Source organism: Brachyhypopomus gauderio, chromosome 10 (genome assembly GCF_052324685.1).
Source record: "Brachyhypopomus gauderio isolate BG-103 chromosome 10, BGAUD_0.2, whole genome shotgun sequence".
NCBI lineage: Eukaryota > Metazoa > Chordata > Actinopteri > Gymnotiformes > Hypopomidae > Brachyhypopomus > Brachyhypopomus gauderio.
In genome coordinates, this window is record NC_135220.1 from 9,678,303 (window position 1) to 9,750,391 (window position 72,089).

At 41.7% G+C, this 72,089-nt stretch overlaps 4 protein-coding genes and 1 pseudogene across 5 annotated transcripts; all 5 read left to right on the forward strand.

Annotated features, from left to right (window-relative positions):
• The first annotated feature begins 7,236 nt into the window (after positions 1 to 7,236).
• LOC143526136 (trace amine-associated receptor 13c-like) lies at positions 7,237 to 8,274 on the forward strand. Its single transcript, XM_077020790.1, has one exon. It carries the CDS (start codon positions 7,237 to 7,239, stop codon positions 8,272 to 8,274), a length of 1,038 nt encoding a protein of 345 aa, XP_076876905.1.
• Positions 8,275 to 30,267: 21,993 nt separating this feature from the next.
• On the forward strand, positions 30,268 to 31,299 carry LOC143526262 (trace amine-associated receptor 13c-like). Its single transcript, XM_077020904.1, has one exon. The coding sequence runs from the start codon at positions 30,268 to 30,270 to the stop codon at positions 31,297 to 31,299; it is 1,032 nt and encodes a 343-aa protein (XP_076877019.1).
• A 16,686-nt stretch (positions 31,300 to 47,985) lies between these two features.
• On the forward strand, positions 47,986 to 50,166 carry LOC143526263 (uncharacterized). Of its 2 annotated transcripts, XR_013133846.1 has the most exons (4): positions 47,986 to 48,453; positions 48,557 to 49,254; positions 49,349 to 49,746; positions 49,912 to 50,166. XR_013133846.1 is itself a non-coding variant. In XM_077020905.1 (3 exons), the coding sequence occupies exons 1-2, from the start codon at positions 49,033 to 49,035 to the stop codon at positions 49,742 to 49,744; spliced, it is 618 nt and encodes a 205-aa protein (XP_076877020.1). In that variant the 5' UTR covers positions 48,447 to 49,032; the 3' UTR covers positions 49,745 to 49,746; positions 49,912 to 50,166. The 2 variants fall into 2 exon arrangements, 1 of the variants encoding a protein (XP_076877020.1); XM_077020905.1 differs by having other exon boundaries at positions 48,447 to 49,254.
• Positions 50,167 to 52,092: 1,926 nt separating this feature from the next.
• On the forward strand, positions 52,093 to 53,052 carry LOC143526264 (trace amine-associated receptor 13c-like). The gene has a single exon (XM_077020906.1). The coding sequence runs from the start codon at positions 52,093 to 52,095 to the stop codon at positions 53,050 to 53,052; it is 960 nt and encodes a 319-aa protein (XP_076877021.1).
• A 10,192-nt stretch (positions 53,053 to 63,244) lies between these two features.
• On the forward strand, positions 63,245 to 64,283 carry LOC143526137 (trace amine-associated receptor 13c-like; annotated as a pseudogene).
• Positions 64,284 to 72,089: the final 7,806 nt, after the last annotated feature.

Sequence of the window (72,089 nt, forward strand, 5' to 3'; positions counted from 1 at the left end):
GTGTTCCAGGTTTGAAAAGGTCTGGAATTTAGGCTAAAGTACTTGAAAATGCTTGAAATTGTAACTACTCGTTTCTTCGTTTCACACTGAACCGTTCTCTTGTATTACGTTTGTAATTCCAGGATGAAACATGAGAGAACGTGAAGACGTTAAGATTAGGCGTTTTGAAAATGAACAACCATTAAATAATGTGATAAAAAGCGAATTATTTCAAATCATTTCGAGTATATGTATAAATATTTAAATTAATTAAGTTGAACGTGCTGGGAAATATTGAAATGGACCTTTAAAGTGACGTACAAGTGCTTGAATTCCACCTTATAAGGGGGAATGAAACCTGCAAACATTGTTCATTGCGCTGCGGTGCGGCGCACGCAAAGTTACAAAAGTCGAGAGGTGCACGACCTCGCGAATCGACAGCGCGTGAGGCCCTCGCGCACAGGCGGTGGCACTGCAATTATGTCATTTTCGCCGCGCGGGCCCTTGCGCCACGTAAAGTATAAACCAGTCAGCTGTCAGAAACAGCTTTAATGTGTGGCTATATTATATACTATATGACCTAACACAAGGATTGTCTGCTACAGAGAAAATTCAAATGATGTAAGCCGGGGGGGCACATGAAATTTTCTTGTCCCGGGCCCCAGCAAGACTGTCAACGGGCCTGGCTGGTGTTGTGGTGAAAAAATCTTATAGCTTTATATTATATCTATTGATGTATGACCCTTGTAATAACAATAGTAGGCAAGTAATATTTTATCTGATAAGTAGCTTTTAAATTGCTGTAGTGCTGAGGCAATGCTAACGCAGCCAGTTTTTTTCCTATCAAGATCAGCCCATGAATGAGCTAGCTAGTGCATTATATCACGACCAGTTTGTAATTAAGCTCAGCAACGGTAGGTTGGTGATAAACGGGTATGTTTACATAGCTGAAAGTTGTGTTTTCAGGCATGAAAATGGGTCAGGGGTTAAAAAGGTGAGAAGATTGGGGGCAGGGCATGTGACGTCATGGGGATACAGCGACGGGGTGTTGACATGTGGGGGGGGGGGGCGTTGACATGTGACGTCATGGGGATACGGCGACGGGGCGTTGACATGTGGAGGGGGGGCGTCGACATGTGACGTCATGGGGATACGGCGACGGGGAGTGGGTGGTTGGTTGCTGGTGTACGGGGGTACAGCGACAGGTGATGCCAAATATTACGGAGCCCGTAAGGTGACATCATGTAAAATATATAATAACGCGTGGCCACGACTTACTAACGCGTGCGAACGACTTACGTGCAAAGTGCGAACAAGATAATTAAATATTAATTTATATAAAGCCAGGTTTACCTTCCTTGGGCAGTCAGTTCGCAAACATCCCTGGGATCTGCTTGCTTTGCTGTGAAAAAATAAATTTTGTTGTCGCAAGCTAGGGTGATTACTAGGGGGCTGTGGATCACACGCGGCCAATGCGGTGGGCAGCCCTAGCCCGGCGCCTGGGGAGCAGTTGGGGTTAGGTGCCTTGCTCAAGGGCTCCTCAGTCATGACCTCAGGTCTGGGAATCGAACCCATGACCCTCCGGTCACAAGACCAGTTCCCTACCACCAGGCCATGACTGCCCCATGAATTAATTGTTATGTGTTTATTTTACTTTCAAATCAGGCTGGAATTATTTTTTTTGTGCGCGGTTGGATTTTTTTTGTGTGCGGAGATCGTCTCAGCAGTGAGCAATTGCGCACACGTGCAGCTTAGAGGCAACAATGCTGATAGCCATCCGGACTCAGCTGTTCCTCATCACCACGCCCACATTCCTGGCATTCTTAAACACTTCCGTCTCACTTCCTAGTTGCGTACCGAGCGTTATACTACCCTTTTGATTATCCTCTGTACCGACCTCTGCCTGTTCCCTAGACCTCGTTTCCTGCCTAGCCCTCTGGTGCCTTACGGATTATGCCATCTCATTACAACCTCGGACCAGATTGAATACTCCCAGCTAATCATACTAACTAAACTCCATTCATCCATTAACAACTTACATTCTCTTGTTGTGTCTATCTGTCAAATAAAAAGCAGTGCTTTTGCACAAGGATCCCTCTTTGTCTCCTCCAATCGTACAATACAATAAGTAACCATTACATTTTGCAATACAGTAAAAATAATAATAATAATAATCTTTATTTGTATAGCACCTTTCATACATACATGCAACTCAAAGTGCTTTACAGTATAAATAAAAAGAAACATTAAAAGGAGATAGGACAAAAAGAAAATGTTAAAAAGCAATTAAAGATAAAAAATTAAAATAATAAAAGTTAAAAAGTAAAGCAAATAAGATGATAATATAGAAAGGAAACAAACAAAGAAATAATGAAAAAGTGACAAATTATAAAATAATAGACAACATAATGTAATAAGGAAAATAAGATTGAGTTTCTTAACTAAAAGCAGATCTAAACAGGAATGTTTTTAGACTGTTCTTGAAACTATTCAGGGATGAAATGCCTCTGAGCTCTTCAGGAAGAGAATTCCAGAGCTTTGGGCCATAGTGACTAAAAGCACCCTCGCCAATCTTTAATCGGCTTTTAGGAATCACCAGTAGATTACTGTTTGAAGACCTGAGAGACCTGACTGGAACATATCTAACCATCATTTCAGTGAGGTAATGAGGGGCAAGACAATGAAGACATTTAAAAACCATGATTAGAACCTTAAAATCTATTCTAAAGCTGACGGGTAACCAGTGTAGTGAGTGGAGTGCAGATGTAATATGATCTCTCTTTCTCCTGCGGGTCAGAACCCTTGCAGCCGCGTTCTGAACTCGCTGTAGGTGCGAAATAGAGCTCTTTGGAAGAGCAGATAGAACAGCGTTACAATAATCTAGCCTTGATGTGATAAATGCATGGACAAGTTTTTCACTGTCAGCAGGAGAGAGCATATCTCGAACCTTAGCAATGTTACGAAGGTGAAAGTAAGCTGTCTTGCATGTAGTCATGATGTGTGATTTGAAGCTGAGCTCATTATCAAAGGTGACTCCCAGGTTCTTAACACATTGTCTGGCATTCAGATTCATTTGATTCAAATAAGTCTGGACATCATTCCTTTGTGAATCACTGCCAAGAACAAGAACCTCTGTCTTCTGTTTATTTAACTGTAGAAAATTGTCAGACATCCATGTCTGTATATCCATGTCTGTATATCATCTATGCAAACAGTGAGCGAATTGATTTTAGGGCTTTAGGTTCTAGCGAAATATAAAGTTCAGTGTCATCTGCATATTGATGATAACTAATACCATGTTTATTAATGATATGTGGTAACGGAAGCATATATAGGTTGAATAGTAACGGCCCAAGAATTGATCCTTGGGGGACGCCACAAGTTATTTTTTGATGTGTGGAGGAAGAGGTACCTAATGCTACATAGTAATCACGCCCAGTTAGGTACGATCTAAACCAGTCTAAGACTAAGCCACTAAGGCCTACCCAGCTCTGTAGTCGATCAAGAAGTATATCATGATCAACGGTGTCAAAAGCAGCGCTTAAATCTAGCAGAAAAAGGACTGAGAGTTTGCCTGCATCCTTATTCAATCTCAAGTCATTTACTACTTTAACTAGGGCTGTTTCGGTGCTGTGGAGAGCTCTGAAACCAGATTGAAAAGTGTCATTTATTTGATTTACTTTGACATAGTCATTTAACTGGATTGACACTACTTTTTCAATGATTTTGCTAAGAAAGGAAAGGTTAGATATAGGTTGATAATTATTGAGAATTGTTGGATCAAGATTTCTGTTCTTTAATAGTGGTTTAACCATTGCAGTTTATAAAATTTTGGGGAATTCACCCAATTGCAGAGACTGATTAACAATCATTAGAACTTCATTTGCTAATGAGCTCAGAACCTGCTTGAAAAAGCACGTTGGTAAAGGGTCCAGTTCACAAGTGGAGGATTTTAGTGATGAAATCACATCAAGTAGTGTTACCATGTCAATGTCTTGGAAATGAGACATTTTGAAGTTAGGCTGAGTAACTGATATAAGGGTTGATAGTCTATTGGTGCTTGTTACTATGTTCTGCCTTATACTAGTAATCTTGTCCCTAAAAAATATTGCAAACTCATCACATTTTTGAACTGAAACAGTCTCAGGGAAGACACAGGAGGTGGGGTTTACTAGCTGATCTATACTTCTGAACAAGACAGCTGAGTTATTATTGGATGAATTGATTAAGGTAGAGAAATAGTTTTTCCTTGCTGATTTCACTTCACTGTTGTAATTCTGCAATGTTGTTTTATAAATATCAAAATGTACTTGCAATTTTGACCTTCGCCAACGTCTCTCGGCCTGCCTACAATCTTGCCTAAATTTTACAATAGATGGAGTGTTTCTCCAGGGCATCTTAATTTTCCAGAGATCATTTTAGTGACCTTTGGTGCCACAGCATCAATACAGTTCCTTACTCTGTGTGTGAATGTTTCAACTAGCTCATTCCCATTTTCTGAAAGAGGAGGGAGGGACTGTATCATGTCTGTGAAGGCCACGGCACTGCCAGCACTGAGATAACGCTTGGTTATTGTGCGCTTTTCACTGAGTGTTCTAGATAATGACATATTGAAAAATACCCCAAAATGGTCAGAGATTGCAACATCAGTAATATCAGTATTATTAACCTCTATGCGTTTAGAAATTATCAAATCTAAAATGTGGCCATGCTTATGAGTTGGGCCTGATACATGATGTATGAGATCAAAAGAGTTAAGCATCCTCATGAATTCTGAAGTGATTGGATTTGTGGATATATCCATGTGAATATTAAAATCCCCAGCAATTAAAACATAATCAAAATCAATAAAAATCCTTGAAAGCATTTCTTCAAAATCTTCAAGAAAATCTGTATGTAGTCTGGGAGGATGATAGATAACAATCAGAAGAACTGAATAAGTACTGTTGAGTTGTACTGCCAGATATTCAAACGTAGGATGTTCCCCTAATGAGATCTGCTTACAGCGGAATGCTTTATGGTAAAAACATGCAACACCACCACCTCTCTTAGGGCGTACTCACACTAGGCTCTGCGATCCGGGCCCGGGCATGGTTGCCTGCCGAAGCACGGTTCGTTTGGCTAGTGTGAGCGCTCCAACCGTGCCCGGGCCCGGATCAGTTAACCGTGCTCGGGCCCGCTTTGAAGAGGTGGGCCAGGGCACGATTCATGTGGACTCGGGCACGGTTCGCTTCTAGTGTGAGCGCTATCCGTGCCCGGGCCCGCTTGGTGCTTCGTCTGATTGGTTCATTTCGCTGGAACTCAAACATGACATCAGTGATGCGACGCTCACGTTAAACAGTCATAGCGGCAAAGCGATTAGCAGACAATCGTTGTGTTAAATTATCGATAAATCTGTGCTTGCACCGTGTTTCTGCACTTCCAAAACGACTCCAAAAATACAATAAAAAGAGAATCGTGAACTCTATAGTGTTGTGCGAGCGCGCTTTTTTCCAAATAAAGCGGCGTTGTGATGACGTAAGCGTGCTCGGGCCGGGTTGCTGAAGCCAGTGTGAGTGCAGGCCAGCGGGGGAGTGGGGAGGGGGGATAACCGGGCCCCAGCACGGATCCAGCAAACCGTGCCTAGTGTGAGTACGCCCTTATTTACTCTAGAGACATTAAAATAGTTAAGGTCAGGAGGCGAAGCTTCATTTAGCACTATTGCTCCATTGCTATCAAGCCAAGTCTCCGTAAGAAAAAGAAAGTCCAGACAATAATCTTCAATTAATTTAGCTATTATGAAAGACTTGTTTGTGAGTGAGCGGACGTTTATTAGGGAGACTTTGAAGACTTGATGTGTTTGATCAGCATCGCCTACATCACTTGTGCATTTCACTGGGATCGAATTTTGTTTGTTACAATGTTTTGTACCCTTATGTATTCTTCTGATTACATTTTTATTTCGATTCTGGGAGCCATGCCACCGGCTATTTAAAAGTACTGGAATGTAACACGGACTAGGAGCATGGGTTCCAGTGTGTCAGACCTGAGAATTCACTGAGTGAGCAGGAGAAGTAGGTGAGTTCCTACAAGACTGCAGACTGTAGTGTTGCAGAACCTCTTCAATCTACTGGAGTTTACCTCTGAGACTGTGGACAGATTCTCTGACAGGAGATGGTGGGCTCCTTTGACTGACATTACTGACGTTACTGCTGGCGGTTGGGTGCAGGTTCCGCATGTGAGTGATTCCATACATTAGATTATCCACAAGCATTTGAGTCCCAGCCCTGTTAGGGTGAAGCTGATCAGGTTTAAACACAGAAGGATGTCACACAGGACATTTGTGTTTGTTTCATGTCTGCTTCTGATGGCTCTCGTGATATGACCCTGGACCATTTGAACAACTCTGCTAATGGATTTGCCCATAAACAATCTCGCTCTGCTCAGCACTTGCGTCCACCTCACAATCGCTTCACATTACAGTTGCGCACACACAATCCCCACATCTCCTGAGGACACAACTGCTTCTTTCACTTCTGTTAAATCTGTTCTTTCCTTGCCTACTTAATCCTACTGTGCCCCTGTTGTCCACACCTGTGGACATTTGCTAACATGTCCATCCCTGCACCCTGTGGAGATCTAGCTGAGGTATGTAGTCCTGCCGTGGCTGCACAGTTCCCTCCCTACTGAGACTGGGACTGTGCCATCCCACCTTGGTGCAGGAGGTCCACTCTCTCAGGAAGAGGTCACATATGCCCACTGCCTCTCCTACCTCAGCTAATGTCTTCTTTATTAAGAAGAAAGATGGAGGGGAAAGTCATGTGTAGATTTTAGTGGCCATTGATTAAGTTCCCCCATCTGCTCCCCTTACTACCAGCTGAGCTGTTTAGAAAATTCTAATTAGAATAAAGCAAGGCGATTAATGTAAGACTACATTTAGTACATCATTGGGCCAATATGAATACCTGTTAATGCTGTATGGCCTTGCTATATCATCCTTCGTATTTCACACATACATGAATTAGGTCTTAAGGGAGTGTCTGAGTAGATCCATCACCCTTATGTCTGTGACATTTTGATCCATTCACCCTCACTGAATGGGAGAATGATGAGTTTAAAGAACCTCTCCAGAAATATTTGTGTATCACCAGTACAACTTGAAATTTGTTCTCAAGTGGCCATCAGTGTATGATGTCAATGTTGAATATCAGGTTAGTGATTATCCAGTCTAACTAGCCACTCAGATGTTAGTGGGAGGATTTATATTGTGCTATAAAAATGCACTACAAAGGCCCAGCAAAGAACAGTGAGCTTCATTTGAATCTTAAGATGAGCGTCACAACATATCAGCACAACATGACAGTTCAGTACTGCTTTCCTGAGGACAACTCATCATGCATAAAGGAGGTCAGAAAAGGACATGGGAATATATTCGTATTCACTCTCCTATCATTTATCTCTGTATGCACTGTGTTTTTGAACCTGCTGGTGATCATCTCCATCTCTCACTTCAAGCAGCTCCACACTCCAACCAACCTGCTCATCCTCTCTCTGGCTGTAGCTGATCTTCTCGTGGGTCTGGTTGTTATGCCTGTGAATATAATGGGACTGATAGAAAACTGTTGGTATTTTGGCAACATGGCATGTGTTATTGTTTTTGTGATAAACAATTTATCAACAGTAGCATCTCTCTGTAGCCTGACGTTCATTGCAGTTGATCGGTACGTTGCTGTTAATGACCCTCTGAGTTATTCCATCAGAATCACGGTTTCTAAAACATCCGTATTCATAGTTTCTGGATGGCTTTTATCTCTACTATATATCTTAATCTTTTTATACTTTAATGATGATCTGCTTCCATATCTCATTTTGATTAGGTGTCATGGAGAGTGTGTAATGTATGTAAAATATCCATGGATGACTGTTGACCTTATAGTTACTTTTGTAACCCCTTGTTCTATTATATTGATCTTGTATTCATTCATTTTTAATGTAGCAAGACATCAAGCTATAGCTGTGAGATCTGTTATGAATAGCATGTCTAACAGAAAAGTAGCCAAAGTTTCATTCACTTCTGAAACCAAAGCAGCAAGAACTCTGGGAATTGTTGTTTGTGTTTATCTTACTTGCTGGATACCATATTATATCAGTTCATTCTCAGTTGAAAGTTTGTCCTCATTTTCAGTGTTGTGGACTGTGTTAGCTTGGCTGGTGTACCTGAATTCCTTCATGAATCCCCTAATATATGCTATATTTTATCCATGGTTTAGAGCATCAGTTAAGAATATTTTAACTTGTAGAATAATTCAGTCCTAATCTTCAAGATTTAGTTTCAGAAACATTTCTGATGTCAGTCAAGCTAAGAAAAGGATGTATGTATGAAATATTAGGGGAGACCGGGTATGGTTGTAACATGGGGAGAGTTGCAACACCATTAGTTCCACCGAGCATGGATAAGATAGGAGTCATATGATCATTCCAGTATTTAACCAATTCCTCCCTGAACCTACATGGTGAATATCAAGGCTGTAAACAGGCACATGCAGATTCCTTCACGAAAAAAACTGATTTTGAGGTGAGAAAAATAAATTTCTCAATCAAGACTATATTTTGTTTAGTACTTATTATTATTGCAGATAAAACCATATGAATTTTATAACATTAATTATAATTATATTACATTAAACTAGTTTCTCAGGTAAACTGTGATGCATTTTCAAATCAACTGTTAATTTCAAATCATCTTGCTAATACAGCTAGTTAAACAATGGCTGACAAGGGTGGGGTGGGTTGTAACACAGCTTTAAAGCGTGTTACAACCATCACCTTACATACAAATAAGAAAACTTTCTTGATTTTTAATAATTTTAAAGAAAAACTGACAGAGGTGTGCCTGCAAATGTTTTTAAAAGAAGCATCTGATGAGGTCACAAATAAGGGCAAGTCAGTCAGATCAGTTGCAAAGGCACATGGTATCTGCCATGCAACACACACACACACACACACACACAGAAAACAGAAAGTGTATATGAGTTATGGTCAGTCATAGAGAGAGAGAGAGACATTGTTCTGGATTGTTATTATATTTTTGAAGCATTTTGCATGGTGTGGCCTCTGTTTTTGCTTCTTTTGTCTAATTGTTACAACTTACCCCAGCGTGTGTTACAACCTACCCCAGTAGTGGCGTAGGTTGTAACAAGGGAACACCTTGTATTTGACATCAACTCATGATGGCTGTGATATTTCAATTGAAGTTTGAATTGGTGCCATTTGTAGTAAAGAAATGGGTGCACTTGTATAAAAGTTTGAGAAGTCTAGCTCAAAAATTCAGTGAGTTACAGGTGCTGAAGCAAAAAGTGTTACAACCATACCCGGTCTCCCCTATATATAATTCATGTATTGAAATATTTTATGCTTGCACAGCTGATGGACCCTTATCCAAAACATCCTGTTTCTCTGCAAACTGTACAATTTTTAATATCTCTATGTATCTTACCCAAGTACAATGTAGTAACTTACCTCAAATCTTCAGATTTATATACGTTTCTGCATTTGTGCTTCTATCATTATTTAAAATAAATGCATATTTCCTGTATTATTAATGTTTTATTTTTTGTGAATGAATAAAATAATGTACAGCACATGTAAAAGTACCCGAGGCCTAATAAGGCCTTTATTTCTAATACAGAGATAACACACACATGTATGAGTGAAACATTCATGTATGAACTACAGATGCACTGTTCCTTAAACAAATATAGTCAAACATGTTAAAATGTATTGTCAAAGCTTACTTAAACCAGGCAGCTGCCTTATTAGGTACATATATATATGTACACCTGACTATTTTTGTATATGTATATTTTCCACAGCAACATTTTTTTTCCTTTTAACATATTTCTGTAGGGGTTTTAGTTATGATACTTAACTAACCTACCTGCTTGCCTACAACCAAGGACGGAAATAGGTGCAGAAGAAGGATTGAGGTGCAATTAAATATCTGACTCCAAATTATAGTTGGTAAGAATCTAAAAGAACTCACTTCTCAAATAGATCAGCGCAGGTTATAGAATATACCTAACCAGCTTTATAAAGTACCTTGCTATAAACAATAGCCTGCTTTGTCAGAGGTTTATCATAAACATGCGCAGCAGATGGGATACTTTAGAGGGAATTGGTGTTAACATTGATTTACCTTTTAACTGATACTAATAATCATCTGGCCCAGTATAGATATAACCAAGGAAGACCGTGTCTACACAATTGACCAGATTTATTCAATAATCAACAAAATATAAAACAATAACATAACCATACTATATTAAAGTAACAAGAATAATACCTAATGGAAACAGAGATACCAACCGGTGCAGGCTGCCTCATGGAGAAGAAGAGGAAGAGCCCAGAAGAGTAAGAAGAGACCCCTGCACCCACAAATCTCTGCTTTTATACCCCCCCTCCAAAAGGGACAGCACTCATAAAAACCAGGTTAATTAATAAACTTAAACAAGACTTACAGAGGTGGAAATCTCTTCCTCTGTCACTGACTGCTAGAATAAATGCGATAAAAATTAATGTTATGCCCAATTTTTTTTTCTCTCAAAATGTTCCCCTTATTTTTGCCAAAGAAGTTTTTCAAGACTCTTGATCAGCTTATTACCACATTTATATGGGATGGGAAGGTTCCTAGAGTGAGAAAGTCATTATTACAAAGATTTAGATTTGATGGGGGCCTGGCTCTTCCTAATTTTATGTTTTATTACTGGTCAGCTCACATCCAAAAAGCTCTTTGTTGGTTGAAATCTCCAGAATTACTGTGGTGTAGATTGGAGATTTATTCCTGTTCCCCACACACTCCGCTTGCACTTCTCACGTCTCCTTTACCAATTAATATGGAAAATTCTACATGCAATCCGGTGGTACAGTCGACCCTTAGAATCTGCTTCCAATTTAGACGTAATTTTAAGCTTCCGTTACCCTCTCTATTCATTAGGGGTGGGAATCATTTACCATTTCACGATTCGATTCGAGTCCGATTTTGGGGGCCACGATTCGATTCAAAAAACTATTTTTGATTAAAAAATGATTTGATTTATAAAAATTCTACTACAGTCTGCTTTGCAAGACAGAATGACAAATACAGAAAATAAAGTGTCTCACATTTAATTAAATAAAATTGAGTGCTTTGGTAAAATAAAATGCTTTTTGTTGTGTTACCAAAATTCTTAAGCTTCATTTTGCAAGCTGTCAAGGCTGGCTCGGATGCTGTTCCCCCAGCTGTTGCTAGGAGCACCAGAGTCAATCCCAGACTAAACCAACGTAACCGTACGTTCTTAGCCAGTCTCTGCTTTCTCTGTGATTGCTTCACATTTGAAGGTGTCTCGCCACCTCTCTCTTATGCTTTCTCTTTACTTATTCGAGTATCTACCTCCTGCGTCGCTTCCTGACCCATCTCAAGTTTTCCCAATCCTGTATTTCTTCCTATCAGTTTTGCCTTTATTTTTGGGAGGGGTTTTATTTTGCTGCGGCGTTTTTTGCCTGCTGCCAGTTACTTCTGCTGGTGTCCTTGATTTCGTTTTCGCGTTGCATTTATCCACGCTGTTTTTTAGTTACAGTGGGGAAAATAAGTATTTAGTCAGTCACCAATTGTGCAAGTTCTCCCACTTAAAAAGATGAGAGAGGCCTGTAATTGACATCATAGGTAGACCTCAACTATGAGAGACAAAATGTGAAAAAAAATTGAGAAAATCCTTTTGACTGACTTTTAAAGAATTTATTTGCAAATAATGGTGGAAAATAAGTATTTGGTCACCTATAAACAAGCAAGATGTAACGAATGGAACACGCGAGGAGAGATCCTGATGCGGAAGTGAGTGCTTTTTATTAAGATAATTCAGTACAGCAGGCCACGTAGAGCACACAGCGGTGTTATGCTGGTGTAGGGCTGTAGTGGAGTAGCGGTGGTCAGAACGGTCCGAGGTCGAGAGGCGAGAGCAGAGTCCGGGAGGTATCCAGGGGTCAGGCGGGAGACGTGGTCTAGGGGGCAAGCAGAGTTCGGTACACAGGCAGACAGACCGGAGAAAAGGCTTGGTATGCAACAACATGGAGGCAATACTTCGCAACCAGGAAGTGTTGTTCTGGTGCTTAAGTATGTATGGAATGTGGGCGTGGTGGTGAAACAGGTGAACTTGATTATGTCATCGGCTATTCCTGACATTACCCCCCCGCAACGGAGCGTCTCTAGACGCTCCACGCCTCGAAGGCGGCCGGCCACGACCCCGGGGGGCAGGGAAATGTGGGTGTGCAGCGTGAAAGTCAGCAATGAGCGACGGGCAGAGGACATCGCGAGCGGGTACCCAGGCCCGTTCCTCGGGACCATATCCCTCCCAGTCGACGAGATACTGGAGACCTCCACGTCGACGTCGTGATTCCAGTAATTCCCGTACAATGTAAGCAGGTCTACCGTCAATGTCCAGAGGTTCCGGGGGGCGGTCCTGTAACGGGGATACTGACATGGGGCTGTAATGGACAGGCTTCAGGAGGGAGACATGGAAGACGGGATGAATGCGGTATTGGGGGGGGTAGCAAGAGTTTATAGGTGACCGCATTTACCCTGCGAAAGATCTTGAAAGGTCCGATGTATCAGGGCTTGAGCTTGTGGCAAGGTTGGCGGAGGTTGAGGTTGCGGGTGGACGGAGGCTGCTAACCGTATACACATTGGAAAGGGGTTAGTTTGGTGGACGAATGAATGATGGAGTTTCGAGCGTATTTGGCCCAGGGGATATATTTATGCCAGTCCCTCTGAGAAGAGCAGTACTGGCGGAGAAAATGACCTAGCTCCTGGTTATATCGCTCTACTTCACCGTTAGACTGGGGGTGGTATCCGGAGGTTAGGCTGGCAGTAATCCCGAGTAGCTTACAGAACTGAGTCCAGACGCGGGAGGTGAATTGCACGCCTCTATCCGACACAATGTCTTCAGGTAGTCCATATATTCGGAACACGTAGTGAAACACATCTGAGGCTGTTTCCATAGCAGTGGGTAGTTTTGGTCGTGGGATTAGGCGGCACATCTTCGAGAATCTGTCTACGATCACGAGCACTACTGTGTTGCCACCGGAGACAGGTAAGTCCATGATGAAGTCGATGGCTAGATGAGACCATGGACGGCGGGGTATCGACAATGGGAGGAGCTGACCGGTGGGCAGCGCTCGAGGGGTGCGTGACTGTGCGCATACAACGCAGGTGAGAACATAGTCGCGAATGTCCTCCTCCCATGACGGCCACCAGTATTTCTGTGAGATCAGGTGTTTAGTGTGGGTTATACCGGGATGACCAGTGCTGGGAGTGTCATGTGCGAGTTGGAGGAGACGTCCCCGGATCGGAACAGGGACATATTGTTTGTCATCGGGGCCGTCCGCAGGGCCCGGGTCGGCGCGAAGTGCATCTTCCAGGTCGTCTTGGATATCCCACCAGATGAGGTCGATGAAGCAGGATTCCCCAAGGATATGGTCAGGTGTTTTGTTGTTCGGCGTTCTATCATGAATCCGAGATAACGCGTCCGCTTTGGTGTTTCTGGACCCTGGTCGGTAGTGCACTGTGAACTTGAAGCGGGAAAAGAACAGTGCCCATCGAGCTTGTCGGGGATTGAGCTGCCGTGCGGACCTGATGTACTCCAGGTTCTTATGATCCGTGTATACCTGAAAGGGGTGCTCCGCTCCCTCCAACCAGTGTCGCCAGTGTTCGAGAGCCAGTTTCATAGCTAAGAGTTCACCTACGTCGTAGTTCACTTCGGCCGGTTTCAGCTTCTTAGAAAGATAGGCACATGGGAACAGCTTGGGCGGATTACCTTGTCTCTGCGACAGAACAGCCCCCACTCCTACGTTTGATGCGTCGACTTCGACGATGAATGGTAACGTGGGGTCCGGAAGATGTAGTAGGGGGGCGCTGGTGAATGCGGTCTTCAGCGTGTTAAACGCACGATCCGCTAGAGGCGTCCATACGAAGTGGCGCCTCTTTCCCCCCTTAAGGAGGTCGGTAAGGGGGGCCGCCACCGAACCAAAACCCCTGATGAACCGACGACAGAAGTTGGCGAATCCAAGGAAACGTTGGAGATCCTTGACAGAGCGGGGAACTGGCCAGTTAGCGACGGCTTCCACTTTGTCGTCGTCCATGCCGATGCGTCCTGGAGAGAGGGTACAGCCTAGGAAGGAGATAGTCGGTGCGTGAAACTCGCATTTTTCTGCCTTCACATACAAGCCGTTCTCTCGTAGACGTTGCAAGACCGAAGAAACATGTTGTATGTGGTCCTGGACAGAGGGGGAATAGATCAAGATATCATCAATATAGACGAACACGTATTTGTCAATCATGTCCCGGAATATGTCATCCATGAACGCCTGAAATACAGACGGACTATTTGACAGTCCGTATGGCATTACTAAATACTCATAGTGCCCTCTGGCGGTGACGAAGGCTGTTTTCCACTCATCCCCCGCGCAGATCCTGATCAGGTTATACGCGCTCCTGAGATCAAGTTTGGTGAAGATCGTAGCCCCCATCAACCGTTCTTGTGAGGCAGAGATGAAAGGCAGGGGGTAAGCGAATTTGGATGTAACAGCGTTCAGGGACCGGTAATCTATACAAGGACGTAAACCCACCTCCTTCTTCTCTACGAAGAAGAACCCCGCCGCGACAGGGGACGTGGACGGGCGGATAAACCCCTTCTGGAGAGCTTCGCTGACGTACGCTTCCATGGCGGCATCTTCTGGACGGGACAGCGGGTAAGGTTTTGTTCTCTTAGGTAGAGTCACCCCGGGAAGGAGGTCTATGGCACAGTCGCAAGTTCTGTGAGGAGGAAGCATACTAGCGCGCTCCTTATTAAACACGTCTTTGAATGCACAATATTGTTCAGGAACCGCATCAGAGAGGGGCGTTTCAGGGCTCTCGACCGTCGAGGAGCGAAGTGCACACAATTCTGCAGGCAGCGCGGTCTCCACGCGATTAATTCCCGTTTCTGCCAGGAGATGACCGGATCGTGTTCTCTCAGCCAGGGAAAACCGAGAATCACTGAATCACGAGGGGCGGAGACCAGATAGAATTGTCTCAGTTCAGAGTGAAACAGCCCAACCCGGAGGAGTAACGGCTTGGTACGTAACTTTACCATTCCAGTACCAATGGGTTGTCCACTCACAGAATTCACTCTCAAGGGGGGATTCACTCTTTCAACAGGAATATTTAATGATTTTGCTAACTCGCTATCGAGGAAGTCCCCTCCTGCGCCTGAGTCGACCAAAGCTGAGAAGCAGTGGTCAATACCCCCCCAGGTGAGCTGTACAGGTAGGGTAAGTTGGGACTTGGCACACAGAGAAAGTAAAGGTGGTCTTACTTTGGTTTGTGAGGGGGAGCCCTCGTGGGGACGAGATGGTCGTGTGGAACATTGGTCACGGAAGTGACCCTCCTCGCCGCAGTAGAGGCAGAGCCCCTCACGTATGCGACGAGCTCTCTCCAGGGGAGTGAGCGGAGACCGGCCCAGCTGCATAGCCTTTCCTGAGAAACGAGATGACTGGTTGGGAGGAGTGGTCGAGCATGCACCGGCTGAAACGGGATGGTGAGTAGTGAGTAGTTTATCTACGTTCACCGCTGCTTGTATGAACTCAGTAAGGGATTGCTCTTCTCCTCGACAGGCCATCTCAACCTGCAGATCTGTCCTCAGACCACGGCGAAACACAGTCTTTAGGGCGGTCTCACTCCAGCCACTACCAGCAGCCAGCGTACGGAATTCCCGGGCGTAATCTGCAGCGCTGCGTCTCCCCTGCTTGATCTCGCATAGCTGGGTACCGACATTGCGACCTGCAGCGGGGTGATCGAAGACGGATTTGAGTAGTTCTGTGAAGCGGCGTTCGGACCCCAGGGCGGAATCTCCGCTGTTCCAAAGAGCTGTAGCCCAGGTCCCTGCTTCTCCGGTCAGGAAGGACAGCATACAATCCACCCGTTGTCGATCTGTCTGGTACTGGACTGGGTGGTACGTGAAGTACATTGAGCACTGCATTAAAGAGTTCCGGCAACGCTCCGGAGAGCCATCATACCGTTCAGGTACAGCCACTGGGATGTCTGCGAGGAGCATAGCAGCGGTCAAGGGAACAGGTGTCACGGGATTGGCACTTTGGGTGTTCTGGGGTATGGTCTCGGAGAACTGTCGATCGTACCTCGTCAGAACTGTGACCTGCGTCTTCCGATGAGCCGGACGAGTCTGAGTTTCCGCAGGATCTGTGATGAGTGCGAAGTATTCTGTAATGAATGGAACACGCGAGGAGAGATCCTGATGCGGAAGTGAGTGCTTTTTATTAAGATAATTCAGTACAGCAGGCCACGTAGAGCACACAGCGGTGTTATGCTGGTGTAGGGCTGTAGTGGAGTAGCGGTGGTCAGAACGGTCCGAGGTCGAGAGGCGAGAGCAGAGTCCGGGAGGTATCCAGGGGTCAGGCGGGAGACGTGGTCTAGGGGGCAAGCAGAGTTCGGTACATAGGCAGACAGACCGGAGAAAAGGCTTGGTATGCAACAACATGGAGGCAATACTTCGCAACCAGGAAGTGTTGTTCTGGTGCTTAAGTATGTATGGAATGTGGGCGTGGTGGTGAAACAGGTGAACTTGATTATGTCATCGGCTATTCCTGACACAAGATTTCTGGCTGTCACAGACCTGTAACTTCTCATTACCTGTATTAATGGCACCTGTTTGAAGTCGTTAACAGTATAAAAGACACCTGCCCACAACCTCAAACAGTCACACTCCAAACTCCACTATGGTGAAGACGAAAGAGCTGTCAGAGGACACCAGAAACCCGAATTGTAGGCTGGGAAGACTGAATCTGCAATAGGCAAGCAGCTTGGTGTGAAGAAATCTACTGTGGGAGCAATAATCAGAAAATGGAAGACCTACAAGACCACTACTAATCTCCCTCGATCTGGGGCTCCATGCAAGATCTCAGCCAGTGGGGTCAAAATGATCAAAAGAACGGTGAGGAAAAATCCCAGAACCACAAGGGGGGATCTAGTGAATGACCTGCAGAAAGCTGGGACCAACGTTACAAAGGCTACCATCAGCAACACACTACGACGCCAGGGACTCAGATCTTGCAGTGCCAGACGTGTCCCCCTGCTTAAGGCAGTCCATATCCAGGCACGTCTGAAGTTTGCTAGAGAGCATTTGGATGTTCCAGAAGAGTATTGGGAGAATGTCATATGGTCAGATGAAACCAAAGTAGAACTATTTGGTAAAAACACAACTCGTTGTGTTTGGAGGACAGTGAATGCTGAGTTGCATCCAAAGAACACCATACCAACTGTCAAGCATGGGGGTGGCAACATCATGCTTTGGGGCTGTTTCTCTACAAAGGGACCAGGACGACAGGTCCGTGTACATGAAAGAATGAATGGGGCCATGTTTTGTGAGATTTTGGGTGCAAACCTCCTTCCATCAGCAAGGGCAATGAAGATGAAACGTGAGGAGATCTGCATGGAGGAATGGGCCAACATACCAACAACAGTGTGTGCCAACCTTGTGAAGACCTACAGAAAATGTTTGACCTCTGTCATTGCCAACAGAAGATATACAACAAAGTATTGAGATGAACTTTTGTTATTGACCAATTATTTTCCACCATTATTTGCAAATAAATTCTTTAAAAGTCAGACAATATGATTTTCTCAATTTTTTTTTCACATTTTGTCTCTCATAGTTGAGGTCTACCTATGATGTCAATTACCGGCCTCTCTCATCTTTTTAAGTGGGAGAACTTGCACAATTGGTGACTGACTAAATACTTATTTTCCCCACTGTATATACAGTATGAATAGCAAAAGTGGGTAGTCTATTATTATTATTGGCTGATTATATGTAATACTTTTCATTCTGAATTTAAACCCTCCACTCAGAAGTGCAGTTCAGATGTTGTTTATGTCCGTGTTACAGATGCTCATCTTCTGACATCATAGTTCCCATGGTGAATGTTCTGTGGTCAGAAACTGACCAGAGATAATCAGGAAGGAAGGTAACAAATAACATGACGCAACATGACACAAGATGGGCCAAGACCACACCACTGTATTAGAAACATACATGTATTTTCTTTAAGCAATCAATGCCTTTTTTGTCATATATACATATAGAGTACAATAACACAACATAACATAAAGTTTATTGATCCCCGAGGAGAAATTCAGTTTCCCCTGGACCCCGGTGTAAAGCACTGAGAACCTAGAGTGGCCACGCTTTAATGCGCCGCCGTACAGATTAGGGAGAAACATAGAGATGTAAACATTAGGAGGAGACAACAAAATGTGACCACAGATTATTCTCTTGAACAGGACAACAGTCTGTGTGCATGGAAAAAAATCCCCATAGCACATACAAGCATTGATAACACATACAGTAAGCAGAGAGGCGTGATTCATTCGGGGGGGGGGGGGGGGGGGGGGCAGAAGCCTGGCACAGAGTTTTTGTGTCAAAGTTTGCGGTGGAAGGTGTTGCGCTTTTAACCTTTTCTTACCTTAGCGCAGCGTGTTCGTTGATTGCAAAAGAAAACATTACCAGTCTTGTCTTTTAACCTTTTATTTACAAATAAACAAAGATCTCTGGAGAGCTCACAAAACCTAATCGTGTCACCCCATGTGCAGCTCTGAACCTGTCTGGTTCTTTCCCCATTATATATGCTTTCCTGCTAAACATAGGAGCTGCACTTTCCTACAGCTGTCTCTATTCTGGAAGTGAGGTCTTACTACCTGGCCTTACCACATTAGGCCACAGTGAGCCTCCTCTCACACATCCCATTTTTAGCCTACTGCAAACGCATAGAGTATTGGAAAAGGCACACAAGCGCTTACACAGACATTCTTACTAACAAGCAACTTGATCATTATTATAATGTAAGCAAAACATATAGTGATTAATATTAGAGATTTGATTAATACTTTATGACTAGTCAAATTATATATAAATTATGATAAGCTGTTGATTCAATACTGTAATGTAAACAAACTATGAAGGGATTATAATGAAAACCACAACAAAGGCGAGGGCCATCTCTGACAGTCTCTGTGTGGGGGTAGGAGCAGGTAACCAAGACAACGACCTTCTGGGAGAAATTTTGTTTGGGCGCCAATGAAGAAAAGCAGAATGAGAATTTAGCAAGGAGCTCGTCCTTGAGCGTTTGAGCAGTCAAACTCCTCTTTAAAACTGCGGTCTCCCAACTGATCCAACTTCACGCATAAAGCATTGATTCCATCTACCATCGCTTCTAAGCTTTTGCCCACAGTCACAGTCTGTGTTCCAACAGCGCTACCCACCGCATCAATCATGTTGGGCACTTGACGTGGACATTCGATAACTCATTCCACTCTGTCAATTTTCTGATACACCAGGGCAATGCCTAATCCAATCAGCAGAGCCACCGCGATCAAAGTTCCAAACAAGAACACGTCCTCAACATCTTCCAGGGAGAGAGGCACAAGACACAAACTACGCCACGTCCCCCATGAGTCAAACACATATCCAGATGAGAACGTACTGTCCCGGCATGTGGGTTCTCCCGCATCATGACTCCTCGTGGAAAAATAGTGTCAATTGCGTTGAGAGATCACCTGATAAAATTCATCTTCTCGTTGAGAATTCAAAGAGTAACGTCAGGTTACTAAGACCAGACAGAGAATCTAAGCTGAGCAGGGCAGAAGGGAGGGAGTGCAGGAGCAAAGATAAAGTGCGACCGCCTCTCTTGAAAGCTGGAAGAGAAAAGGCTATATATTATGAAAACAAAGACATTTCATGTAACAACTAATTCTTAGCAACATCCTTGGGCACCCCCTTGCAGTTAAAATGGTACATTCGACTATGACTTTCTTAGTTGACTAGGGGGTATAGTCGACTATAGTCGAATCAGTGACTATTGAAGGTCACCCCTATTCATTACTCGTGGCTCACTCTCTGAGATGTCACCACACAGGTTATCTCTATGACTCTAACGTTACACATGTGCACCACACTACAGCCTCATTGGCTGCATATCACTATATCTCCCCTTCTTATAAATACAAATTCCACTACTTACTTGTATAACAAAACAACGTGTTTTATAACATTAAGTAATTACAAGGTGACAATCATCTTTCTTAGCCATTTCTTGCAATTAGGTTTTCACCGGACATTTTTTTTCCTTTTCTCACTTCATCTTTCAGACAACATCAAACTATAATATTGTCCTTTTTAAACTTATGTACACAACAGAAACTGCAAAGGTAAGTGTTATTATTACAGGGTTGCCAACTTTTGAAAATCGTTTGGAGTGAGATTGGAACCTGGAGGAGGTAGCGAGTGTAAATTGTTGACGGGGGTGGGGGGTGGCGAATGTAAATTGTCAACGGGGGGGGGGGGAAGAACGCAAATTAAGTATTATATCGCGATCTATCAATCGATGGTGGTTGGCGCCAGAGTGAACTAGTAACTCATTGAATCATATATGTGGATCAGAGGTAAATAAACTTGATTATTTATTTATTTGAGAAATCGGATATGTGGCGTGAGAACATGTGAAGACGGTCAAATGCGTGTGTCTCACGCTCAATGCGTGAGAGTTGGCAACCCTGTTATTAGCATGTCTCAATAAGTCTCTGGACATTTGTGTGTGGGTGTGGACATTTTGATACTTGATATTTCCTGGTCTGAATTAAGCATAGTGTTGTCTTGAAGGGTATTTGAACCGTTTGTTAGTCTAGATTCAGCTCTGGTTCTTTCACTTTTCTCAGCATGGTACCTTTTGTGCCCAGGTGTCCTCTTTGTCCTTGAGCCTCACTCCATCAACTTCATGCAACTCCTTCATGTAATTCTGGGAGCTGCATTGCTTTCATATCAAAGTAGATCTTCTGTTTTTGACCTTTTACACTCCATGAGCCATCTCACTGTCCTTCCTTCCTTTGTTATAAGAAGGTCTTCTGAGACAGGTAGATTGGAGCAAAGACATCATCTCATGAACCTCCACTAGCTTTCCTCATCAGTTTCTTCTCCACCACTGACTTCTCCACCAGCCCTTTGGATTGTGGAAAATGTGGACTGGATGCAGTGGTGGACAGTAACGAAGTAAATGTAACTCGTTACTGTACTTAAGTAACATTTCCATGTATCTGAACTTTACTCAAGTACTTTTATTTGGTAAGACTTTATACTTTTACTTCACTACATTTCAAAGCGAAACGTTTTACTTTTCACTTCGTTACATTTACAGAAACATCTCGTTCCTTTTTTATTTTTAAATCAACGCTTAATAAAATACACAAAGGTCAAAGTGTACCGTGTCACAGACTATAATCAATCAGCGCTCAGTAAGAGATTAAGATTTGTATGCTAATTGGCTGAGGATCTGACATGGCTGCAACAGATGGCTTTGAATTGCTCAAAATGATTTGCATTCCGAAGAACACATCGCTGTCATCATTTATGAACTCACCGTCAAACTTGAAAAAACACATCGAGGTAAATTCGTCATTAGATGAGTACTACCAACAGGGTGGTTCATATACAGTGGGGAAAATAAGTATTTAGTCAGTCACCAATTGTGCAAGTTCTCCCACTTAAAAAGATGAGAGAGGCCGGTAATTGACATCATAGGTAGACCTCAACTATTAGAGACAAAATGTGAAAAAAAATTGAGAAAATCATTTTGTCTGACTTTTAAAGAATTTATTTGCAAATAATGGTGGAAAATAAGTATTTGGTCAATAACAAAAGTTCATCTCAGTACTTTGTTGTATATCCTCTGTTGGCAATGACAGAGGTCAAACATTTTCTGTAGGTCTTCACAAGGTTGGCACACACTGTTGTTGGTATGTTGGCCCATTCCTCCATGCAGATCTCCTCACGTTTCATCTTCATTGCCCTTGCTGATGGAAGGAGGTTTGCACCCAAAATCTCACAATACATGGCCCCATTCATTCTTTCATGTACACGGACCTGTCATCCTGGTCCCTTTGTAGAGAAACAGCCCCAAAGCATGATGTTGCCACCCCCATGCTTGACAGTTAGTATGGTGTTCTTTGGATGCAACTCAGCATTCACTGTCCTCCAAACACAACGAGTTGTGTTTTTACCAAATAGTTCTACTTTGGTTTCATCTGACCATATGACATTCTCCCAATACTCTTCTGGAACATCCAAATGCTCTCTAGCAAACTTCAGACGTGCCTGGATATGGACTTGCTTAAGCAGGGGGACACGTCTGGCACTGCAAGATCTGATTCCCTGGCGTCGTAGTGTGTTGCTGATGGTAGCCTTTGTAACGTTGGTCCCAAGCTTTCTGCAGGTCATTCACTGGATCCCCCCTTGTGGTTCTGGGATTTTTCCTCACCGTTCTTGTGATCATTTTGACCCCACTGGCTGAGATCTTGCGTGGAGCCCCAGATCGAGGGAGATTAGTAGTGGTCTTGTAGGTCTTCCATTTTCTGATTATTGCTCCCACAGTAGATTTCTTCACACCAAGCTGCTTGCCTATTGCAGATTCAGTCTTCCCAGCCTACAATTCGGGTTTCTGGTGTCCTCTGACAGCTCTTTCGTCTTCACCATAGTGGAGTTTGGAGTGTGACTGTTTGAGGTTGTGGGCAGGTGTCTTTTATACTGTTAACGACTTCAAACAGGTGCCATTAATACAGGTAATGAGAAGTTGCAGGTCTGTGACAGCCAGAAATCTTGCTTGTTTATAGGTGACCAAATACTTATTTTCCACCATTATTTGCAAATAAATTCTTTAAAAGTCAGTCAAAAGGATTTTCTCAAATTTTTTTCACATTTTGTCTCTCATAGTTGAGGTCTACCTATGATGTCAATTACAGGCCTCTCATCTTTTTAAGTGGGAGAACTTGCACAATTGGTGACTGACCAAATACTTATTTTCCCCACTGTACCTCGGTTAATTATATCACATTGAAATACACTACATTTAACAGATGCTTTTATCCAAAGCAGTGTGCTAGTACCCAAATTGCCATCTGTGGAGATGCTAAGCGCCAGTTTAACACAGGATGCTCCCACATCAAATGTTAAAGCCAGGGACACACACACGCAAATTTGGCCAAGCGAAGCGAACTTTGCAATGAATTCCTATGAAGGAGGCGAAGGCAAGCAAATATGAGCGAAGCAAAATTATTAAAAGTATTATTATTAAAATTATTATTATTATATTAATTATTAATAATTATTCGGCCAAGTTTAATATTATGAGTTCAGTTGGTTTGCCTGCATCTGCAGCGTGTGAGCGCCTGTTCAGTACAGCAGGGCTCATTTTCAGTCCTAGGCGAGCACGGCTAGATGCAAAACATTTTGAAAACCAGCTCTTACTGAAGAGGAATAGAAAATATTTGAGTTTAGGTTGGTCAATATCTATGTAGCCTTGTGAGTACACCCCTCACATTTGTGAAGTCTATCTTTTCATGGGACAACATGAATGTATTAGTGAAATTTCAGTGAAAAATAAACTGAAGCAGTTATATAAGTTGATGATTGCTACTGTTAACTTTAATGTTGTCCCATGAAAAGACAAACTTACAAATCTGCAGAAATGTGAGGGGTGGGTGTACTTCTGTCGCACACTGTATGCAGCCAATCCATCCACATATTCAGTTTACCCAAACATGCCTACAACTCTTATACACACACACACATACACACACAAACACACGGAGAAACACACTTCTAAGGTTTCCATTCAATTCATCTCAAGCACTGTTATTGTCTTCATATACTGTATCGCCTCTTCAAAACTTAGGTAATGTTTAATCAAATATAATGTTTATAGTGAATGATTTATCAGTTATGTTTTTATTGATTTTCATCAGTTGTGATGGTGTTTGTTATTTGTTTTTTGACAACAGTAATAAATGAAAAATAAAATAATGAAACTTGAATGAATGTTTTTTGTGTTGTTGCTTCAAAACCACTTGGTCTTACTTAAAGATAATATAGTTTTGAGTATTTTGTGTTTGCTAGGCAAATGTAGGGCACTGTTTCGTTGTTCACCTGTTGATCGAGTAGGCCTAGGGGTTTTGATGTAATGCTAAGAAAAAAAAAGTTTTTACTTTTACTTAAGTGTTTTTGAAGGCAGATACTTTTGTACTTCTACTCAAGTAAAAAAATGAGGTGAATACTTTTACTTTTACTTGAGTAATATTCAATGCAAGGTAACTGTACTTTTACTCAAGTACATAATTGGCGTACTTGTAGTGTAGTGTTCACAAAGTCCCAGTCCTTAGAAAGGTCTTTGAAACAAGCACAGCTAAATTGTGGGCCATTGTCAGTGTAACGGGGCTCGCGCCACGGAGCGAGGAGACGGACACGAACGCTGAGATGAGCGAGATTTAATGAAGGGAATACCAAAATCAGGGTCAAACAGGAATGCAGTGGTCAAAGCCGAAAGGGAGTCCGAACGAGAAACATGGAGGGGCATAACGAATCACGGGACTAGGCACTGAACAATATACTTAAACAAAACACGGGCAGAACGCAGAACTAACGAAAAGACCAGGTACAAACACAGAGCGACAGGGCAGCGAACACAAGCACTTACGGACAACAGGATGACTGGCATGAACAGAGAAACACGAAAGCATGGGTTACAGGAATACGATCAACAGAATGAACAAACTGGAATGACAAAACCACGGATACCAGACTGGGGAATGACGGGACTTAAATACAATGACATAAACGAGGGGCGTGGTAATAAACAAGGAATCACGAAGACAAACGAGCGGGGCGGGAGAAACAGGCACGGAAACACAGACACAAGGGAACCCGGAGTGACAGCCAAGGGAGGGGGCGAGGCCATACGTGACAGTCAGTAAACACCTCAATAGGGACACCATGTCTGTAAATAATTGACTTGTATGTGATGATATTCTCTTCTATGGTAGAGGTTCAGTACTTCCTGCTTTCTTGCTGTTCAGATGCTTTTCTGCTAGCTATGCTTGTTCTGTATTAAGTTACATTTAATTAATTTTTACAAGTTAAAGGGATTCATTACTCATGACTTCACTCTGTAAGCTTTTTTATTTATCGTTTAGCATTTTTCACATTCTAACAGTCTGACACTGTGAGTGAGCTGTTTTTTGCGCCTCAACCTTGTGAGTGAATTTTTTTTGTGCACTGTTTATATCGGCGGCTGATAACATTCCTAGATGTGAAATACCTGCCAGAACTTCTTGGGTGTTCATTTAGCATTTTGGAATTTTAAAGTGGATCTTTGAGCCTTGTGTGCCGGTGCTTTTGATATTTTTTCGATTATGACTCAAGCTTCCAAGTCATCTATTTGCTCTGAGTATATGAAACTGTCTCAGAGGGTTGCGGAACTTCAAGAAAGATTCCATACCTTACACTCTATAAGGGAGGATGAAGAATATCTGGACTCGATTCTTGCCACACAAACTGCTGATAAAACCATCCCGGCGACTGGCAAAGAAAGAGATGACTCTGCATTGTCGATGGGATGTACTGGGGGCAAAGCCTAAGCTCATCTTGGCATCATCTCCCAATCCCATTAACAACAACAATGACAAGGGATGGACTCTTGTTTGAGGGAAGGAACGCAACAGAAACCAGCACAGCAGTGGTGGCAAGCAGCCATCTCCAGAACAGAACATTCTTTTAGATAACAGATATGAAGCTCTCGCCTCGACTGGAGTAGCAGACATCGAGCAGTCTCACCACAACATATTGCCTCCCTGTCCAGGACATCAAGCACACCCCAATGAGCATCAGAGAACCAACTCCAGTCTGGCTGCTAAGAAACAGCATGCAAATTACTCTGGCCACACACAGACTAACCATCAGGCTGCCAACCATGCCAGCCGGCAGCATGCTAACAAGCATGCTAAGAGTTTTTGCCGTCAGTGCGGCCACATGTGTCCCAACCACCAGCTTGCAAACCATGCCAGTAAACGGCTAACTAATAAGCATGTTAATAAGGTTAGCCATCGGGATTCTAACCATGTTAGCCATCAGGATGCTAACTATGTTAGCCGCTGAGGCACTAACGGTGAAAGGAGACGAGGAACACCTCCACAGCCCAATGGCTCCTCCACGGGCTGAGTTAAACCACCGGCGACCCACTAACCCATCGGCCCACCGGGAAAATCCTTAGTAGTAATGTATGCCAGTCCGCCCCTGGGTGGTGTTGCATGTTTTTACCAAAAAGCATTCCACTGTAAGCAGATCTCATTAGGGGAACATCCTATGTTTGAATATCTGGCAGTACAACTCAACAGTACTTATTCAGTTATTTTGATTGTTATCTATCATCCTCCCAGACTACATACAGATTTTCTTGAAGATCTTGCAGAAATGCTTTGTAGGATTTTAATTGATTTTGATTATGTTTTAATTGCTGGGGATTTTAATATTCACATGGATATATCCACAAATCCAACCACTTCAGAATTCATGAGGATGCTTAACTCTTTTGATCTCATACAGCATGTATCAGTCCCAACTCATAAGCACGGCCACATTTTAGATCATTTCTAAACGCAAAAAAATACTGAAATTACTGATGTTGCAATCTCTGATCATTTTGGTGTATTTTTCAATATGTCATTATCTACTAGAACACTCAGTGAAAAGCGCACAATAACCAAGCGTTATCTCAGTGCTGGCAGTGCCGTGGCTTTCACAGACACGATACAGTCCCTCCCTCCTCTCTCAGAAAATCAATCAATCAAAATTTATTTGTATAGCACTTTTCACAACACATGTCACAAAGCAGCTTTACATGATTTACAAGGTATGTAAATGGGAATGAGTTAGTTGAAATATTCCCACACAGAGTTAGGACCTGTATTGATGCAGTGCCACCAAAGGTAACTAAAATTATCTCTGGTAAAATTAAGTTGCCCTGGAGAAACACTCCATCTATTGTAAAATTTAAGCTAGATTGTAGGCAGGCTGAGAGATGTTGGCGAAGGTCAAAATTGCAAGTACATTTTGATATTTATAAAACAACATTGCAGAATTACAACAATGAAGTTAAATCAGCAAGAATAAACTACTTCTCTACCTCAATTCATCCAATAATAACTCAGCTGCTTTGTTCAGAAGTATAGATCAGCTAGTAAACCCTACCTCCTGTGTCTTCCCTGAAACTGTTTCAGTTGAAAAATGTGATGAGTTTGCAATATTTTTAGGGACAAGATTACTAGTATAAGGCAGAACATAGCAACAAGCACTAATAGACTATACACCCTTATATCAGTTACTCAGCCTAACTTTAATTTGTCTTATTTCCAAGAAGTTAACATACACTACTTGATGTGATTTCATCACTAATATCCTCTATGTGTGAACTCGACACTTTACCAACATGCTTTTTTAAGCAGATTCTGAACTCATTGGTTAATGAAGTTCTAATCAGTCTCTGCAACTGGAAGAATTCCCTAATATTCTTAAAACTGCTATGGTTACACCACTATTAAGTAAAGTTTTTAAAGAACATTTCAACTTCTACTCGAGTCAATTTTTTGATAGAGTACTTGTACTTTTACTCAAGTATGAGTCTCTAATACCCAGCAGGCATTTCAACGTTGAATCAACGTCACATGTTATGGTTGAATCAGTGTTGGATTTGGTGTCGATTTTGAAAAGTGAATCAACGTTGATATGCCAACGTCGATTCAACGTCATACATTCAACCTTGAATAAACCACAAATTTTATTTTTTTATTTTCTCTGTAAATTTCTTCTCCGAGAACCACCACACAACCTCTCTGGTGCATACTTGAGGTGTTTAGCCATTGTGTCCATTGCCTCCTGTTGTGTGATTTTGTGTGTGCTGAGAACAGTGTCTAAAGAGGAAAAGCAAACACCATAAATACTGTACATCCTGTGTACAGTGACAACAGTTTTTAATGAACGAAGATCTAAATTTGTAAAAATATTGAATTTTCATCCACTCAATTGCTCAAGCATCCTCACAACACCTAGCCAGGAAAGATAACCAGCTAGCGTTACTGGGGTCGCCTGTTTTAGTAACTAATAAAACAATAATAATAATATTATGCTCCTCAGGTATTGACTAAACTTTGACTTTACTTAACCGTAACTTAACTTTAAAAGATGCCAAGTGAGCAAAAATGCCAAACTCTCCCAGCGTACGCCACAACAAGCAGCCAGGGTTGCCGGGTCTGGTGGAACAGAAAAATGCCTTGATATTAATATATGATATAATACCGCACATATGTAAGGAGAAAAAATAAAAAGGACATACATACCTTTACATTTCATGCCCTCCGCCTGCATCACTGACGACACCCTCGAATCCCTCGAGTGATCACACAAGCCTCACAGTTGCTCTGCTTGATGTCGAATACTGTCTCCTGCTCTTGTTGACTTGTCATTGCGAAGTTTTGTTTCTGCCTCAAAACATTTCAAACTGTTTCATTGTCTGATGTTGTCTTCCAGGGGTGAGTTTCCCGAAACGTTCTTTTGACTACATTTTTGGACGAATTAATAAATAAAATAAAAATTATATTAATAATATTATCAATAATACATCTTTCAAAACCCTCATCCAATGCCAGAGTTGTTTGTACTTTTTTATTGTATTGTGTTTTTTGATATTAAACGTTTTAACATTTAACATTAAACGTTTCAACGTTGAAACAACAGACAGTATTTCAATCCTATTTCAACCACATTTCAACATTGAAGGTCGGTCGTGTGCCAGCTGGGTACTTTATACAACACTGGTTATTTTCAGCATTTTCCAGCAGTCCTTTTGGCAGAGGTTTTAGTTCTGTATTTTTCTGTGTTAAAGCACTTGGGTTTGCTTATTGTGAAATCACCCATGGTGGATTCACTCCCGAAGTCCGCCAAGTTACAGGTGTAACATTGTAATAAAGTTATAATCACACAAAATTCTCCTTTTAATTCAACCTTTACATGTGCTGGCCAGTTATCTTGGGAAGCACCGCCCTTTCGCTCTGCTTTAAAGTCTCCTCCCCTCACTTTACCTCCTCCATTGTAATTCTGCATCGTATGAGGAGGTAGGTATTGTAAATTACTCCATACCAAATCCATTATAATCCTTCAGTTTAGTTAACACAGACACATCACTGGGCCCTTGAATAAATTCTTGAATTCTTTATTAGCTGTTTTGTTACTTATTATTTTCTCAGTGACTAATTTAAGTTTAGTTATAGTTCTATAGCCTACAGATAGCTAGCATTACACAGCGTGCCTGTCCGCTAAACCAGCGGAGTGAGTTATTACTTTAATTCTTTTTTTATATGAGGAGAGCAGAGAAGAGGCAGGAGCACCTATCCAGCATTAAAGGTTGGATTGTTCTTTTGCCAGGTATGCATTATTTTATATGTAGACATGTATAATTCTGTAATGTGCAGGCTATGCTAAGGTAGCAGAGTATAGCGGTCATATTGCTGTTGTATGTATCTGTCCAGTTCGTTAATGGAGAGTCGAGGTCCATGTAAAAAAAAATAACCGTTTATTGTTATAGTTGCATGTAGTTTAATCCTGCTTATCACCTCTGTGGGCTCCATTGTAATTCTGCATTGTATGAGGAGAGCAGAGAAGAGGCAGGACCACCTATCCAGCATTAAAGGTTGGATTGTTCTTTTGCCAGAATTAAAGAATAACGAACACAACGCAGACTGTTTGGTGATTGTGGTAGCATGACAGACATCCACCGGTTACACAAGCACAGTTTTATCAACTCGAATGGTGTGCTCACCAGACAGACAGCCCAGTCCTTTGAACAGACACTGTATGCTTGCATCTCCTGGTCCACTTTCCACCCTTTTCACCAGATTCAGTTTTTCACATGCCACTAAACCAAGTATTTGCTGAACATCTTTGGGCACCACGATGAATGATAGCATGTGCACCGTCTTTTTGTACGTTACTCGAGCAAGACATTTATGGTTGTTGCAGACAGGTGGTATTTCTGTGTCTGTCTCCACTGTGTTTGTCTTATAGCGAGCAAAGTAACAGTTTCGTTCCTATTTTAACAAACTGTTTGACTCATTTTGAGAGTGTAATGTTTTAAGAACCAAACCAGAAATATCTGTCCGTCACCAGATTAATTTGAAATTTGTTCTCAGGAGGCCATCAGTGTCTGATGTAAATGTTGAATATCAGGTGAGTGATGATCCACACTAACTAGTCACTCAGATGTTAGTGGGAGGATTTATACTGTGCTATAAAAGTACACTGCAAAGGCCCAGCAAAGAACAGTGAGCTTAATTTACCAGACTTGAATCTTAAGATGAGCATCACAGCATATCAGCACAACATGACCAGTACTGCTGTTCAGTACTGCTTTCCTGAGGACAACTCATCATGCATAAAGGAGGTCAGAACAGGAACTGGGAATATATTCTTATTCATTCTCCTATCATGTATCTCTGTGTGTACTGTGTTTTTGAACCTGCTGGTGATCATCTCCATCTCTCACTTCAAGCAGCTCCACACTCCAACCAACCTGCTCATCCTCTCTCTGGCTGTAGCTGATCTTCTCGTGGGACTGGTTGTTATGCCTGTGAATATAATGGGACTGATAAATAACTGTTGGTATTTTGGCAACATGGCATGTATTGCTGTTATAGTTATAAACTATTTCTCAACGGCATCATCTCTCTGTAGTGTGATGTTTATTGCAATTGATCGATACATTGCTGTTAATGACCCTCTGAATTATTCCATCAGAATCACAGTTTGTAAAACATCTGTATTCATAATTTCTGCATGGTTTTTATCTCTACTTTATATCTTAATCTTTTTAAATTTTAATGACCATCTTCTTCCATCTCAGATTATGGTTAGTTGTCATGGAGAATGTGTAATATATGTAAAATATCCATGGATTACTGTTGACCTTATAGTTATTTTTGTAACCCCCTGTTCTATTATATTGATCTTGTATTCATTCATTTTTAATGTGGCAAGACGTCAAGCTATAGCTGTGAGATCTGTTATTAATAGTACATCTAACAGACGAAGGGCCAGAGTTTCATTCACTTCTGAATCCAAAGCAGCAAAAACTCTGGGAATTGTTATTTGTGTTTACCTTGCTTGCTGGATACCATTTTATTTAAGTTCGTTGTTAGTTGAAAACATATACTCATTTTCAGTGTTGTGGACAGTGTTAGCCTGGCTAGTGTACATTAATTCCTTCATGAATCCCCTAATATATGCTATATTTTATCCATGGTTTAGAGCATCAGCTAAGAATATTTTAACTTGTAGAATATTTCAGTCCTTATCTTCAAGATTGAATATGTTTCAAGAAAATTTCTGATGTCAAACATTCATGTTCACAAATGGATGTACTTTTGTCAAGAGAATTTTGACATTTAAGTGGGATTAATCATTAACTACCAAAATCTAAACAAAACTATGTAAAGGTTTTAATGTTTTTAAGACTGAATTTTTATTATGTGCACATAATGATGATGTATCAAAGTAAGGACAAGCATGTATTGATACGTCCAGCCTGTGAAAGGCCTACACTTCTCGAAGGGTTTAATAAAGAATAGCCACTCTCTCAATGCTACCCAGTCATATGGATAAGCCTCCAATCTGCTATGCAGCCTAATCATGTTATAACTAGTTCTCCCTCAGACTGTCCCACAGTCTTTCCTTAGTTGATTGTGGTTTGGTCTGAAACTTGCTCTGCCCGGTTAATAATTTCTCTGTATTGCAGTTTTTCATCCTGTACTGTGTGATGATGGAGGATTCCAAGCTGAGAGATGTAGTTTATCATGAAGTGAACACATGGTGAATGGGTCTGGGTCAAGATGAGCACATACCACACAACGCAATGATATGAGGGACAGGTGGAACAAATAACACACACACGTGAATGTATACTCACACAGGGGAGCCTCAGGGAGGAGTCCAGGGTGGCCACAAGACACTAGTTTTCTGTTCTTTTTCTTTCTTCATTAATTACCTTTGGTCCACCACAAATCCAGTGTGAGATAATGTTTTTGTGTGTGTGTGTGTGTATTATAATGATTTGCACATGTGGCATCTTAACAAAGTTCCACTCTGGAATTCACTAAGCTTCTGAGAGTGACCCATTATTTCACAACTGTAAAAACAGTCTAGGTGCTTAATTTTATACACCTGTGGCCAAGGACGTGATTGGAACATGTGATTCCAATCATTTGGATGGGTCAGCGAATACTTTTAGCAATATAGTGTAGTTATAAAACTGATATTCTCTCAATTAATATCAATATTAATTCAGAGAGATATGATTGTTAGACAATAAAAAAATAACATAACATGAGGCTGAGGGAAAAAGAAAAAAACAAAGTTACATTTTTATTCCAGAGGAAGTCTCAGTTACACACACCAGCAGCATTTGTAAGACAGCAGTCATTCTCTCTTCCATTCAGTTTTCTTTTATAGTACTCTATAGTACTCAGTCTTATGATCAGTCTCGTGAAAGCTGATAACATGGCAATATTTACAACCTCATTCTTAAACTTTCAGGGACTTTGTGGCATTTAACAGATTCCTCTGTTAGTGACAGAATTAGTCAAGGTGTTTCAAGGTGGAACAGAAGGGGTCAGGGGTCAAGGAGAACATGCTGCACTTTCTCTGCTTCCTCATGTCTTACAGTTACCTGTAACGTTGGAGGATGAGGATTAGTAGCAGGTGAGGGTGGTAGTGCCACATCTTTACTATCCATGTTCAATAGTACAACACAGGAAGCACATGGCCCTCCTGAGACCCAGACATTAATTTTTGTCCTCTGTGGAGGACATGAGATTTGCAGTTATATAAAAAAAAAACTAATCATGATACGATGATGGTTGCTACTGTGCCTTTAAGAGCAGACCGTGGGCTTTAAGATGATGCAACATGTTTGGGGGTGGGACCTTGTGAATGTTTACTTCCTGGTCTTTCAAAATGGTTGGCATCACAACTGGGACATGGGCAAGGAAAATGTAAATTTAATATTACATTTACATTACATTTGTATTTTTAGATGCTTTAATTTAGATAAACATCTCTTTTACAATTTTATTCATGTTTTTGCATTGTGTAACATTTCTAACTGTAAAATAAAAGCCTATTTATACGATGTCCTCTGTAGAGGACGCCGGGACTCACTACCTATATTTTCCACAATTTTCACACAACCTCAGTGACAGAGGCAGAGAGGATTTTTCAAGGATAGTTGAGGGTGAATCTGATCTAGATCTATCAGTTGAGGAAGCACCAGAGACAGTGGTTGAGGCAGAGGCAGTAAGATCAGAGGATGAGTCAGAATCAGAGGAAGAGCAGGAGGAAGAGCGTCACCCCCTGTGGGTCAGGAATAACATGTAGGGTCTAATAGTTACAAACATTCACATCTATGTAATGCTTTGCAAATAAAAAAAATATGTTAACAGAAGCAATACAAATACAACAACTTATATACAACAACTTAAATATAAATGGTATGAAAATGAATGCTACGTAATTTAAGCTTCAACCATTTCCTAATCTATTAATAACTACTAATGTTGATGCTGTTTTTTTTTTTCTTTTTTCCCTTATCTTAAGATTTACTCCTGTGTTGGTGAACACCCACTATGATCCTAATATTGATGCTAATATTCGAGCAGACTGGGATCCAAATGATTATTTTGAACAATTTATCAACAATGACATCCACAGAGAAATGTCCGACTGCACCAACCATCGTGAGCTTCAAATATCAGGACGATCATTGAACACAACACCAGAGGAACTGAAGACATTCTTTGGTATGTCTATTTACATGGCATGTCTTGGATACCCAAGAATTAAAATGTACTGGGCCAGAAAGACCAGAGTAGCAATCATAGCTGATTCGATGTCAAGGGATCAATATTTCAAGATTCTGAATTCTCTGAAAGTCGTCAATGATCTTGACATGACAGAAGAAAAGAAGAAGAAGGACTTGTTGTGGAGATTCCGGCCACTCCTGGAGAGAGTTAGAAGTGGTTGCTTGCATCAAGCCAGACCCGCAAATCTTTGTACTGATGAACAGATGGTTCCGTTCACAGGCCGGTGTACTTTTCGCTAGTTTGTACCAGGAAAGCCTAACCCAATGGACTGAAGGTGTTTGTTCTTGGCACTTCAAATGGCATTGTGTTGGACTTTGAGGTTTATAAAGGAAAGAACACCTTTACTGGCACAGAGGATCAAGGCCTTGGTGTTGGAGCACAGGCTGTTCTACGTTTATGTGAATCTGTTCCAAGAGGCACTCACCTGTACTTTGACAGGTATTTTACATCAATAAAGTTGCTTGTTCACCTGATGGAGAAGGGACTTCCATCAACTGGCACTCTTATGAAAAACAGAATACCAAAAGAGTGTAAAATCATTAGTGATAAAGAGCTACAACTGAAAGGAAGAGGAAGTTTGTCAATGGTGACAAGAAGGTCACACAACACTGAGGTGTCTCTGACTAAATGGTTTGACAATAAGCCAGTGGTTCTGGCATCCACAGGTCATGGTACAGAACCACAGGATAGCTGCCTACGATGGTCTACAAAGACAAAGAGGAAGCTGGAGGTACCTAGACCACATGTAGTCACAGAATACAACACCAATATGGGTGGTGTTGACCTGAACGAATGCTGAGCTACTATAGGATGAGCAACTGCACCAAGAAGTGGACAGTCTGTGTGCTGTTTCATTTTTTTGACCTTGCAATCACCAACTCATGACTTATGTATAAACAAAACAGTGAAGCACTGAAGAGACCAGTGTTGCGAATAACCGTTAAAAATAACGGCGTTAGGTAACGTCGTCATTTTGTCAGTAACGGGATAATATAATCAGTTACTTTTCCTGTCGTTACAACGCCGTTTACGTTACTGGTCATTAAAAGCGGTGCGTTACTATATATTGATATACTAATCCGAGCGGACCGCTGCCCAGGCTAGTGAGGAGTAACAGATCCCGATAGGTCACAGTTCTCGGTGTTAAACCTTTAACAAGTCAGTAATCGATTGGCTAAGGCAGCGTTATGATAGCCAATCAGAGCCAGTGTTTTTACACGCGCGCCAAAGCACGCGAGTGACACGACACAAACGGAGAAGAGGCCGTAATGGCGTCAGGTGCAAGCCGAAGAAAACTAGAACTTTCAAGGCAATATAAACATTATTTAAGAAAATACTTGAAGTTCCTGAATGTCTACCAGACTGGGTATTTGATTTATTTAATTAAGAATAGAGGTTTTATTGTTAAGTTTACTTCTGTTGTAAACAAACCAGTTGTCTCAGGTTGAGAGAATTTAATTTAATTTCATAGATGTAAATGCACTTTATATAGTGTAACTGTTTACTTTTGCTTTTTTTTCCCCCAAAGATTTGGGATTTTAAAGGATTTTATCCTGCACTGGTCTGTGGATGTGCAATAAATATCAAAAGTTAAACTATTTTCTGATCTACTCATTTCAACTGACTGTGAAAACTGCTTTAAAAAAAACTTAATTAATTGGCTTATAACCTTTTTTTAACTGTAATGCAAATAGTTACTTTCCCTGGTAACGAGTTACTTTTATTATAGAGTAATTCAGTTACTAACTCAGTTACTTTTTTGAACAAGTAGTGAGTAACTATAACTAATTACTTTTTTAAAGTAACGTTCCCAACACTGGAAGAGACCAACCAAGAAAACCCTTCAGTTTCTTGATTTTAAGGTTCATCTTGGTGAGGAGCTGATTGCACAGGCTCAGTCAGGTGTGAGAGATATGAGTGAGGTGATGATGAGTTTATAACTCCCATCAAAAGATTTAAGTCACAGCCAAATCCAAGTGTCAGGCAATATGGTGCAATTCACTTGCCAATAATGGTTGATGCAGACAACACATCAAGATACAGAAGACCAGGATGTAAGGGGAAAACATACATCAAGTGTGACATGTTCCTCTGTGTTAATAAGAAGAACAATTGTTTCATGATTTAACATTCCCGAGAGCCACCAATTACTGATACTGTTTAAAATGATGCTTGTTTAATTTATGGGTCATTCCTGCACAGTGTCATATTCCTTACATGAAGTACACATTACATTTTATGTATTGTTGATTAATTTCAAATTTGTTCATCTGTAGAATTTAATGTAAATAGTATGAGTAATATTTTATGTTCTGAGTCTGAATCTACTTTTATATTTATTATTCACTTGAATTGTTGATACATTTATGAATTGATGCAATTTTATGAATAACTACAAATATTTTCAATGTATTTCATTAATTTAGAGAATAATAGATCATTTTACATGAATGTTGGGTTTGTGCATGTTACAATTTATTATTAGTTATATTGATTACATAGTCAATTTATATGTATTGAGTCCTGATGTCCTCTGTAGAGGACATGCTATAAAAAACAAATAAAAACATGTTTTCAGTTTCTAATTGATTTGAGACATTTTTATGACTGTTTAGACTTAGGATATCATAGAAATAACAAAATATCAACAAGAAAAACATTCTGGGTCTCAGAAGGATAACAACTCGAAGCTCCGTTGGCGTGCAGGAACATCTCAAAAACACGGAAACAAATTGACGAGCGCTGGGAGGGTTTACTCAGGAGGCTCCAGCAGTGTCCCTCTCTCTCTCTCGGATTCATGAATGTACTGCACTGCTGGTTGGGACCTGTGGTCATATAAAAGGCAGAGGAAACAAGCAACAGGTCCATGTGATGAAGAGGGTGTGTAAGTAGGTGGGTGGCTGGGACCAAAGGAGGTGTGTAGGGCATGGTTGTGTGTGTGTGTGTCTAAGCAGAAGGTCCGGATGCTGGATGATGAGGTGTGGGTCTGTGTGGAGGCGGTTAGTGTGGGGTTCAGTATCTGTGAGGCTAGTATCCAGCTCTGCTCCTCAGGACTGTACCTGTCCCAGTCCACCAGGTACTGCCGCTGCCTACCTCTCCTCCTGGAGTTAAACAATGCGCACACTCCATAAGCTGGTCGGTCCTCTAGAGTGATGGGTGCAGGAGGGCGGAGGGCTGCATCCATTGGCTCACTCAGCAGTCCTTTCGCAACCAGCTTTAGAGCACTAACATGGAAGGCCGACTGCGAATGGCTGCTCCTCGGCATACCGACCTGATAGGTGAAAGGGTTGATCTAGTGCGTGATGGTCAAAGGGCAGACATACCTGCCATCCAGTTTGCCTTTGGGTCCCACCCAGCCATCCTGCATTGCCACCCAAACCTTGTCTCCAGGGCAGTGGCAATGTTTCTCTCCTCATCATCGATCACCTTTACCTTGAATTTTTTAAGGCTTCTCTGAGGCATTAGTGGGTCTCCTCCCAGAACCGCTGGCTCCTCTGACACCCGTTCTCCACCACAGGCTGGTCCAGCATGGGAGGATTCCAGAGGTAAAGTAGATGTTGGAACCCCTACACACACTGAAATGGGGTGAGCCTCATCCTTGCATGGTGGAGAGGGTTTTGTGTTGTAGGATGTCCAGTGCCCAAGGATGTGTGCACCCAGCTAATGAGAACCATGCGATGTCATGATGGGACGTACATCCACATCTTTAACCTCTCCCTGATGCATGGCATCATCCCATTGTGCTTCAAGCAGTCCACCTTTGTTCCTGTCCAGAAGAAATCTCTGCCTATCTGCATCAATATCTATCGCTCTGTGACTCTTGCATTAGTCATGTTGAAATGCTTTGAAAGCTGGTCAGAGACTTCATCACCTCTTTACTACCAGACTTCATTGACTCACTGCAATTTGCATACCGTACCAGTTCCACCAATAATGTGATTGCATATCTACTCCACACCACATTGACCCATCTGAACAAGCAGAGGAGAATTTATGTTTCCAAACCCAACACCAAGTTGGAGTATCTGAGACTATCCCTGTGTGACTGAATCTCCACTTTCCTAACAGACAGACCACAAAGAGTGCGTATGGGCAGCCATGTCTCATCCACCTTCACACTCAGCACTGGAGTCCCCCAAGGTTGTGTCCTGAGCCCCCTGCTTTACTCACTGTACACCCATAATTGTGTGACCCTTTCCAGCTCTATCACTATTATTAAGTTTGCTGAGGACACCACCATCATGGGCCTGATCACTGAGAGGGCCCACCTGGAGGAGATTAAAACACCTGGAGAACTGGTACCAGGAAATGACAATGGTGTTTGGGCTACATAATCAGCCAGGAGTGGGTGTAAAATACAAACGTGTTCATGCAGTTACCGAGTGGTTAAAGCCAGAGATGTTACAGGAATTACAGAATTTTTTCTGTAATGGTTTATTTGTGGATTCAGCACTGCTGATAAGCTAATTGCTTCTTGCCAAGTTGTTAAAACAGACTTGAATTTCATGTTACCTTATATTTATTTATTTTTTCATTGGTCTGCTTTATTTTTTAACATCACAGCTTAAATCAAGCACACTTGCCTTGTTTGTGTAATTGGTTAAAACCGAATTTTGATTGTGTGGCCAGCAAAGAAGTATTCCCGAATTGTCATCAAAGCAAGGACATACTGATACGTCCTGCATCTGAAAGGCCTACCTCAGAAGACCTTTGACTCTATAATGGTTTGACAAAGAACATGCAGTATGAGTCCAATGAAAGTACATTGTATTGTCATGTGACATTGAAATCCAATGGGAAGCAGATCAGCAATTTTATAAAGGTTTCTTACCGTAATACTACATGCTAATACAAATTCCACACAGCATTAACCTCTTTGACAATTTGCGCAAACACAACACACTGATTGTATTTTTTTTAACTAGTATAACATCCTGCATACCGATTTTCAGCCATCTACAAGCAACTGTTTTCAAGAAATCCCCTTCTGGACACACCGTTTTTACAACATGTGGTTTACACTTGCAACTTGACTCGCCATTTAAATTGTCCTTTTAAAAAGTATACGAAGTAAGATGACCATGTTTTGTCACCTAAAAATCGTGTACTAATAAGGCTTTAATTTAAGCGTATATCCGTTGTGGATAAATACCTTGAATGACAGATTTTACAACCTCTCCCCTGGTGAGGTGCGAAGGGGCGGGGGGGGGGGGGGGGGGGGTAAACCTATAAGCCCACAGAGATAAGCTGGAGCCTTAGAAGTGATTGAAAGCTGTTCTAACCAATAGTTTACTTCCTTCTGAAGCTAACCAGCCCTCATTTGCCATGATTGGTCAATTATATTTTTACTAACCCTAACCCTAGCCCTCGGAAAGTCGCCGTTCATTTCCAATGTCGGTCCGCTAGCATAGCAACATAAGCTAACCTTTGCTAACCTAAGCTAAGCTCCCCAGAACACACTGTACGGCGAAACTGAAGCAGCCGTGGATTATTTTGTTTGTTTTTATTCCGATTGCGGATACTTTCGAACATAAAAGGATTACTTTGTATGGAATATATGAGCAATTTTCGGAATTTTTGCCAACCCGGAAGTGAGACGGTACACCCGCATGTTAGCATGTTAGCTTGGTTGGCTAAGGGTGTGTATCGGGTGTGGCATATTTGGACAGGGTGTGGTGAACTTGACATTCCTTGGAACAAAGTGGAATAACTTTGCAATGCTTGCATGGATTTGCTTCATTTTTTCTGTGTTATTAGAAAAGACCATTGCGGAATATATTGCAAATTTATAGACCGTATTGAATAACTATGTTGTGATGCTCAAGTTCAAGTGTGCATTTCTGACATTCCTGGCATATTTGCATGTGCGATAGAGGCTCAAAAATAAAACAAACCAAGGAATATGATATTGAAGTGTATCAATATGTTCCCCCAACTGTCTACTTCAGTTTGAGCCATGAATGATCATTTTCATGTACAACTTGAGATATCTAGTTTTATAGTGGACTATGTCGGGCATCTGAGGAATGAAAAAAATGGCCGCTGGAATGTAGCTGCACAAAGGGGTTAACACAAACAGATTTACAGAATCAGAGAGAAAACAGCCACTGTATCCATGTGCAGCTACCATAATTTCATTATTACAAGCTGTAATATTACTGGTGCAATTCACTGTAGAATCTGCCAACCTGGTAGCTATGTTTAAAATGTCCCTGGAGTTCGGCCTGCCTGCATCAAACTGAATGTATTATAGAGGATCACAAACCACTGAATACTGTAATGATTTTGAACACTGCTAAAATACCAGAGTTTATAGCTGCTCAGGAGAGAAGGTTTTGTCCTGCAAGTGCACCCACTAGATGGCAAACCTGTGGACTTAACTCAGGACTTATAACACACGTCACTCCCCACATCTGTTTAAACACAGACGGATGTCACACAGGACACACTGCCTTTTATATCTTTCCCTCTTCTCAGCCCATTATAATAGGTCTCCCTTGGTTGCCCTCCTTGGGCAGTCATGTTATTTTCATCTTTCATGTGCCGCTGGCTTTGCTTTTCCAGGTATCATTGGTTGTAACTCCGCCCCTCATTCTTGTATTCACCTGTGTCTAGTTTAGTTCCTTATTAGTCTAGTCTGTATATAGGCTACCGTGTGCTCTCCCTCGTTTTTGTCTGGTTATTGTTTGTATGACACTGTCATTTGTAAAAAGTTTGTCTCTATTGAACTCTATTATTTTTCCATCATCTCTCAAAGTATTTGTGTTTGTTTCATGTCTGTTTCTGATGGCTCTCGTGGTATGACCCTGGACCATTTTAACAACTCTGCCAATGGATTTGTTCATAAACAATCTCACTCTGGTCAGCACTTGCGTCCATCTCACAAACACTTCACATAACAGTTGCGTACACACAATCCCCACATCTCCTGAGGACACAACTGCTTCATTCACTTCTGTTAATTCTGCCCTTTCTTTGCCCACTTAGTCCACATCTGTGGACATTTGCTAACATGTCCATCCCTGCACCCTGTGGAGATCTAGCTGAGGTATGTAGTCCTGCCGTGGCTGCACAGTTCCCTCCCCACTGAGACTGGGACTGTGCCATCAACCTCAGGGAGGGAGCTGTCTCACCTTGGTGCCGGAGGTCCACTCTCCCAGGAAGAGGAGCAGGTCATGGGGCACTGCATCAAGGAGACTCAGGGTCACATATGCCCCACTACCTCTCCTACCTCAGCTTGTGTCTTCTTTATTAATAGAAGCGCCAAGCGCCGGTCATTTGACCGCTGTGACGTCTTACGAGATGCGCCGCGTCTGTTCGACTTACTTATACCTAGAAGCGTGGACCGCCGGTCATTTGACCGCAGCAGCACAAAAAAAATAAATCTTTGCACTGGATCCAATTTCAGATGTCGCAAAGATTCATATGTCATTTAATATTTAGTATAACTAAATAAAGATCAATAGTTTTCAAAACTATAAAAAAAATAATAATAATAATCACAAAGTTCAAACTGAGTGTGTGTAAAGAAAACACAGAATTCGTCCGTTGATCGAAAGTGAAAGTGTTACACTTTCCAAAGTATATAAAAAAGTATATAATTTATTAATATTATTTATTATATACTATATACAAGTTTACATCAATGGTAACTGAGTTAGTCTTGCTTTGCCTAATAAATGCTTTAGTAGTTTGCAGGGATTCTGCGAATGGTAAACTACTTATCAAGTCAATATCTCAAAGGAAATATCTCACGTGTATAATCCCTCTTTGCCAGGGCTAGCTGTTAGCTAACACTTATTATGTAAATGCATACATTATGTATGGCTGCTTTTATGTGTTGTTGACACACTGTCATTACAAATGAATTAGTTAGAATGCAAGTTACATATATAAATGCATACCTTTGCGAGCGATGTAAAACTGAGATGATAGCATGGGCGGTGCTGTTATGACCACCTTATTCACAGCATCCATGAGGCAATGCGAACTGTAATTCGGTCACTTGGGTGACCGAACAGCAACGCAGTTTGCTTAAAATCTCGGTTTGGACATTTGAACAGCAACAAAGTTTGCTTGAAAACTTGGTTTGGGCAATTGAACAGCAAAACAGTTTGCATGACTCCTTGGTTTGGGCGTTTAAACGGTTGCATAGTGCATTATAAAAATGTCACACAGAATGCTATACACCCCAAAGCATGTGCTGGACATGCTGACACAGAAATGTGTCAAAGCTCGCTGTCGTTTCACTCAGTACATGGCCAATAAACCCAATAAATTTGGGATTCATTTCGACTGTATTCGGTGAAGGGAGGCACCCGTCGTTGGCCTGTAGCGGTGTTCCTCAACCTCCTAGACCTGGCTGCAATAAATGCACATATATTGTTCAAACAGTGCATGAATGTTAACCTTAGCAGGCAAAGGTTTATTCTCGAGTTGGTAAAGGAGCTGTGTGCACAGCAGAAAGTGGCGAAAGTGACTAGGGCAGTGGCACAAAGCTAATTTTACCTGAAACGCCTTGCCTGCCCTCAAAGAGAAAAAAATGCCAAGTCGGCAGATGTTCAACGAACAAACCTTATGACATTTACCAGACATGTAAGCGACTGGTCTGTGGCAAATGTACAAAGACTGCACCTAAGCTGTGTTTTGAATGTTGAGTTGAGTTGGAACGAAACTTATGTAATATACGCTAAAGAGAGAAGGGAGGCACCCGTCATTGGCCTGTAGCGGTGTTCTACAACCTCCTAAACCTGGCTGCAATAAATGTTCAAATATTGTTTAAACAGTGCATGAACGTTAACCGGAGCAAGGGAGGTTTATTCTCGAGTTCACAATTCAACACATAAAGGGAACTTAACTTGAGCTGGGGAACAAAACTTATGCAAAATAAGCTGAAGAGAATGTAAATCGCCGAATGGTGATAACACTGCTTGTGAACCTCCATAGTTTGATGGAAACATCTTCAAACAACTGGTGACACGTTCGTTAGGACATGGGATCACACATCGGCTATTCACCGATCAAACACCTCTCCATTTGAAACAGCAACACAATACGGCGAGCGAACAAAGTGAACATTATAGAGTGGAGAGAGGCAACTATATTCATGAAGCCATCTACCATCGCATTGTATCATTTTAAGTTTTGTTACAAAGGTACATAGCCTACCTTTTATAATCATATTTTTGTAATTCATTTTGCCTATTTGTGCCTTTTGTTCTTTGTCTAACATAAAACATTATGGACATTTATTTGTAGATTTGTTATGTTCACCATAGCCTGCAGTACACTAACATTAGGGCTGCCACGATTAGTCGACTAGTCACGATTTTGTCGACTATTAAAATAGTTGATGACTAATTTAATAGTCAATGCATAGTTTTTTTTTGGGGGGGGGGGATGTTTGTTTTTTCTCTCTTTCTTGTGTTTGCCTTTCTGTCCTTGACGAACATACGCAGTAGTGGAAACGACATCCCAGGGCGTTCTACAGACAGGCTCTGGTATCATGGCTACCCGGCTACAGAACTCAAAAGTGTGGGATCACTAAGAAAATGAAAGAGAAATGCGTGCAGTGCAATATCTGCAAGGCAGAACTTTCTTTCCATGGCAGCACAACCGTGATGCACAAGCACCTGACAAGGTTGTGGCTGATTGTGACAATGATGAAGAGGGACCGTCATCTCAGTAATCTAACCTGCTAGTTAGCTGCTAAAATGAGCGTAAACAGAGCGTTAACTTAGTACTTACTCATCTTGATAGCTGTAAAAGTTATCATTAGCGATGGCGATTTGTTTCATTAGCCTTAGCACGCATTCACGTGTTTTCTGTAATGTCAGTGAGACCAAAACTTTATTTTTTTGTTTTAGGTACCTACCTAATTTGATTTAAATGTAGCTAAGTTTGATGCCAGAGACAAATGAAAGAAAGAAAAACCTAAAAAAAAATTCTTTATTAATGTATTTATTTTTGTGTTGTTTAAGCCAGTGCCTTATCCTTATTTTAATAATTGTTTGTTGCAACAAGATGCATATTTCATTAAAGGTTTAATGAACTATGATATAAATTGTTTATTTTTAGTTTGCATGTAGCTGAAATCTTATGATGATTATATAATAACAGCTGCATTCTAGTGCAGGGTACCCGCGGGTCCTTAAAAAGTCTTAAAATGTCTTAAATTTAGTTTTACATATTCAAGGTCTAAAAATGTCCGATGCAGACATGGGTAAATGTCCATTCAGTGAAGTGGCTGGAAGATGAAAAATATTGTGGCTAGCTGAAACCTTCCAGTGATTCGTATGAGGCGCGATATGAACTTGCCGAAAAACATTCAAACTTAGTACAATGGGCTGTAAAGCGCTGGATTCTCATATGAAATCTGAAAAACACAAGCAATATGATGGCACTCGTAATAGTAATATGCATATCGAGTCATTCGCTGCTAACTGCAGTTTAACTGTAGCTAAGTGCCAAAAATGATTTGTCTACTGTGTAGGGCGACCAAACGTCCGTATTTCCTGGGACGTATTTCACGTCCTTCATTGGACCATTACAATGTAAATGTACAGGCACTAGGGCACTGCGCACGGCGCTGCATGTGCCGTAATCCCTGAGCCGCGTCAAGCTGGTTTATACTTGACGCGTCACGACTGGCGCGAGGTTCCGCGTGCCGAAAATGACGTAATCGCGGTCGCTTCGCCCCTGTGCGAGGTCCCCGCGTGCTTTCGCTTCGCGATGTCGCCAAGCCCCCCCCCCAACGTTCGTCACCTCCTCCAGGTTCAAATCTCTCTCCAAGCGATCTTGAAAAGGTATTAAAAAGGTCTTAAAAGTCATTGAATTTGAGATTTAAAAATGTGCAGATACCCTGTAGTGCCATAAGCTGTGTGTGTTATATTCAATTAGCATATGATCCTATTAGTCCACCAATCATAAAAATAATCGGTGATTAGTAGACTATAAAAATAATAGTTTGTGGCAGCTTTAGACATTAAAACTTGAAATGGCATAACATTCATAGAATATACAAATAAACTTGCTTTGGCTCGGTCTACCATCTTCACTTTTGATGCTTGGAGTACTGAACAAGCTTTCTGTAGATGTGGGGGTTGAAGGTTCCAGTGCAGTCTGTTGCATTAGCAAGACAAAAGATGTAAACGCTTCACAGTGGAGGGTGCGGGCCAGTGGGTTAATGGTGTGCCGTATGAACATGATAATCTAGTGACATATGCCAACAGAATAACACACAGACAAATAAGCAAACTATTACACTATCCAAGCAAACTATTACACTAACCAAGGAATTACACTAACCAAGCAAACTATTACACTAACCAAGAATCAAAACTAAAACAATATTTTCCTTTACGTTTTTGCACAAACCAAGAAATGCAATATTAAACTAAACAAAACTGACAATGGGGAAGCTACTGAAAACAAGGTCACAAGGCTCAGATTCAAGAAGGTTATTTAGTCACATTAATTTGTTAACATATTGACATTACATGCAAATGTCACCATTGCGAATATTTTGTTTGAGTGAATCATTCTTCCTTTTGTGCAAAACGCCATCTAGCGTTAATGATGTGTCAGTACCAGCTTCCCTGTGTAAAGACTCAGCAATCTTTTGACCGCCCGAGGCGCGCTTTAAGTAGGTGAAAACAACATGGCGCTAGTAGTAGGTGGTGAAAGCGGTCAGATGACCGGCCCTCTGTGCTTCTAGGTATGTAAATGAGGAGTGGTGCTTCTAGTGTTAAGAAGAAAGATGGAGGGGAAGGTCATGTGTAGATTTAAGTTCCCCCATTTGATCCTCTTTCTACCAGCTGCACTTGAGGTGTTTAGGAAAGTCTAATTAGGATAAAGCAGGGCGATTAATGTAAGACTACATTTAGTACATCACCGGGCCAATATGAAGACCTGTTTCTGCTGTATCGCCTTGCTATATCATCCTCCATAGACCACACATACATGAATGAGATCTTAAAGGAGTGTCTGAGTAGATCCATCACCCTTATGCCTGTGACATTTTGATCCATTCTCCCTCCCTGGACTGAGTTTATTTTGGCTATGGGATCTATGAGGTTAACAGTTATGCATGAATATTTTATGGATAGTACATATTCCTGATTAAAGTGGATTTGGAAATGCAAGAGACAAAAAATTACAGATAAAGGTGAACTATTTTAACAAACTATTTGGCTCATTTCACAGTCCTGGTCTGTCACCACCATAATTAGCCATCAATGCATAATGTAAATGTTGAATATCAGGTGAGTGATGATCGAGATTAACTAGCCAATCAGGTGTTAGTGGGAGGATTTATACTGTGATATAAAAATACACTGCAAAGGCCCAGCAAAGAACAGTGAGCTTCATTTAACACTGGAGCTCCTGAGATTTCAAGGTTCTGAGGACATCACCCCTCCTTCTCCTGCCCAATTAGCAGGACCATACATATGTTAATTTCAGAGCAAGACAGGAGCAGAAAGACAGGCAGGAGCTCTATGGCAGGAGCTCTGTGGTGCACCAGGTCTAGTCTGTGTGCAGTCTGTGTGCACCAGGTCTAGTTTGTAGTCTAAAATAAATAAATAAAGTTTAGCCCTGTTTCGGCGTTATGTGTGAAGCTCCACATATTGACATAAGTATTATTTAGAGTGGTGAACCATTATCATTAGCATGGTATTGGCGTTATGTATGAAGCAAGCGTCCCAGATTTTCTTGTGTATGCACTTCAATAACGCCACACATTTACATGGCTGAACCAACCATTATCACAGGTCCATATTGTTCCCGTGAAACACATTATCATTAGCGTGGTATTGGCGTTATGTATGAAGCAAGCATCCCAGATTTTCTTGTGTATGCACTTCAATAGCGCCACACATTTACATGGCTGAACCAACCATTATCACGGGTCCATATTGTTCCCGTGAAACACATTATCATTAGCGTGGTATTGGCGTTATGTATGAAGAAAACGTCCCAGATTTTCTTGTGTATGCACTTCAATAGCGCCACACATTTACATGGCTGAACCAACCATTATCACGGGTTCATATTGTTCCTGTGAAACACATTATCATTAGCGTGGTATTGGCGTTATGTATGAAGCAAGCATCCCAGATTTTCTTGTGTATGCACTTCAATAGCAGCAACAAAGTAATAAAGGTATAGTAAAGTAATATTTATTTTTACATTTATTTATTTTTACTCATACAGCATAGTAACATATTTTTTTTGCAGTGTTTATGCTTGTGTTTGACTGATATTTCGTTCGTGTAAATAAGATATTTCGTTCATGTAAATAACTTAGCGTCATTTATTTATTTTTACTCATACAGCATAGTAATATAATATTTTTTGCAGTGTTTATGCTTGTGTTTGACTGATATTTCGTTCGTGTAAATAAGATATTTCGTTCGTGTAAATAACTTAGCGTCATTTTGTGACGGGCAGGGTGAGCAACTCAAAAAGGAAGCGATCACGCCAAGTGTCAGGGACAGAGGATGGTTTAATAGAAAGTGTGCAAACCAAAAACCCGTGCATTGTTCCAAATGAAGGAAATAATAACCAGCAGTCAACTGGTACAAAGACAAGACGTATATAGACGAACAAACGACCCTCAGGTGAGACGGATCACGGGTCCCGCCCACCTGAGGGACGAACATCACGTGACCAAAAACAGGACCGCTGCCGCTGTAACCGGGGGCGACCGGTAGGGGGCCCCCCCACAACGTGACAGACCCCCCCACCAAAGCCGCACTCCCCTCCGGATGTGCGGCTTACAGCGGCAGCACACAAAACACAACAAAGGGGCAGTAGGGCGGGGACAAGACAGGGACCCGTTCCCTGCCGTCCTGAGCTGAAACACAAAACACATAAGCTCCTTGTCACAGGACGCAGACAAGGCAGGGACCCGTTCCCTGCAGTCCTGGAGCTGAAAACATAAAACACATACAGGTTAGCTCGCCTCCTGGGCGGGACCCTGGACCGACTGGGCCGTCAACAAGACGATAACCACGCCCCGGTCGGTCACAGGGCCCTCGCGCCCTAACCGGCCTTAGGCCGCTTAAGCCCCACTGCTGTGTGCGGAACGGGTATCACGGGTCCAATCACCTTTTATTGTTCCCGTGTATGCATGGGATTAGCCCAGTTTCGGCGTTATGTGTGAAGCGCCACCTATTATAATAAAGTATAATTAGTATGCGCTGTTGTGGGTGTGTTCTTCAGAGTCATGATAAAAGCTGAAACCCAAAGGCAGGCGACTTACATTTTCACTACTATCCTGTGTGGAGACGACGCAAAACACCATGGCAAGACAGAGGACGTTCACCGGTCAAGAAGTTGCGGCTTTGCTGACCAACGAGCACTGCTGTGAGTCCGATGTGGTAGAAGGACCCTCCTGTTTTTTGACCAGCGATTCATCCGATGAAGAAAGAAGCAGTACATCGGATGAGGTACAACAGAGCCCTCCAAGGAAGAGACGGACACAGGCTGACACCACACCTGCACCAACCGTACGGGCAAAAGATGGAACTGTTTGGGAGAAGGTTGGCATCGCACGCTCTCGTGTCAGCAGCTGTTTGCCTAATTCAACATTCGTTGAGCCGTCCGGGCCTACAGAGCATGCAAAGGTATAGTAACTTCATATTTCTTTCCAGTGTTTCTGCTTGTGTTTGAATGATATTTAGTACGTGTAATTTACCTAGCGTCATTTGTTTACTTTTACTAATACAGCGTAGGATCACAAGCAGACTGCAGAGTTTTCTGTGTTTGCTCGACATGGAGATGCTGCGAATCATCACAGACTGCACTGTCCATGAAGCCCGCAGAACAGACAGCAGCTGGAGTTTGTCGGTCAGCGAGTTCATGGCATTCGTAGCAATCCTATTTCTACGAGCAGTCCTCTGTCCAGTTGGAGCGATGTCGGACTGTTGGTCGGCAATGTTTGCTGTGCCTTCGATCCAGGAGACAATGGCACGGGGCCGCTACCAAGAAATCATGCGGTACTTGCGCTTTGATAATAAGGACACCCGTGCAGAGCGTGCAAAGAGCGACAGATTTGCTGCGATCTCGGACATCTGGCAGCGATTTGTGAACAACTGCATTTTGTGCTATACCCCAGGCAAGGAACTGACAGTCGTGACAATTTTTTCACATCTCTTTCCCTGGCTAAGAAGCTGCTGGAATGCAACACGACTCTGCTTGGGACAATGAACAAGATTCGCCGAGAATTTCCTTTGGAAGCCAAAAACGCCAAGGGACGTGAGAAGTTGTCAACGGAGGTGTACAGATCCGATGATGCGCTTCTGACGGTGTATGCCTCCAAGCCCAACAAAACAGTTTGCGTTCTGAGCACTATGCACACGCACGTGGAGATTGCCGACGACCGCAAAAGGAAGCCAAACACTGTGACGGACTACAACCGGACGAAGGTATGCATGTGTTGGCATTGATAAATCAATTTATCATACATGAATGAATTTATTCAAAATATAACATGTACTTCTTTGTATTTGTTCTTTGCAGTGCGCCGTTGACATCATGGACCAGAAGGCGCGTGCATACACAGTGCGTGCAGAAACACGCCGGTGGCCCGTTGCAGTGTTTTATAACATACTTGACCTGGCAGCGATGAACGCGCGTGTTTTGTACACGGCATGTACGGGGTCCACAGAGAGTAGGAGAGTTTTTATGTGTGCTCTTGCTGAGGAACTCCGTCTTCGTTTCCTACAGGAAAAGAAGTTGAAGAGAACGCCACGTCCTTCGCCTGCTCCTGGAAAGAAGACTACGTATCAGGTGCAGACAAACTGCAACCGGAACCACAGCATAACCCCGTGCGCTGCATGCGGCAAGTACACCTGTCGCAAGTGTAGGGCAGAGTGTCCCTGGCTGTGTGGCAACTGTGTACCTAAAACTACATGAAGGTACGTCGATAAGTATATTTATATATATATGAATGAATGAATGTTTCAATTTATATAGCGCCTTATAGCGCTACGTTACAGACAACCAATCACACACACATATATATACACACACACACTATTATTTGAACATAACCAAAAATCTCTTCTCTTTCTGTTCCACAGTCGCACATCATGAAACCCGGTGTCACGGTCTGCCCCGCATCTCCTGCCATTTCATGTCTGTTTCCGTGTTAGTCCTCTGTTTATTTCTCGTGGTGGTTGCTGGTTATTTTTCTCATGGTTGCTGGAATTGGATTCCCGTTCTGTTATGACCCATGCCTGTGATATTTTCACAGAATCAATTTATACATGAATGAATTCATTCTAAATATAACATGTACTTCTGTGCGTGCATACACAGTGCACGCAGGAACACGCCGGTGGCCCGTTGACCTTGGCAGCGATGAACGATGAACCTGCCGCAAATGTAAGAAAGAGGGTCCCTGGCTGGTACACATGAATGAATTCGTTCAAAATATAACATGTACTTTGTTCTTTGCAGTGCGCCGTTGACAGACATCATGAAGGTGCGTGCATACACAGTGCGCGCAAGAACACGCCGGTGGCCCGTTGCATGCGGCGAGTACACCCTGGCTGTGTAGCAACTGTTGGCTACAACTACATGAAGGTACGTTGATAAGTAGGCCTACATATGTAACACCACATATGTTACGTATTTTTGTCTTCTGAAAGATTTTATTCAAAATGTAAGGTGTACTTTGAATTGTTCTCCACAGCATCAACGCGTGTGTTGCATGCGGCAAGTGCATCTGGCGAGTACACCCTCAACTTTCTTGACATTCCACTTCAAAAAACCCGGAATAGACATCCATGTTTGATCAAAATAAAGTTGTTTTACAGCACATGAATTTGTTCTTCCTGTCTTTTCCTCTCCTTTTCCAGTCTGCTGTTTAGATCACAACATTTATCAGCCATATATATAATTGCGCCATATAATTTCTTAGCTTTTCAAACGCGAATTCAAACGCGGAAACAGAAAGTGTAACAAATATTATATAGTGTAGTAAATATACAAAGAGCTTCAAACAATATACAAAGAGGTTCAAACAATTTTATTTATTTTTATTGTTTGACGGGACTCATTTGAGAAACTGTCGTCTCTACGTGCGCTTGAATTGTACCTTTTGAAACACGAGTCTACAAAATTTACGCTGTTTGTTGTAGGATCGGTAACATATACAGTCTGCTTGTTTGTAACCAAGTTTTTCGTGAAGTATCACGTTTGGTGCTTTGTATGAGCTTGGAGGTGAGCCGCTTGTGCTTTGGCAGGCGTATGAGCTTGGGGGTGAGACGCTTCCACCGCATTACCAAGACAATGGGCGTTAATCCCTTCACAGCAGGGGAGTGGGCTACATAGACCTTACTAAGCCTTGCGAAAATTTTCGCGGCCGTCGGGTTCCTAGTGTTAACCACCTGTAAAAATTTGTGAACCGCGTATGGAGCCCTGCCTGATGATGTAACCTAGGAAGTTTACCTCAGTGCGGTGAAACTTGCTTAGCGGTTGCCAGGAGAACGGTACTTGTCTTACTGCAATTTGCCAAGTGTAAAATTTGGTGGAAGGGGATTATGGTCTGGGGTTGTTTTTCAGGAGCTGGGCTTGGCCCCTTAGTTGTAGTGAAAGGAACTCTGAATGCTTCAGCATACCAAGACATTTTGGACAATTCCATGCTCCCAACTTTGTGGGAACAGATTGGAGATGGCCCCTTCCTCTTCCAACATGACTGTGCACCAGTGCACAATTCAAGGTCCATAAAGACATGGATGGCAGAGTCTAGTATGGATGAACTTGACTGGCCTGCACAGAGACCTGACTTCAATCCGATAGAAGACCTTTGGGATGAATTGGAGAGGAGACCGAGAGCCAGGCCTTCTCGTCCAACATCAGCATGTAACCTCCCAAATGCACTTCTGGAAGAATGGTCAAAAATTCACATAAACACACTCCTAAACCTTGAAGATGGGATGCTAATTCTTCCCAGAAGACTTGAAGCTGTTCTAGCTGCAAATGTGAACCAACGTCATATTGAACCCCTGGATTAGGAATACAACATCACTTAAGCTCATATGCTTTTGGCGATATAGTGTATCTGCCAAAGTCTGTCACCACATTAATGTGACATTGAATATCAGGTGAGTGATGATCCAGACTAACTAGCCACTCAGATGTTAGTGGGAGGATTTATACTGTGCTATAAAAATACACTGAAAGGCCCAGTAATGAACAGTGAGCTTCATTTAAAAGGCCTGCTTCTTAAGATGAGCATCACAGCATATCAGCACAATATGACAGTTCAGTACTGCTTTCCTGACAACAACTTATCATGCCTAAAGGAGGTCAGAACAGGAACTGGGAATATATTCTTATTCACTCTCCTATCATTTATCTCTGTGTGTACTGTGTTTTTGAACCTGCTGGTGATCATCTCCATCTCTCACTTCAAGCAGCTCCACACTCCAACCAACCTGCTCATCCTCTCTCTGGCTGTCGCTGATTTTCTTGTGGGACTTGTTGTCATGCCTGTGAATATAATGGGAATGGTAGATAACTGTTGGTATCTTGGCAACATGGCATGTATTGTTGTATTAGTGATAAACAATTTGTCAACCGCAGCATCTCTCTGTAGTCTGACGTTCATCGCAGTTGATCGGTACATTGCTGTTAATGACCCTCTGAGTTATTCTACCAAAATCACAGTTTGTAAAACAACAGTATTTATTATTTCTGGATGGTTTTTATCTATTCTATATATCTTCATCTTTTTATATTTTAATGGCAATCTGCTTCCATCTCAGATTATGATTAGATGTCATGGAGAGTGTGTAATGTATGTAAAATATCCATGGATGACTGTTGACCTTATAGTTAGTTTCGTAACCCCTTCTTCTGTTATATTGATCTTGTATTCATTTATTTTTAATGTGGCAAGACGTCAAGCTATAGCTATGAGATCTGTTATGAATAGTACATCTAACAGAAAAGTAGCCAAAGTTTCATTCACTTCTGAAACCAAAGCAGCAAGAACTCTGGGAATTGTAGTTTGTGTTTATCTTGTTTGCTGGATACCATATTATATAAGTTCATTGTCAGTTGAAAACATGTCTTCATTTTCACTGTTGTGGACAGTGTTTGGTTGGCTAATATACATTAATTCCTCTATGAATCCTCTAATATATGCTATATTTTATCCATGGTTTAGAGCATCAGTTAAGAACATTTTAACTTGTAGAATATTGAAGTCCTAATCTTTCAGCAATATTTCTGATGTCAAACATTAATTCTCAGAAAACTATGTTTGTATGAAAGTTTTAGAATACCTTGGTAAAGGTAGGGATTTTGTCAAGAAAATGTATTTAAATAAAGTATTTATACTTTCCACCGTCCCGTTCTGTATGTAAGTGTTTCTATGTGTATGTTCTTGGGTATTCTGTATGTTTACTTATACTTGAACAATTTGAAAGGCTAATGTAATTATATTTAGGGTTTAAAATATGAAGATAGGTATTTGTTGTCCACCCAAAATTCGTGCATTTTCAAAATTTGTGTCGGGTCTAGGAATGTATTCGCCATGAATTCCGGGGTACTACTCACAAATAAATATATATACAATGTATCACAACAGTGAGTACACTCCTCACATTTCTGCACACATTTCTGGGACAACACTTCAACACAATGAAAAGTATTCTCTGTGCAGCTTATATATATGTAACAGTGTACATTTTTTCTTGCCTCAAAATAACTCAAAATACAGCCAGTAATGACTAAACCACTAGCAACAAAAGTGAGTACACCCCTTAATGAATGTTCCTGAAATGTCAATATTTTGTGTGGCCACCATTATTATCCAGAACTGCCTTAACTCTCCTTGGCATGGGCTTTACCACGTTGCCACTGCAATGCTTTTCCACTCCTCCATGACATCATCACGGTCATCATATTCAAGACCTTGTGCTCCTCCACCTTCTACTTGAGGTGCCCCAAAGATGATTTAGGTCTGGAGACATGCTTGGCCAGTCCATCACCTTTACCCCGTCCTCTTCAATAAAGCACTGGCCATCTTAGGTGTGTTTGGGGTACTATAATGCCAGAACGCCCTGCAACCCAGTTTCCGGAGGGAGGGGATCATGATCTGCTTCAGTATTCAGTACATATTGGAGTTCATGTGTCCCTCAATGAAATGTACCTCCGCAACACCTGCTGCACTCATGCATCCCCAGACCATGGCATTCCCACCACCATGCTCGACTGTAGGCATGACACACATTGTACTCCTTTGTACACCTGATTGCCACCAGACATGCTTGAGACCATCTGAACCAAACAAATTAATCTTGATCTAATCAGACCATAGGACATTGTTCCAGGACATAGGACATGCCCTTTGTTGACATGTCTTCAGCAAACTGTTTGCGAGCTTTCTTGTGAACACACTTCAGAAGAAGCTTGCTTCTGGGGTGACAGTCATGCAGACAAATTTAATGTAGTGTTTGGCATTTGGTCTGAGCACTGCGGCAATACTGACATCACTCCTGCGCCGATTTTTCAAACGCAGCATTTGGATGTCATGATGAGCACATGCACTTAGCTTCTTTAGACGACCAACGTGAGGTCTGTTCTGCAGAGTGGACCCTGCTCTTTTAAAACACTGGATGATCTTGGCCTTTGTGCTACAGCTCAGTTTCAGTTTCATGGAACACCATGAGGATTGCAGGTATTACAGCGATGAGGACTGCGAGCCACGTGACCACAGGCCTATACCTCACCCTAATTGATTAGAGGAGACTGGCTGTTGGTTTCAAATTCTGACACCTCATCTAGGCAACTGGGCTGTGTTTACTGAACTTTTAGAAAAGGCTTTCCTACCTTCCGATATCCAAAAACTCTGGAGATCTGGAGAGACATTCTGGACCATGTTCAGGCTCCTAATTAACCATTACCCACATTTGTAGCACATATGCTACGAGTCAGGAATCCAATGCTGGAACTGGACAAATTGGAGATCATTTGTAAACATACTCTGTAAAAGTACTCTGTCACTCTTTATGGCACACCCGTGTTTGTTCCATGGCAGACCTGTTACTGCGTGCCTACGAGCTGCCTGCAGCACTCAGCCATCATGATCTCGATAGACCTAGGGTCCCCCAGTCGAGGCCTCTGGCAACAGTCTTTTACTATACTGTAGGTGCTCTCTGCCTAGTTCTACTGCCCACAGTGCAGATGTCTTGCCACAGGACCCTGAGGTTTCCAGCACATGGTTCGTAGACCATTATAAAGGAAAGAACAGAGTACAGGAACAGGGAAACCCCAACAGGAGGAGGCCATATCAGTGAAGCACCCTTTCCCCCAGGAGTTGAAGCCTCATGTCCCAAAAACAAGCCCCCATAGTGTTCCTCATATAGAACAATGCATCAGGTGTTTTTTGGAATAACCCATTCTGTGTCACCGTGAAGCTCAAACAAAGTCGTTGCCGCAACCCTAGACACAGGGGCTTCACTGTTGGCGATACAGGCCTCATATGTAGAAAGACTCCGGTGGGAATATTAAGTGCACACCATGGTTGGCACCAGCATACTGGTGTTACCTGGATACCAATTTGGTTCCAGGGCCAGCAGTTCTTTCATTGATTCGTGATCCTGGAACAAATGTCCCTGTTTCTCCTGTATGGACTTCATTATTTTCGCCTCTGTCAGCACTGGCTGGGATGTCGTTCCTTCAGCCACCACTAGGGGCACCCGAGTCAGTCCTAGACTCAATCGGCATAATCACCAGTGATTCTTCTCAGCTGTTTTCTTGGCTTCTTAAGGAAGCTTGTGGAGACAAATCACTGCTGAATTGTTTTGGCTTGCCGTTACGTTCTCAGCCATTTCTCTTCTCTCTCAGTCTCTGGGTGCTTTCTCGAGTTAAAGGTGTCTCGCCACATTGTTTTTTCTCTCTCTGTGTCTCTCTTGTTCTCTCTAGTGATGGCAAAACGAGGCTTCATGAATCAATGGGGCTTTTCATCTAAAAGGTTCACCAAAAGGTTCATTACCTGAAGCCTCGTTGACTCGTTCTCACTAGTGACACCTACTGTGCAAAAGGATATATGACACTCAATTCATTCTGAGTCAGAAAAAACTGGAATGTCTGTGTATAAAATAAAAAATTTTTGCCACGTCCCAATGAATTAAAAAGTTTGTTTTTACATGGAAATATCATTATTTGAGTGATGTGATGTTGAACAAGTAAAATAAATACTTAAAATAAATGCTTGTGGAACTGGGAGTACAAGAGTGCTTATGGAACTGAAAGACAGGAAACTGCAACAGATGGAACAAATATAAATTACTGATTTTAAATTTTTTTAAAGAAGCTTTTTGACAGTGTTGGGGTTGAGTCGATTCCTTTTCTCAGACGCCTTAGAAGTCTACCTAGCTTACAACTAGCTTAAAGTCTATAATAATACGAATAATAAACAATAGCTGATCTAATCTATTTTATAACAGAACTTTAACCACTAACTCTAACTAATTAACCAATGCACACCTCTCACAACACCAACTTAAAACCCACAAAGGGCCGCAAGGCTAAAACTAGAATCCTGCACCGGGTCGGGTACGGGTACAGGCAAATAGATGCTGAAACGGGTGGGTTTTACACGTACCGCAATTTAACGGGTGGGTATGCGGGCGGGTAAGTTAAATACGGGCCACCTAAGGACGAATCGTTCGATGTTGTTTTGTGGTGAAAAGAACACCAAGACGATTTCCCCAAACTGGCAACAAATGCCCGAAGTGTCCTCTCAATCCCCGCATCCAGCGCTGCGAGTCAGAGAGATTTTTGCTCCGCTGGTTTTGTGATCCAAGAGCGCAGAACGCAGCTCAAACATGGGACTGTGGACGACATACTGTTCCTGCACAGTAACCTAGGATAGATTTGTGAACCTATGTGATTTTATTTAGTTGTTATACTGGCATTTGTTCCCTCTCGTTTTGCATTGTGTTATGGCACCGGTTGGCTACATAAATTTTCTTGCGTTTTACCAGTTGCTACTTTTAGATAGGAATACTGTTCCTGCACAGCAATCTTAGATTTTATTTTGTGTTGTACTGACATTTTTTCAGAGGCGCATTTAAAAATAAAGTGCTCTATAAGAATACTTTCGATTTGTCACGATTTCGATTTTTCACGGGCACGGGTGGGTAACGGGTAGAATATTAACGGGTCCGGCCGGGTACGGATTTAACTTTGGAATAGCCATGGGTTCGCGGGTGGGTGGGTGCTGTACTCTGCAGATAAGGGTGGGTGCGGGTCTCAAAAAACGGACCCGTGCAGGTCTCTGGCTCAAACCCGCTTTATGTGGTTGTGACACTCAAAATGAAACGATGACGTAACCCACTGAATCCGAGGCCTCGTTTGTCATCAGTCACGTGATTTTTACGGTAATGACACACGCCTCGAACCGGGGCTTCATTTGGCACGCCCCTTTTTTCTCGATACAAGCTCCGAGGCATCGCTTCAAATGTCACATCACTAGTTCTCTCGCTCTTCTCTGCTTTGCACTTTTACTTATTCAAGTATCTATCTCTATGGCCTCTCAAGTTTTCCCCAAGCCAATTCTCTTCCTATCCGTTACTCATTTGTTTTGGGAAGGGTTTTATTTTGTTGCGGTGTTTGCCTGCTGCCAGCCACTTCCCCTGGCATCCTTAGTTAAATTTTTTCGCACGTTGAGTTTCTTCCACGTTCTTTGAGTTGCCTTTATTATTTTCTCCAGTGAGAAATTATTTTTCTCATTTCTCAAATCATTATTTTCTACAGTTGAGTTTTCTTTTGTCTTTTTATGCATTGAGGTTTCTGCATTGTTTTCTGTTTCTAATTTTGCTATGCTCTTATGGTTTGGTTTTCTTTTCTATTTACGTATTGAGTTTTTCGCATTGTTTTGTATTGTTTCACATTTGTAGGGCAGTCATGGCCTGGTGGTTAGGGAACTGGTCTTGTGACCGGAGGGTCATGGATTCGATTCCCAGACCTGAGGCCATGACTGAGGTGCCCCTGCGCAAGGCCCGTAACCGTCAATTGCTCACTTGTATAAAAATTAGATAAAAATGTAAGCCGCTCTGGATAAGGGCATCTGCCAAATGCCATAATTGTAAATGTTTTGATTATCCTGGGCCGTGTTTCATGTTTACTCCTTGATGTTGCGCTGGGCTCTGCCATACGCATTATTGTAGAGATCTGGCACTTGGGTCCACCCGTTTCTACACGCGATGTGTACATCCCTGTACTCACCGCATTATAGCCTCTGTCACTATACACATACCGAGCAGTACGGTAACAATTGCTGCCCCAACAACAACAACAACAGCACCCAGGCTTGGACTGAAGAAAGACTTAAACCTGGGACTGAGGAAGTGAGGTCCCAGATCTGAAACCCAGTGCAGTAGCTATTAAGGTGGGTTAATCCTCATTGAATGAGAATCAGAGAGAGATTGCAGACACTGTTGGTGGATTTTGAGGGTGGTGGAAAATCCAACATTTTCCTTGATGCTATGCTTTATTAGTATATGTTAAACACAATAGTCACATGATAGATGTATAAGCTAGAGCTTTTTACAGATGGATGGGTGTGTGTGTGTGTGTGTGTGTGTCTGTGTTAATCATGTAAGTAGGGCACTGAAGCCATTCAGTGTCTGGTATGGCTCAGTAGGCCACATACTGTTTTTCCCCTAGACGTCCTGGGCCCATTCCCGGAATTTATGTTCCTAAACTGACCTCGCTGGAGATGCCAGCCGGTCTCCTAGTCTGAACTTGGAAGTGGCCACTCAACTCTCAGACCATCATGAGACTGCCAAGCGTGGATGGGGCGTGCAGGGGGAGAAGCCAATATAAATTTGTCAAATCATGTATGAATTATGCAAAGTTTATCCAATCATATTCTTTAATCACCTCATGTTCACTTCATGAACACCTTGGATGCTTATGGATTAAAGTATAAAAGATAATAATAATAATAATAATAATCTTTATTTGTATAGCACCTTTCATACATACATGTAACTCAAAGTGCTTTACAGTATAAATACAAAGAAACATTAAAAGGAGATAAGACAAAAAGAAAATGTTGAAAGAAATTAAAGATAAAAACATTAAAATAACATAAAAAGTAAAAAAGTAAAGTAAATAAGATAAAACTATTAAGATAGAGTTTCTTAACTAAAAGCGGATCTAAACAGGAATGTTTTGAGACTGCTCTTAAAACTATGCAGGGATGAAATGCCTCTGAGCTCTTCAGAAAGAGAATTCCAGAGCTTTGGGCCAGAGTGGCTAAAAGCACCCTCACCAATCTTTAATCGGCTTTTAGGAATCACCAGTAGATTACTATTTGAAGACCTGAGAGACCTGACTGGAACATATCTAACCATCATTTCACTCAGGTAAAGAGGGACAAGACCATGAAGACATTTAAAAACCATGACTAGAACCTTAAAATCTATTCTAAGGCTGACAGGTAACCAGTGAGTGGAGTGCAGGTGTAATATGATCTCTCTTTCTCCTGCAGGTCAGAACCCTTGCAGCCGCGTTCTGAACTCGCTGTAGGTGCGAAATTGAGCTCTTTGGAAGAGCAGATAGAACAGCGTTACAATAATCTAGCCTTGATGTGATAAATGTTTTTCACTGTCAGCAAGAGAGAGCATATCTCGGACCTTAGCGAAGTTTGGAAGATGAAAGTAAGCTGTCTTGCATGTAGTCATGATGTGTGATTTGAAGCTGAGCTCATTATCAAAGGTGACGCCCAGGTTCTTAACACATTGTCTGGCATTCAGATTCATTTGATTTAAATAAGTCTGGACATCATTCCTTTGTGAATCACTGCCAAGAACAAGAACCTCTGTCTTCTGTTTATTTAACTGCAGAAAATTGTCAGACATCCATGTCTGTATATCATCTATGCAGTCAAACAGTGAGCGAATTGATTTTAGGGCTTTAGGTTCTAGCGAAATATAAAGTTGAGTGTCATCTGCATATTGATGATAACTAATACCATGTTTATTAATGATGTGTGGTAACAGAAGCATATATAGGTCGAATAGTAACGGCCCAAGAATTGATCCTTGGGGGACGCCACAAGTTATTTTTTGACATGTAGAAGAGTTGGGGGACGCCACAAGTAATTTTTTGACGTGTGGAGGAAGAGGTACCTAATTGCTACATAGTAATCACGCCCAGTTAGATACGATCTAAACCAGTCTAAGACTAAGCCACTAAGGCCTACCCAGCTCTGTAGTCGATCAAGAAGTATTTCATGATCAATGGTGTCAAAAGCGGGGCTTAAATCTAGCAGAAAAAGGACTGAGAGTTTGCCTGCATCCTCATTCAATCTCAAGTCATTTACTACCTTAACTAGGGCTGTTTCAGTGCTGTGGAGAGCTCTGAAACCAGATTGAAAAGTGTCATTTATTTGATTTACTTTGACATAGTCATTCAACTGGATTGACGCTACTTTTTCAATTATTTTGCTAAGAAAGGAAAGGTTAGATATAGGTCAATAATTATTAAGAATTGTGGGATCAAGATTTCTGTTCTTTAATAGTGGTTTAACCTTTGCAGTTTTAAGAATTTTAGGGAATTTACCCAATTGCAGAGACTGATTAACAATAGTTAGAACTTCATTTGCTATTGAGCTCAGAACCTGCTTGAAAAAGCATGTTGGTAAAGGGTCCAGTTCACAAGTAGACGATTTTAGTGATGAGATCACATCAAGTAGTGTTACCATTTCAACTTTTTGGAAATAAGACATATTAAAGTTAGGCTGAGTAACTGATGTAAGGGTTGATGGTCTATTAGTGCTTGTTGCTATGTTCTGCCTTATACTAGTAATCTTGTCCCTAAAAAATATAGCAAACTCCTCACATTTTTCAACTGAAACAGTCTCAGGGAAGCTACAGGAGGTGGGGTTTACTAGCTGATCTATGCTTCTGAACAAGACAGCTGAGTTATTATTGGATGAATTTATTAAGGTAGAGAAATAGTTTTTCCTTGCTGATTTCACTTCACTGTTGTAATTCTGCAATGTTGTTTTATAAATGTCAAAATGTACTTGCAATTTTGACTTTCGCCAACGTCTCTCAGACTGCCTACAATCTTGCCTAAATTTTACAATAGATGGAGTGTTTCTCCAGGGCATCTTAATTTTACCAGAGATTATTTTAGTTACCTTTGGTGCCACAGCATCAATACAGTTCCTAACTCTGTGTGCGAAAATTTCAACTAGCTCATTCCCATTTTCTGAAAGGGGAGGGAGGGACTGTATCATGTCTGTGAAGGCCACAGCACTGCCAGCACTGAGATAACGCTTGGTTATTGTGCGCTTTTCACTGAGTGTTCTAGTAGATAATGACATATTGAAAAATACACCAAAATGGTCAGAGATTGCAACATCAGTAATTTCAGTATTATTAACCTCTATACGTTTAGAAATGATCAAATCTAAAATGTGGCCATGCTTATTAGTTGGGCCTGATACATGCTGTATGAGATCAAAAGAGTTAAGCATCCTCATGAATTCTGAAGTGATTGGATTTGTGGATATATCCATGTGAATATTAAAATCCCCAGCAATTAAAACATAATCAAATTCAATTAAAATCCTTGAAAGCATTTCTTCAAAATCTTCAAGAAAATCTGCATGTAGTCTGGGAGGATGATAGATAACAATCAAAAGAACTGAATAAATACTGTTGAGTTGTACTGCCATATATTCAAACATAGGATGTTCCCCTAATGAGATCTGCTTACAGCGGAATGCTTTATGGTAAAAACATGCAACACCACCACCTCTCTTATTTACCCTGGAGACATTAAAATAGTTAAAGTCGGGAGGTGAAGCTTCATTTAGCACTATTGCTCCATTGCTATCAAGCCAAGTCTCTGTTAGAAAAAGAAAGTCCAGACAGTAATCTTCAATTAATTTAGCTATTATAAAAGACTTGTTTGTGAGTGAGCGGACGTTTAGTAAGGAGACTTTGAAGACTTGGTGTGTTTGATCAGCATCGCCTACATCACTTGTGCATTTCACTGGGATCGAATTTTGTTTGTTACAATGTTTTGTACCCTTATGTATTCTTCTGATTACATTTTTATTTCGATTCTGGGAGCCATGCCACCGGCTATTTAAAAGTACTGGAATGTAACACGGACTAGGAGCATGGGTTCCAGTGTGTCAGACCTGAGAATTCACTGAGTGAGCAGGAGAAGTAGGTGAGTTCCTACAAGACTGCAGACTGTAGTGTTGCAGAACCTCTTCAATCTACTGGAGTTTACCTCTGAGACTGTGGACAGATTCTCTGACAGGAGATGGTGGGCTCCTTTGACTGACATTACTGACGTTACTGCTGGCGGTTGGGTGCAGGTTCCGCATGTGAGTGATTCCATACATTAGATTATCCACAAGCATTTGAGTCCCAGCCCTGTTAGGGTGAAGCTGATCAGGTTTAAACACAGAAGGATGTCACACAGGACATTTGTGTTTGTTTCATGTCTGCTTCTGATGGCTCTCGTGATATGACCCTGGACCATTTGAACAACTCTGCTAATGGATTTGCCCATAAACAATCTCGCTCTGCTCAGCACTTGCGTCCACCTCACAATCGCTTCACATTACAGTTGCGCACACACAATCCCCACATCTCCTGAGGACACAACTGCTTCTTTCACTTCTGTTAAATCTGTTCTTTCCTTGCCTACTTAATCCTACTGTGCCCCTGTTGTCCACACCTGTGGACATTTGCTAACATGTCCATCCCTGCACCCTGTGGAGATCTAGCTGAGGTATGTAGTCCTGCCGTGGCTGCACAGTTCCCTCCCTACTGAGACTGGGACTGTGCCATCCCACCTTGGTGCAGGAGGTCCACTCTCTCAGGAAGAGGTCACATATGCCCACTGCCTCTCCTACCTCAGCTAATGTCTTCTTTATTAAGAAGAAAGATGGAGGGGAAAGTCATGTGTAGATTTTAGTGGCCATTGATTAAGTTCCCCCATCTGCTCCCCTTACTACCAGCTGAGCTGTTTAGAAAATTCTAATTAGAATAAAGCAAGGCGATTAATGTAAGACTACATTTAGTACATCATTGGGCCAATATGAATACCTGTTAATGCTGTATGGCCTTGCTATATCATCCTTCGTATTTCACACATACATGAATTAGGTCTTAAGGGAGTGTCTGAGTAGATCCATCACCCTTATGTCTGTGACATTTTGATCCATTCACCCTCACTGAATGGGAGAATGATGAGTTTAAAGAACCTCTCCAGAAATATTTGTGTATCACCAGTACAACTTGAAATTTGTTCTCAAGTGGCCATCAGTGTATGATGTCAATGTTGAATATCAGGTTAGTGATTATCCAGTCTAACTAGCCACTCAGATGTTAGTGGGAGGATTTATATTGTGCTATAAAAATGCACTACAAAGGCCCAGCAAAGAACAGTGAGCTTCATTTGAATCTTAAGATGAGCGTCACAACATATCAGCACAACATGACAGTTCAGTACTGCTTTCCTGAGGACAACTCATCATGCATAAAGGAGGTCAGAAAAGGACATGGGAATATATTCGTATTCACTCTCCTATCATGTATCTCTGTGTGTACTGTGTTTTTGAACCTGCTGGTGATCATCTCCATCTCTCACTTCAAGCAGCTCCACACTCCAACCAACCTGCTCATTCTCTCTCTGGCTGTAGCTGATCTTCTCGTGGGACTGGTTGTTATGCCTGTGAATATAATGGGACTGATAGATAACTGTTGGTATTTTGGCAACATGGCATGTATTGCTTTTTTTGTGATAAACAATTTCTCAACGGCAGCGTCTCTCTGTAGTCTGACGTTCATTGCAGTTGATCGGTACATTGCTGTTAATGACCCTCTTGAGTTATTCCATCAAAATCACAGTTTCTAAAACATCCATATTCATAATTTCTGGATGGTTTTTATCTCTACTATATATCTTCATCTTTTTATATTTTAATGATCATCTTCTTCCCTCTCAGATTATGATTAGGTGTCATGGAGAGTGTGCAATGTATGTTAAATATCCATGGATGACTGTTGACCTTATAGTTATTTTTGTAACCCCTTGTTCTATTATATTGATCTTGTATTCATTTATTTTTAATGTGGCAAGACATCAAGCTATAGCTATGAGATCTGTTATGAATAGTATTTCTAACAGAAAAGTAGCCAAAGTTTCAATCACTTCTGAAACCAAAGCAGCAAGAACTCTGGGAATTGTTGTTTGTGTTTATCTTGCTTGTTGGATACCATATTATATCAGTTCATTGTCAGTTGAAAGCATGTCATCATTTTCACTGTTGTGGATAGTGTTTACCTGGCTGGTGTACATTAATTCCTTCATGAATCCCCTAATATATGCTATATTTTATCCATGGTTTAGAGTATCAGTTAAAAATATTTTAACTTGTAGAATATTGAAATCCTAATATTCAAGATTTAATATGGTTCAGCAATATTTCATTCTCAGAAAATGCTGTTGTATGTATGACTGCTTTAGCAGGGCCGGAGTGGGCCCTTTTTTCAGCCCGGGAGTTTCATGCGCAAATCCGGCCCAAAATATTTTTTCCCTCCCAACCGGCCCAAACTAGAGATTGAATGAGCCGGCTCATCGGGAATCCTCCCGAATCTCCCGATTAGCCACTCCGGCTCTGGGCTTTAGAATACTTTAGGTCCATTTGTCAAGAGAATTTATGACAAGAAAATGTTTAAATATATGTAGAATAAGGAATTAAGATAAGATAAATTCTAACAAATTCTATCAAAATTAAACAAAAACAAGAACATCAATATATCAGTAGCGAACCGTGACCATTAAACCTGAGCCCGCTACACACTCTCTTTCTCCCCCCCCCCCTGAATTTTTTTTTTCCTCTCCTAATAAACTGCACTAAAGAATAAAGGAAAAACCGAGACGACAGTATAGCTTTAGAAACGCATTCAAATAACATTTGTACTAGATAACTTGTTAAGCAAAATAAGTTTCCAAACAAAATAAGGTTTCACAGCCCCGTGGTTCTTGCAGGCGGAATATGTAAATGAGGACGTCAAAGGGCCGAATCGAAACTGTGTTAAATCGAAACCAGCTAGCGGCGGTAGGCTAACGACAGCTAGCGTCGCCACAGCGGGCGGAAATTATCATACAGTTAAGCCCGCCCACTAAGAGGGAAGATATGATTGGTCAATTTTACTGTCATTTGAAACTGGTATTGCGCTGAATTATAACTGCCTGGCCCTCTGTAAACGAACAGCGGGCATCACAGTCCTGATAGGGAGAGACACAGGCTCACAGGCTTCCACTTAACCCCTCACCTTCCAACACAGATTGAATAGACACGGTTGAATATTTTATTTGCTTATATTTTTGTAATTGTTTAGATGTCGATTGTAAAACTGTAAGTAGATAAAATAAAATTGGATAATTATATATATAATGTTTTAAGAATATTTTAGGCCCTCAGAGAGGGCGTAGAGGGCCCTGACGGTTCCCCACTGCAATATATATATATATATATATATATATATATATATATATATATATATATATATATATATATATATATATATATATATATCCTGTAGAGGCTGAAACCCCCAGAATACATAGCAACATACTGCTACATTGCTCATCTTCAGAGTACTTGAACACTTCCCTTAATTCCTTATGAAGTATGTGTTTGTGAACAGCATACCAAGCGTTCCTGAAGCGTATCCTGAATGGTTTGACCCATTCTGCCTCTTTGGTATTCTCTATTTGTACTTTGGCTTTTTGTCTTATTTGGATCAACTTGACTATGTTTTTAATGTTGATATTGGCTTATATAAACCTACCTGTAAATGTAAACATATCTTTAAATGTAAACCTACCTGCTCTCTAGTTCTGACCTTGCCTGCTATATCACTCCTGTTAATAAATCATCCAGTGATAAAGTCTGTGTTTGTCTGCTTCACCTCATATACACATATACACATCACATACAGAGATAAAACACACATTTATGAGGGAAATATTCATGTATAACCAGGTTGGTCTGTCACTTGTGTATAATTACACAAAATGTACTGTATTTGTTTATCTGTTTATCTACTGTGAATATGTAGGATCCAGACTCCTCCCCCTTCTGTTTCTTCTTTTGCGGTGTTTACCCCCCCCCCCCCCCCCCCCCCCCCCAAATATAAATAGTGGGTGGGCCGGGAGGTAGGGTCCCGGACTCCGACCAGCATGTCCTCAATACTGTTGATGTCTGTCATCGTTTGTTCACTGTGCGATTGGTATGGTTGTGGGTGCATACACAGGGGTGTGGTGTATATGGGACAAGCGTGTGTGGATGTATATGTATGTGTAGATATATATGTATATATGTATGTATGTGTATGTATATATTTATATATATGGATGGATGTATGTATGTATATGTGTATAAATGTATATATTTATGGGTTAAATGTGTGTGAGTGCATACGTGTATGAAGGAAATGTGTGTCTAGGTGTATGTAAATGTGCGGACCGGCTGCTCTCTGTGGTGGGGGTGGTGTGGATCCGGGCTTGGATGTGGTGGTGGGGGGGGTTGCCGCCCTGGTCTTCCCGGGTCGACCGCTCCCTGCCTTGAGCTGGGGGGGCAGTGAAGTTCGGTGCTCAATGAGCCAGCTAGCAAGCTGGCTCTCCTCTTCCAGAGGACCCTTTCCTCTGGACCTAAGCATTCCTACCCCCCCCACACACACACACACACACACACACATCCTTGCTCATTTAGGATTCTGGGGACAGGCACGTACCCAGAGGTTGACGAGGTGGGCCTGCTGCCATGGTTCACCCGTCTCCTCACCACTGTCTGTCCCTCAGTTTTTACTGCACTTTAGACATTGAGGGCCTTTGAGGGGACGGTGTGGACATGCACTCACGTTTGTCCTAGCACCTGTCCCCTCAATTTTACCTGCACCATAGTATCACACACTACTACACATGCATATACACCAACACCTACACACAACATTGGGGGTAGAGGGGTGGGAAGGCCTTCCTTCACCCGCTTCCTGCTCCCTGCCGGGGCGGGGGGAGGGTCGCTGGCACGGGACTGGGCTGGTGGCTTCCTAGGACCACTACCGGTCCTTGCTGGTCCAAACATTTGCCCCTGCCGCAGAGGGTGTGCTAGTCTGGATAAGTGTGTGTCTCTGTCCTTGTTTTCTTCTTGTTTCTGAATGGGTGGATGAATGAGTGCGTGTTGGAGGGAGGGGACATATGGCCAGGTTTGGAGGTGTGAGGGTGAATTTGAGTGTATGTGTGTGTGTGTGGGTGTGTGCATGGTGGGGGTGTTAGGGGCGAATGTAGTGTGGGTGTGTGGGTGAGGACAGCTGGTTCTGGGTCGGGGCTGGTCGTGCCCGGTTCACTCCCGGACGCTCCCCTGAGACTACTGCACCACTCCAGAGGGGGGGCGCCTTGGGGCTCCGGAGTCCGGCTTGGCCCCCCGGCGTAGGGGCGGTTGGCCCGCTCCCCTGGGCGGTGGTGGTATGGGGCGGCCGGGTGCTCCTCGGCGGGAGGTGGGCCCTGCCGGGTGGTGGGTGGCTTTCTGGGCGCGTGGCGCCGTGGCTTTGCCGCTGGCCCCTGGGGGGGGGGGGCATCCTGGGGGGGAGGCGCTCTGTTCCCTCTGGTTCCCCTGGACCTGCGCTCCTTGACTGGTGGGGTGCTGCCCGAGGTCTCTCTCTCCCGCCTGCGGGGGCGGGCGGGTGAGGGTTTCTGGGAAGTGCGGCTCTGGTACTCCACCGCTCCGTGGGGGGCCATGGGCGGGTGGGATTCCCGGGTCTCTCTCCGCCCGCCTCTGGCCTCTGGGGGAATGTTGTCGCAGCTACCCACCCTTGCTGGTAAGTACATTCCATACATCTATCCTATGTTGCACTTCTAGGTTGCACATAAACACACACTCACACACACCCATACATCGCACTCATCTGTACTATATGTATTTGGTTTACTTTCTGTACTTCTTTGCAGTGGTCATTTGAGCTGGTTGCGTGTTTTATTTTATTATTATTATTATTATTATTATTATTTTTTGTTCTTTTCTTTTTCTTCTTCTTTCTTCTCCTACCTCTTTGTCTTTTCCCTTTTTATTATATATTTATCACTATACTATATATTATACAGAATTGTTATAATTGCCATTTAAATCTGTACATAAAAACAAAGTTGTCCTCCAAAGATAGGGGGGGTGGAGGTGGGCCAAAAAAAAAAAAAAAAGTCATGGCCTGTCTGGGAATCGAACCCACGACCCTCCGGTCACAAGACCAGTTCCCTAACCACCAGGCCATGACTGCCCATATCAACGTTGATTCACTTTTTAAAATCGACACCAAATCCAACGTTGATTCAACCATAACATTTGATATTGATTCAACGTTGTAATGCCTGCTGGCAAGCCAAATAAACATTGCCTACTTAACAACCGTCATTAGCTTTATCGACATTATGTCCCATCTCGCGCTGTACCTGGGATACTCCCAGGCTCCTCACGAATTTCCTCTCTTCCTCTGGGCAGGTGAACGAACTGCATTTTATTTTAAACATACAGAAAGTGGCCGGGTGAACAATGCTGTATCGGAGGTCAGAAATATTGAGAGACTGTAGCTTTGTTTTCACTGCATCGATGCATTTTCTCTGCATCCATCGAAATGTTAGGGAAGAACATCACTTGCTGCTTTCATAATCCTAACTTTGTCACAATAGCTCAGGAATTTCATGATTATTACTCTTGGAGGTATATACCTCCGTGCAAGATCAGATATAGCTTAATCTTTTTTTTAATTCTATGTGCCCTTTTGTTAAGGGGATGGGAAAAGCTTCAGAGCAGAGAGTTTCAGGGATCCATCTCTCCAGAAAAGCACACATCGTTTCCTTCAGCCTTCTATGGGAGCCCCATCAGACATAGCTTAGACCTGCACCTTTGATTTTCCAAATCATCAACCTTCAGTGTGAGTGTCTTTATGGTGGTCTCATGGTACTCACGCAAGACTGCCATGGCCATGCAAGTTTCACTGGCATGCAAATCTGGTTGGACGTTTTGAATGGTGGTAGATAACTTGACAAATCTAGACGTAAAGTTGTCTATCATCATTTGGATAGCATGTAGAATCACACTCGAAGCTAGCTTGTATCAGCTGTCATTAGCCTCCGCATGTACTGCTTTGTTCGTAGATTGTGGAGCCACAGAAACTTCGTTGAATTATTTTCTGCATGGACCCGCTAATCCTCAATGAACCTTCGGTACAGCTGGGGTGCAGTCAGTGCTTAGTAACTTCGGAAAGTGCATGTGGTTTCCTTTTTGACCTAAAAACACCACATATTTCTGCTGGCACCATTGGACAGCCATCCGAGACTTTTGTTCTGAATAAGGCCACCTTCATTCATAATGCCACTTTAATGCCAGTCTTGATGTTCTGCTCTTATTATTATTGTAACTATAGGATTAGATATCCCGACCTAAGTAGCATACATTTTAGCCAGTACTTTGCTTGCATTTCAGACTTAGCTTTTATCCATTTTAGAGTAGATGTTTCAGCCATAAGGCATTTTCCCCCATTTTAATTTGCTTTAATCATTGTAACTTTTAGGTTCGTTAACATTGGTTTAAACGTTAAAATGGTTTGTGGAGTTTTCATAGACAGCTTAACAACAGTTGGTTTGAGAGTAACTTATATTATTTAATCTATTTCTGTTCAGCATAGTGCTCCTTTGTAACTATTCACAATTAAACAGTATTGTGACATATGGTTAGTACACTGTAAAAAATCCAACTTTTCTTTAGTTCTCAAAACTAAAATAAGAATGTAATTTGAACTAAAAAAAAAAGTTGGTGAGGTTCACATATCATCTTAAGTAATTTCAACAAATTCAGCTCCAACGTATTCCTAACTTATTTTCCTTTGTTGATGTAACTTACTATTTTACGTTTTTTTGTCCACTGTACTAACTTGTTTAATGAACGCATGCACACTTCAAGTTAGTAGCGTTTGCTACAGGGTTTCCTGGCTGTGCAGGGGCTTATGCACGTTTTCAAGTCATTTAGGTACAGCAACTGCACAAGGTATGGAGTACATTTTAAGTAGTAAGTCATGTTGCAGATAAATTAACTTATTTTCACATTTCTCAAGATTGTATACTTAAAGCGTCAAAGTAATTATTGAGGTTAAAATCAAATGTTTCAATATAACAAGCCAAATAACATAACTTATATTTGACTATATGCCCAGCTGTCGAAACAAAATATGACATCTGGTATAAACAGGCCACGGTCTATAATAAGTCACTTTAAACAAAGTTTTAATGTGTGTTAATGGTCTTATTTCCACTAAAGGCCAATGCAGTTAAGGTATAGCAGTGTTAGCATAGTTCTAAATGTATGCAGACGTTCGTACATTAGCCTGGTAGTGTGTAAGTAAAGGACAGAATTGTCAAATAATAATTTCGAGATGTTGTAAACATCCTGATTCTGATGTAGCAACAAAGCAAATGGAAAAATAAACCGTAGACTGTCTTAACGGGTCCTCACATTTGCGACTTTAGCTAGCAGGCTAGCTAGCAACCACCGGCAGTGGAAAAGAGGCCTCCCGCCCGGCGCTGTTTAAGTTACCACATATAATGAATTCTGAGTGAATGTTCTTCACTTTAGGCTTTAGTGTCCTGCTGTGTGTTTTGATTAGGCTTGTCCCAATCAGATATTTGGATTGGATCGGCCGCCGATATTTGCAAAAAAATGCGTATCATTATCGGATCGTCAGGTACGAGAAAATGCCGATCCAGACTCCAGATCCATAGGTTTTCCAGCGCACCCATTTAGATAATCCATTCCAGTTTTTAGCGGCATCTCCTAACCATTAAAACGGCCATGTACATTTGATGTTATCGGTAAAAATGCCAGTTGTGTGGGATTATTTTACCTTAAAGGACGACAAAGACGAAGAGATAGAGTGCAACATATGCCACAGTAAAGTCAAGCATTGTGGTAAAGCTGTAAGAACTTTTAATACAACCAATCTAATCAAGCATTTAGCAAAATACCACCATAAACAACATGAAGAGTTTCTAAAGAAAACCAAAGACAAAAAGAAAGGTCCTACACAACGAACACTGGCAGAAACGTTTGCGAAGCGTGTCAAACTGCCATTTAAAAAAATACAATTTACAATATTATTTGCACTTATGGCTTTTTAAGCCTTGGTTTACTGATGCCATTTCTGTTTGTTATTTATTATTTTGTCTATTTTGAATTTATTAATTGCTAAATAAACAGGTTGGTTTCTCCTTACCAACCATTGTGTATTATTCAAACACACCTAATTCAGTTGGCTACTTGTTATCAAGAGTAAAACGCTTTTCAACATGAGTTTGACAACAAAGTAAGTTAGCTAAATAACTTTAAACTTGCTCAGATAGACCGGTATCAGTATTGGATCGGAAGTTCAAAAAGCTGGATCCGGACATCCCAAATTTCGATATGAACGTTTGTGTGACACTGTAATATGTAAATATTTAAGCAGTTCTCTCATCATTGATCTTTTTAGTAGATGCTGCTTTTATGTATTATTAAAATAACATACACTAAAACATAGCACCTTAATGTCATTTTTATGAATATGGAAACTTTTATTGAGGTGGATTTTTTTTTTTGCACTGAATATCAAACCTAGTAATGTGTAATATCAGTAGTAATGTGGTTGATTTTGTTTCAACTCCTAGGCAGCCAAAAGCATTACATTTTTTTTTAATTAACTTTCATTTCATTTTTATCTTTTATTTGCTTTCCAAAATTAAGGAAAATAGAACATGCTTAGATTAAGTCATTTCAGAGAATTTATAGATTAAGTTTTATTGCCTTTGTTCAGTGAGACGACAAGTTGCATAAACAGAGAATATTGTTTTGCATATTTGTTTTTTCTTTCTGTTTCTCCTCCAGATATAGCACATTTGTGGCTCTGATGCAGTGTAAAGACTGCAAGTTTTCCCACCCTGAGTCTGAGGTTTTACTTAAGCATTACCGGCTTCGTCACGGACAAGGGCGTCCAGGGAGAAGGTGGCCCTGCCTGTACTTGGATTGTGTTTGCTCCTTTAAAACAACAGGTGCTTTAGAATTACATCTAGCACGTTTTCACACTAAAACAGAGAGTAAAGTCAACACAACATTTAAGTGTGAACTCTGTGAGTTTAAAAACTCTTGCGAAAGCAGATTTTTTAGTCATCTGTT

Coding starts and splice junctions, on each gene's coding strand:
- LOC143526263 (XM_077020905.1), top strand. CDS start 49,033: ATGAACAAGATTCGCCGAGAATTTCCTTTGGAAGCCAAAAACGCCAAG. Junction 49,255..49,348: donor CGGACTACAACCGGACGAAG/GTATGCATGTGT, acceptor TGTTCTTTGCAG/TGCGCCGTTGACATCATGGA.
- LOC143526264 (XM_077020906.1), top strand. CDS start 52,093: ATGACAGTTCAGTACTGCTTTCCTGACAACAACTTATCATGCCTAAAG.
- LOC143526262 (XM_077020904.1), top strand. CDS start 30,268: ATGAGCATCACAGCATATCAGCACAACATGACCAGTACTGCTGTTCAG.
- LOC143526136 (XM_077020790.1), top strand. CDS start 7,237: ATGCACTACAAAGGCCCAGCAAAGAACAGTGAGCTTCATTTGAATCTT.